Here is a 72089-nt window from a genome sequence, read left to right on the forward strand (position 1 = left end):
GGAGACTGCGGGAGAAAGAGATCGGGGGAATCTTGAGACAGTAGACTCACTACCCTCTGTCTCTTTCTCCTCAGACAGACAGAGAGAACCGTCTGTGCATTGAATAGTGAGAGTCTGTCCTGAGAAAGAGCAAGGAGAGAAGAAGGAACGTCTACACTTGACAGGTTCAGCACACGTCCAGCTGTAAACAAATCTACACAAAAAACATATACAGTGTTGGTCCCATGTTTCATGAGCTGAAATAAAAAAAAATCCAGTCTAAAATGTGCAGTTTTGTCACACAACACAATGCCACAGATGTCTCAGGTTTTGAGGGAGCGTGCAATTGGCATGCTGACTGCAGGAATGTCCAACAGAGCTGTTGCCAAATCATTTTATGTTAATTTATCTTCCAAAAGCAATCTCCAACATTGTTTTAGAGAATTTGGCAATACTTCCAACCGGCCTCACAACCGCAGACCATGTGTAACCACACCAGCCCAGGACCTCCACATCCGGCTTCTTCACCTGCTGGATTGTCTGAGACCAGCCACCCGGACAGCTGATGAAACTGTAGGTTTGCACAACCAAAGAATTTCTGCACAATCTGTCAGAAACTGCCTCAGGAAAGCTCATCTGTGTGCTCGTCGTCCTCACGAAGGTCTTGACCTGACTGCAGTTCGGCATCATAACCGACTTCTGTGGGAAAATGCTCACTTTGATAGCTACTGGCACGCTGGAGAAGTGTGCTCTTCACAGATGAATCCCGGTTTCAACTGTACTGGGCAGATGGCAGACAGCGTATATGGTGTCATGTGGGCGAACGGTTTGCTGATATCAACGTTGTGAACAGAGTGCCCCATGGTGGCGGTGGGGTTATGGTACGGGCAGTCATAAATTACGGACAACGAACACAATTGCATTTTATCAATGGCAATTTGAATGGACCGAGATACTGGGACGAGATCATGAGGCCCATTGTCGTGCCATTCATCCACCGCCTTCACCTCATGTTTCAGCATGATAATGCACGGCCCCGTGTCGCAAGGATCTGTACACAATTCCTGGAAGCTGAAAATGTCCCAGTTCTTCCATGACCTGCATACTCACCAGACATGTCACCCATTGAGAATTGAATGATGGTGTTGGAGTCGTGCCTGGCCATGCAGTCATGAGTGAACAGAGAGTACAGGAGGGGACTGAGCATGCACCCCTGAGGAGCCCCTGTGTTGAGGATCAGCGTGGCAGATATGTTACCTACCCTTATCACCTGGGGGCGGCCTGTCAGGAAGTCCAGGATCCAGTGGCAGAGGGAGGTGTTTAGTCCCAGGGTCCTTAGCTTATTGATGAGCTTTGAGGGCACTATGGTGTTGAACGCTGAGCTGTAGTCAATGAATAGCATTCTCACATATGTGTTTCTCTTGTCCAGGTGGGAAAGGGCAGTGTGGAGTGCAATAGAGATTGCATCATCTGTGGATCTGTTGGGGCGGTATGTCTATTTGGAGTGGGTCTAGGGTTTCTGGGATAATGGTGTTGATGTGAGCCATGACCAGCCTTTCAAAGCACTTCATGGCTACAGACGTGAGTGCTATGGGTCGGTAGTAATTTAGGCAGGTTACCTTAGTGTTCTTGTGCACAGGCACTATGGTGGTCTGCTTAAAACATGTTGGTATTACAGACTCGGACAGGGAGAGGTTGAAAATGTCAGTGAAGACACTTGCCAGTTGGTCAGGGCATGCTCGCAGTACACGTCCTGGTAATCCGTCTGTCCCTGCGGCCTTGTGAATGTTGACCTGTTTAAAGCTCTTGCTCACATCGGCTGCGGAGAGCGTGCTCACACAGTCTTCCGGAACAGCTGGTGCTCTCATGCATGTTTCAGTGTAATTTGCCTCGAAGCGACCAAAAAAGTAGTTTTTCTCATCTGGTAGGCTCGTGTCACTGGGCAGCTCTCGGCTGTGCTTCCCTTTGTAGTCTGTAATGGTTTGCAAGCCATGCCACATCCGACGAGTGTCAAAGCCGGTGTAGTACGATTCGATCTTAGTCCTGTATTGATGCTTTGCCTGGTTCTGTCATGCCCTGATCTGTTTCACCTGTCTTTGTGATTGTCTCCACCCACCTCCAGGTGTCACCAGTTTTCCCCATTAGTCCCCAGTGTATTTATCCCTGTGTTTCCTGTCTGTCTGTGCCAGTTCATCTTGTTTTGCCAAGTCAACCAGCGGTTTTCCTGGCTCCTATTTTTCCAAGTCTCTGTTTTTTCTTAGATCTCCTGGTTTTGACCCTTGCCTGTCCTGACACCATATCCACCTGCCTACCACTCTGCCTGTTCTGACCTTGAGCCTGCCTATCCCCTTGTACTGTTTGGACTCGGACCTAATCACTGAACCCCTGCTTGTCCTGACTTCGAGCCTGCCTATCGCCTGGTACTGTATGGACTCTGACCTGATTTATGAACTCTAGTCTGTCCCCGACCTGCCTTTTGCCTACCCTTTTTGGTAAAATAAATATCCGAGCTCAACCATCTGACTTCTGTGTCTGCATTTCGGCCTTGCCTTGTGCCCTTATAGTATGAACTGGCCATGACAGACCCAGCAGACTTGGACCAGCTCCATGACGCTGTCTCCCTGCATGGTGCCACCATTGGGAGGCATGAGGAGCTACAGCTGGACCTTTTGGAAGGGCTTCGTTCCCTGACGGAACGCCACGACCAAGGGTTCAAGACTATAATGGAGCAAATCAGTGAGTTAGCTCATAGGCAGCCCACCACCTCTGAGACCTCCCAACCTCCCAGTAACCTTTCTACTACTAGTGGATTTGTTCAAACTACCCTGGCTCCTCGAGAACCCCGCTTACCTCCTCCGGAGCGTTATGCAGGCGATCCTGCTACCTGCCGGGCTTTCTTTTCCCAGTGCTCCCTCATTTTCAAACTCCAGCCCTCTTCGTTCCCATCGGACCGATCGAAGATAGCATATTTAATCACGCTAATGTCCAGAAGGGCGCTCTCCTGAGCAACGACTGTGTGGGAGCAGCAATCCGCTGTGTGCCTTAGCCTGGAGGAATTCATGCAGAAGTGAGGAAGGTTTTAGATTCTCCGGTGCCCGGGAGGGATGTGGCTCAAAAACTACTGCAGGTACATCAGAACTCCCGTTGTGTGGCAGACTACGTAGTAGATTTTTGCACATTGGCCGCAGAGTGTTCCTGGAATCCGGAGGCTCTGTTTGACACCTTCCTCCACGGACTGTCTGAGGGGATAAAGGATGAGCTCACAGCTCGGGAAATACCACAGGACCTCGATTTCCTCATCGCCCTGGCGATTAGGATTGATTGGCGCCTAAGAGAGCCCCGGTGTGAGAAGAGGTCGGGTCTCGGGAACACTCGCTCTTCTGCTGATGCTGGCGCCCTTCCAAAGGAATCTGGAAATCCCTGAAGTTTGTATTTCCGAGGAGAGCCGAAAACACTCGAGGTTCCCAGAGAATCATCGGCGACGGGTGAGTTGGATAGTCCTGAGCCCATGCAACTGGGAAGAGCAAGGTTATCAGTTGAGGAACGCTCACGTAGGCTGAATTCTAACTGTTGTCTGTACTGTGGAGGGGCGGGACATTATATAGCCACTTGCCCAGTTAAGAAACCCTTTTCTTTAGTGGGAAAAAGTACTCTGATGAGCCAGACTGGGAGTCCCCTAACTTCCATCACCCGTCCACCTTTTTTTGTGATTCTGCTGTGGGGAGACCAGACTAAGTCTCTCAGGGTGCTCATTGACTCTGGGGCTGATGAAAGTTTTATGGATGCTACTGTAACCGGTGCTGTACTGCACCGCTGTAACTCCGTGTTGTGTGTGTGTGGTTGATTGACACTATAGACGTGGACTTTGGAGATCAGGTAGTTTTAATCAAGCAAAATTCACTCTCTACATCCTGCATCTGCATCCAAAAGAAAATAAAACATTTGTAGAGCACATATGTTCTGCGAATTGTCGCCTCTTTCTACAACAGATGCACAATACAAGGGACTGGGATCATTCGAGGAGCTAGCCATCGTTCACACATACAATAGCCTGCTAATACCTTAGCTAGCTATTAACCACATGTTGAATTCAGAATGTTGACATCATCCTAAAAAGTACAATTACAAGTGCATCTTAACAATACCATCCACTTATGAGTAACCTCTAAATGTACAACATTATTTATGAACAAAACACTGTGTGCATGACTTTGTGCTTAAAAGAATCAAACTTTTCTGAAGACGACAGAAAAAGCGTGCCTACCTCTCATAGTGCATCAAAATGATGTGAGCACGAGCAGGCATGGCAAAACGTAAGTACACACTCCCCTACTCCCAGGATGCAGGCATGCATAATAACAAATCAACATGACATATTAATATATGAACCTGGGGAAATTCACATAGTACTTTAACAACTGTTACACTACCATGGTTTCTGAATTAATTATTCCCACTCAACTTCTCTCTGTCCCCATGGATGCAAGGGCACTGGACGGCTGCTCTATTGGAAAAGTCACACATAGCACAGTGCCCGTTCATATACAGGTATCAGGAAACCACAGTGAGATCATACAGTTCCTCCTCATCGATTCCCCCCATGTCCCTGTGGTTTTGGGATTTTCTTGGCTCCAGAACCACAATCCTGTCATTGACTGGACCACGAGCTCCATCCTGGGTTGGAGCCCGTTTTGTGATTTCATTGCCTAAAAGCGGCACAGCCGTCCTTGAAACGTTCCCCTCAGGACGTAAGCAAAGCCACGGATGTCTCTGCCATCCCCACTGAGTACCATGACCTCCTGGAGGTTTTCAGTAAGGCACGGGCTACTTCTCCTCCCCCACACCGTCCTTATGATTGTGCCATTAATCTCCTCAAAGGCATCACACCACCTCCTGGTCGGCTAGATTCTCTATCCGGCCCGGAGACCAAGGCCATGGAGGAGTACATTGAGGATTCTCTGGCTACTGGAGGCATCCGTCCGTCTGCATCTCCTGCCGGAGCGGGGTTTTTCTTTGTGGAGAAGAAGGACAAGACTCTGTCTCCGTGCATTGACTACCAGGTCTGAATGATATAACGATCAAGAATCGTTACCTCCTACCACTCCTCTCCTCGGCTTTCGACCCTCTCCGGTGGCCACCATTTTTTCCAAACTGGACCTTCGGAATGCCTACCACCTGGTTCAGATATGCAAAGGAGATGGAAGACAGTCTTTAACACAGCCAGTGGACATTATGAGTACCAGGTCATGCCGTTTGGACCTACACCTTTTGTTATATCGGAGCTCAACCATCTGCCTCCTGTGTCTGCATTTGGGTCTAGCCTTGTGCCCTTATAGTTTGAGGGTTCGTCGGAGGGCATAGAGGAATTTCTTATAAGCTTCCGGGTTAGAGTGCTGCTCCTTGAAAGCGGCAGCTCTAGCCTTTAGCTCAGTGCGGATGTTTCCTGTAATCCATGGCTTCTGGTTGGGGTATGTACGTACAGTCACTGTGGGGAAGACGTCATCGTCATATCATATTGATGAAGCCAATGACTAATGTGGTGTACTCCTCAATGCCATCGGAGGAATCCCAGAACATATTTCAGTCTGTGCTAGCAAAACAGTCCTGTAGCTTAGCATCTGCTTCATCTCACCACTTTTTTATTGATCTAGTCACTGGTGCTTCCTGCTTTAATTTTTGCTTGTAACATGCTGACAACATGATGACAAATCTTTGGAGATGTGCTTTACCTTGTTTGGTGTCAATTCAGTAGTGACTCAGTTTTATTAAAATATTTGTTTTAGGGGGAAATTAAAATAATGGTGTTGAGAAGACACTGGAGAAAAACATATTTCAGGCACAGCAATCTTGTTTATTCATATTGGTGTAGTCCTACCCTTTCTGTTTAACAACATCAAGAGTGTGTGAAAGTGGAAAGGGGGCTTAAGTGATAAGCTTCCTCAGATATTCTTGGAAACATAAGAGGGTCAGCAAAGGATGGAAACAGCAAGTGGCCGTTTTGTTGTTAATGAGACTGACTATTATACCACAGGTATAACATTTTCCACCCCATAGCCCAGACCTATATTCTATCTTCCTATAATATTCTAGTCTTATTGATATTTTTTTGAGAGATCTTGAGGGTCATTTGAATATCACAACATAATTAAAGATGCACTCCAGGATCTTAAACACATCAACTTTGTAAGATATAGTATATTACGAATTGGATTTGTAACATATCATACCAATTGCACAGGATCTAACACATATGAAATGGATGACTTAGTACACAATTTGATGACATTGTACACAAAAAAACGGGGATCACTTTTGGATCTTGAGCACCACTTCCGGCTGAAATTATACAAAAGTTAGAGGGTTCAATTTAACATTTTCTAGACATCACTGTACTTGTAGCCTAACACCCCCTCCCACACACCCCCATTTTCTACAGCCTATAATTTTCATGTTTGCGTCTTTCACACGAACCTCGTGCCTTCATTCCTTATTTTCCGTGATGATATCATGACTCGGTAGCCCTACAGCTTTGGTTTTAGAGAGATGGAGCCGTCGAGTTACAGAGCGGGGGAGAAGGCTATCCAGTCTCCCAGCTGCATGCTCTCTAATAACCAAAGCCTAGGAGAAGAGAGGAGAGGGAGAGGGAGGGGGACTCATCCGCGTAACTAGACATTACCAGTTCAGTTCAGTGTTCAGAGCATGCGAGAGCGTAGCTAGACCAACCGCATTCAGTTATAACTACAAAGGAATAGAGAGGGAGAAATTGAAGTGTTCCAGCCTAGGGAGGTGGCGAGGAAAGGAGCAAGACATAGGCTACTGGCGGCTTTCGAGCTTCACGGGCATATACACCCCGTGTCCAGAATTTACGGCGATTCTTGGCATCAGCCTATTGTACAAAATTGCGGATTTATAACTGTGTGAAGTCGGGGATAGTCATCGACAGTCTTATCCTTCACAATGAAGAAAAACAATTCCGCTAAACGGGTAAGATCTGAAACGATGCAAGTGATGATCACTTCAGCTTCAACGTAATAACGGGTTTCTGGTTAACTGCTACTGCAAAGAATGTAACAAAAAGCTACAATGTAACGACTGTTGTATTTAATAAACACGTCAATGCTACTTGATACGTTACTGACTCGGTTACTTTGTAGCCAAGTCTCAGTCCAAACTCCAAAGTGATGCATTTGTTAGACATTCTGCTTTGCTTTATTTATTCATAGTGGGGGACATTCTCCAGTTAGACTATCTTAACTTGATTAACAAAATGATATTCGACTAGAGATCTAGCAGTGTAGAGTTTAAAAGTGTTCTGATGAAATGCTTGTAGTGGATGCTGTGAAAGACAGACGTTTTTAGGGACTGCTCTTTTTGTGTATAACGGAATCAGAGGATTTTAAAACTAGCTTTATTCTTGGAATGCAATTATCTAACGTGGTCGGTGTAGCCTAACTGAGATCATAAGATGGTGACAAAAACACTAGCCCAAGAAAAACGGTGCGCGCAAGGAATGTGACAGCATCTACATGACAAAGGAAATGACAGGGGGCTGAGTCGCCTCACAAAAAGACTCTCCTCTTTTTCTTGTCTGTTCAGTCCCACTTTCGAATCTAAACGAGGTGCTCTGGCAATTTCATGTCTTAACCTCTACTTTGTTGCTTTCGTTGAATATGCAGGGCCCGCAGGACACAAACCAGCACAACACGCAGCCAGACAAAATCGGTTGGATTCGCAAGTTCTGTGGCAAAGGGATATTTAGGGAGATCTGGAAAAATCGTTTTGTAATACTCAAAGGGGACCAACTTTACATCTCAGAGAAAGAGGTAAGTGACGCCTCTTCATTGAACAGCTGATATTTACACACCTTGACATTTTTTGGAGCAATTCTTTTAACTTTTCAAATGCAAACAGAACCAGCACATCTTTTACACTAATTTTGGGGTACATTGTAATAGTCCTTGTTGAGCATCAACACTGTGAAATAGGCTACTTTATGACATCATACCGTGGGTTATAAATGACAGTATTTCCAGTGACAACATACAGTATATGGAGTGTTTAACCATGTGGTCATGTAGCAGTCTCAAGAGAGACTCTAGACATGCTCTCCTCTGTTCTGGATCCACTCAGACTGATGGACCAAATCAGCAGCTCCAAAAGCTTTGTGTGTGTGTGTGTGTGTGTGTGTGTGTGTGTGTGTTCAGGTTCACTTAAGGCTTCACATAAATCTCTGTATCCTCCTGCCAAGCCTCATCTATCATCCCTCTGGGGCTGGTGTGCCAACGAGTTCTGTCTTTTTCTCTCTCATTCTCTCTCCCTCTCCGTCTGTCTGTCTCTCTCCCTCTCCCTCTCCGTCTGTCTGTCTGTCTCCCTCTCCGTCTGTCTGTCTGTCTGTCTCTCCCTCTGTCTGTCTGTCTGTCTGTCTGTCTGTCTGTCTGTCTGTCTGTCTGTCTGTCTGTCTGTCTGTCTGTCTGTCTGTCTGTCTGTCTGTCTGTCTGTCCCTCTCCTTCTCTCTCTTTCTCTCTCTTTCTCTCTCTCTCTCTCTCTCTCTCTCTCTCTGTCTCTCTCTCTGTCTCTCTCTCTCTCTCTCTCTCTCTCTCTCTCTCTCTCTCTCTGTCTCTCTCTCTCTCTCTCTCTCTCTCTCTCTCTCTCTCCCTGTCAGCAACAAACCTGAGCTGCAGCACACCTTCCACCTCACTGGAGATCCAACATTATAGATGAAAAACTCCACTGTATGTCTGCTCTACACTATACTTCAGTCCTTTGACCTACAGTGTCTGTTATCATTGCAGTCAGACGTCAGAGTGCTTTGAATGCCTGAAATCTGATTCATTACTCCTGTTAGTTGTCCACAGCAAAACAGCTTGACAGAAGATTAGAAAGTGTTTATTAATAGAGCTAGGAAGTCTCCAGAGACCTCTAGCACATCAGTCTAACCTTATGACAGAAGGAGTTGTCGGAGAGATAACCCTAGATGGTAATAAGGCACGCAGTAACTGCCGTGGTCAGGCTCACTGAGAACAGAGAGCGTGCTCCAGGCATAGCTATGAGACAGCACAACAGCACCCGCATGGTTGTGGTGTTGCAATATTAAGGCCTTAACGTTGTGGTAACCATAGTGACAGAGCCAGCCTGTGATGTGTCAGGGTGATTGCTCCAGATATTAAACAGAGGCAATAATGAGCCACATAGTCAGTCAATGTGGTGCTTGATACAAGGCAGAGGCAGTTTTAAACCGCTTAGCTGAGAGTTACAGGGAATTTGCTACAAACGCACATGTACGCACGCGCAAACACACACACACACACTGACTGCGATCGGGCACTGACAGTTCTCTTGTTGGGCTTGCTTTAGAGTTGCAGGGTATTAGTATTCTGCCAAGCTCAGCTGAAGCTTACAGGAGGATGTGTTGGCAGCTTCTAAGGGACCACTTTAACACCTTACTCCAATTGTAAACTTAACTCCAGGGATCACAGCGGAATCTGACAGACACTGAAGATTCCAAACTGTGATCTAATCAATCCTAACATATTCACAGCTTTGAGGGAAAGTAGCCTTTGAGAGTTGAATATCAAGGCATATGTGGCAAAGAAATGCCTTCCAGGGTTTTGGTCACTTGAAGAGGTCACCAAGCGTATCAATGTAGTGCCCTTTTCAGTCATTTGTCACAGAATGATAAACAAAACCACCCAGAGCTAAGTACCCCAAAATAACTAACCTTAGGAGACAATGGCAAAGGAAAGCTTCCCTTTGGAAACCCCACCAGATAGAACATTAGCTTTTATCATTGTCAGATAAAATGGGGAATTCATGATCATTTCCCATTGACATTCTGTCATGGGGCATGTTAAGGTGGGTGACGTCAGTGCAGCTCATATATTCACCCACCAAGCCTTCACTTGAGTTGACTGTCATGACTTATTGTCAGCAGTCCTGAGAGAGATTTTTACAATGGAGGGAGCATGAGTCACAGGTCCAGTCTGTAATCAACCTGCTAGCCCCCTTTCCCTACACCTTTCCAAGGGTCTTTATAGACCTGTGAGAATCTGATGGCTGTAAACAATATGGCTGGAACTCTATGCAGCCAACGGGTTGGCCAAATCCTGTTCTTTCAGATCTGTAACTGATGACCCTGCGTAACAAGTAGCTTGGGTCCATATCAAGTGGCTTGCAGGTAGGTCTAAAATCTATGGTCAACAAAGAAAGTGCCTTCCTCGACTTTCCTCAAGTGGCTTTTAGGGCCAAATGTCAACCCAGCATTATTTTTCAAGACAGTGCGGGCATGAGGTCAGGTTTCATGGAGATCTGAGAGGAAAGGCCTCCCCGTAGTTGGGACAGCTGTGAGAAGCGAGCTCTGGCAAGTGGGCGAGCTCCGATTTCACCTCGCTGACCAACCTGTTCCAGCCTGACGTCTGTCTTGTTCTGATTCAGTCTCTGTCCACTTTCACTATGATGTCTGGTGTGTTTCACTCCACTTTTAACATACCTAACCACATTCCTGTTTCCCAGTTCACTATGATGTCTGGTGTGTTTCACTCCACTTTTAACATACCTAACCACATTCCTGTTTCCCAGTTCACTATGATGTCTGGTGTGTTTCACTCCACTTTTAACATACCTAACCACATTCCTGTTTCCCAGTTCACTATGATGTCTGGTGTGTTTCACTCCACTTTTTACATACCTAACCACATTCCTGTTTCCCAGTTCACTATGATGTCTGGTGTGTTTCACTCCACTTTTTACATACCTAACCACATTCCTGTTTCCCAGTTCACTATGATGTCTGGTGTGTTTCACTCCACTTTTTACATACCTAACCACATTCCCGTTTCCCAGTTCACTATGATGTCTGGTGTGTTTCACTCCACTTTTAACATACCTAACCACATTCCTGTTTCCCAGTTCACTATGATGTCTGGTGTGTTTCACTCCACTTTTTACATACCTAACCACATTCCTGTTTCCCAGTTCACTATGATGTCTGGTGTGTTTCACTCCACTTTTTACATACCTAACCACATTCCTGTTTCCCAGTTCACTATGATGTCTGGTGTGTTTCACTCCACTTTTAACATACCTAACCACATTCCTGTTTCCCAGTTCACTATGATGTCTGGTGTGTTTCACTCCACTTTTAACATACCTAACCACATTCCTGTTTCCCAGTTCACTATGATGTCTGGTGTGTTTCACTCCACTTTTTACATACCTAACCACATTCCCGTTTCCCAGTTCACTATGATGTCTGGTGTGTTTCACTCCACTTTTAACATACCTAACCACATTCCCGTTTCCCAGTTCACTATGATGTCTGGTGTGTTTCACTCCACTTTTTACATACCTAACCACATTCCTGTTTCCCAGTTCACTATGATGTCTGGTGTGTTTCACTCCACTTTTTACATACCTAACCACATTCCTGTTTCCCAGTTCACTATGATGTCTGGTGTGTTTCACTCCACTTTTAACATACCTAACCACATTCCTGTTTCGCAGTTCACTATGATGTCTGGTGTGTTTCACTCCACTTTTTACATACCTAACCACATTCCTGTTTCCCAGTTCACTATGATGTCTGGTGTGTTTCACTCCACTTTTTACATACCTAACCACATTCCTGTGTCCCAGTTCACTATGATGTCTGGTGTGTTTCACTCCACTTTTAACATACCTAACCACATTCCTGTTTCCCAGTTCACTATGATGTCTGGTGTGTTTCACTCCACTTTTTACATACCTAACCACATTCCTGTTTCCCAGTTCACTATGATGTCTGGTGTGTTTCACTCCACTTTTTACATACCTAACCACATTCCTGTTTCCCAGTTCACTATGATGTCTGGTGTGTTTCACTCCACTTTTTACATACCTAACCACATTCCTGTTTCCCAGTTCACTATGATGTCTGGTGTGTTTCACTCCACTTTTTACATACCTAACCACATTCCTGTTTCCCAGTTCACTATGATGTCTGGTGTGTTTCACTCCACTTTTACATACCTAACCACATTCCTGTTTCCCAGTTCACTATGATGTCTGGTGTGTTTCACTCCACTTTTAACATACCTAACCACATTCCTGTTTCCCAGTTCACTATGATGTCTGGTGTGTTTCACTCCACTTTTAACATACCTAACCACATTCCTGTTTCCCAGTTCACTATGATGTCTGGTGTGTTTCACTCCACTTTTAACATACCTAACCACATTCCTGTTTCCCAGTTCACTATGATGTCTGGTGTGTTTCACTCCACTTTTTACATACCTAACCACATTCCCGTTTCCCAGCTCACTGTGATGTCTGGTGTGTTTCACTCCACTTTTTACATACCTAACCACATTCCTGTTTCCCAGTTCACTATGATGTCTGGTGTGTTTCACTCCACTTTTTACATACCTAACCACATTCCCGTTTCCCAGTTCACTATGATGTCTGGTGTGTTTCACTCCACTTTTTACATACCTAACCACATTCCCGTTTCCCAGTTCACTATGATGTCTGGTGTGTTTCACTCCACTTTTTACATACCTAACCACATTCCCGTTTCCCAGTTCACTATGATGTCTGGTGTGTTTCACTCCACTTTTTACATACCTAACCACATTCCTGTTTCCCAGTTCACTATGATGTCTGGTGTGTTTCACTCCACTTTTAACATACCTAACCACATTCCTGTTTACCAATTTAATATGATGTCTGGTGTGTTTCACTCCACTTTTTACATACCTAACCACATTCCTGTTTCCCAGTTCACTATGATGTCTGGTGTGTTTCACTCCACTTTTTACATACCTAACCACATTCCCGTTTCCCAGTTCACTATGATGTCTGGTGTGTTTCACTCCACTTTTTACATACCTAACCACATTCCCGTTTCCCAGTTCACTATGATGTCTGGTGTGTTTCACTCCACTTTTTACATACCTAACCACATTCCTGTTTCCCAGTTCACTATGATGTCTGGTGTGTTTCACTCCACTTTTAACATACCTAACCACATTCCTGTTTCCCAGTTCACTATGATGTCTGGTGTGTTTCACTCCACTTTTTACATACCTAACCACATTCCTGTTTCCCAGTTCACTATGATGTCTGGTGTGTTTCACTCCACTTTTTACATACCTAACCACATTCCTGTTTCCCAGTTCACTATGATGTCTGGTGTGTTTCACTCCACTTTTTACATACCTAACCACATTCCTGTTTCCCAGTTCACTATGATGTCTGGTGTGTTTCACTCCACTTTTTACATACCTAACCACATTCCTGTTTCCCAGTTCACTATGATGTCTGGTGTGTTTCACTCCACTTTTAACATACCTAACCACATTCCCGTTTCCCAGTTCACTATGATGTCTGGTGTGTTTCACTCCACTTTTTACATACCTAACCACATTCCCGTTTCCCAGTTCACTATGATGTCTGGTGTGTTTCACTCCACTTTTTACATACCTAACCACATTCCTGTTTCCCAGTTCACTATGATGTCTGGTGTGTTTCACTCCACTTTTAACATACCTAACCACATTCCCGTTTCCCAGTTCACTATGATGTCTGGTGTGTTTCACTCCACTTTTTACATACCTAACCACATTCCTGTTTCCCAGTTCACTATGATGCTTATACTGTCCTTAACCAAAGAGACAACTTAGTTAGACTGGCAGATATGAGCCATGGACATATTGACTGAATTAGTTCCTTCTTCTGAGTGTTTCTGACTGTTGTTCTTTGCCCAAATAAGGAAGATGTTTTTTTCCCTGTGGGGTATTTTGAAACAGTCTTTGTCTCTGTTCTGCTTTGTGTGTTAGAGGGTTATTGGTCAGAGCACCAAACAGTACTTCCTCTCAGAAACTGACCGCATAAACTTCTTCAAATGACTCGTCAAGACTTGGAGGGATTTTAAGAGCACTTGTGCAAAAGACAATACCCTAGGTAACACCAGCACACAACCAGAAACTTTAGTCCATGAAGTTTATCAAATCAAATCAAATGTTATTTGTCACATGCGTCGAATACAACCGTGAAATGCTTACTTACGAGCCCTTAACCAACAATTCAAAGTTTTCAAAAAGTAAGTAAGAAAAATTGGCTAAATAAACTAAATGAAATAGAGTAACACAATAAAATAACAATAAAGTGGCTATATACAGGGGGTACCGGTACCGATTCAATGTGCAGGGGTACGGGTTAGTCAAGGTAATTGAGGTAATATGTTCATGTAGGTAGGAGTAAAGTGACTATGCATATGCATAGGTAATAAACAGAGAGTAACAGCAGTGTATGTGAAGAGTGTGAAGGAATGTGAATGTATGTGTATGTGTGTGGCGTCAATATGCATGTGTGTGTGTGTTTTGTGTATGTGTGTGTGTTGGAGTGTCAGTGTAGTATGTGTGAGTGTGTGGTTAGATTTCAGTGAGTGTACATGGAGCCTGTGCAAAAGAGTTTGCATTACCCTTTTTAGTGCCTTGCGGTCTGATGCAGAGCAGTTGCCATACCAGGCGGCGATGGATGCTCTTGATGGTGCAGCTGTAGAACTTTTTGAGGATCTGAGGTCCCATGCCAAATCTTTTCAACCTCCTGAGACGGAATAGGCGTTGTCGTGTCCTCTTCACGACAGTGTTGGTGTGTTTGGACCATGATAGGTCCTTAGCAATGTTCCCTATAAGCTTCGCTCGGGCAGGCAGCTCCCCTGGGACTGCTGTGTCGAAGAAATATCAGCCTGCACAGAGAAGCATAAAATGTAACTTCACTCAACTTTCTAGAGATAACACTATCAATGTTTCCCTGTACTGTGGGAATTGTGATCGAATCAACGCAATATTAGCCACTTTCAATGCAACATACCGAAACAAAATTAACAATGCAAGACTTAGTATGCAAAACTAACTATGCAAGAGATTTTGTTGTAGGCAGAACGCATCAGAGTATTGCATTGCACTATTGCATTGACAAGTACGACTCAGGCCCATACTCTACACACACCGGTGCCCATAAACCAATCAGAGCTGCAGTAGGCCTATATGCAAATAGATCACTGCCATATAAGGATCTATGCCATTCACATTGAACTGGACTGTTTTTACAGCATGAGCGGTCATCAGTAGATATGCTTGTTTTGAGATCAAAGCGAGAGCTACATCTACCGACGTGTGCACATTTAGTTATTAGTCCAGTTTTAGATCATTTGTAGTCATCAATGGGGGAGTGATTGCTTCCTACAAAAGCACAAAAGGTTTGCATTTTGAAAAGCGAGTCAGGTAAGGAGCTTTTTTTTGTCTTAAAGGGGCAGTGTTGTAGCCATTATTTGTCTGATTCTTCGTAATAATGGTATGTGAATAATGATGCATTTTATTTTGTGAAGTGGTTTCTTGCATCAAACAACACAACAACATTTCCAGTCACCTCCTTTGTCTGGAGGACAAGTGGATAAACAGGTTAATGTCAAGCCCTGCATGTTTTTTTTAAAGTCAAAAGTCATGGAATGTAGGCCTATGTTGAACACCACACATTGGCTGAACGATAGAACAGCTATTTCCATGTTCAAATGTAATGGGATGCATTTTGTCCCTTGTTTCTGATGGTAGGCCACTCTGGTAGGCCTACATTATGATCAAATAGCCACAGTAGACTACTTGGCCACTGTTAAAACTAACTTAAAGCGGGTACAGCCTCAGTGTTTACAGTAAACGTGAACATTGGAACATTGGTCCTTAGTGATGTGGACACCAAGAAGCTCTCGACCGGCTCCACTAGTGCCCTGTCAATGTGAATGGGGGTATGCTCGGCCCTCGTTTTCCTCTTTGTCTTGCTCACGTTGAGGGAGAGGTTTTTGTCCTGGCACCACACTGTCAGGTCTCTGACCTCCCTATAGGCTGTTTCATTGTCGTCGGTGATCAGGCCTACCACTGGTGTGTCAATGGCAAACTTAATGATGGTGTTGGAGTCGTGCGTGGCCACAGTCTTGGGAGGGTCAGAGTGGCGGATGGTGTTGAGGGTCAGCATGGCGGATGTGGTGTTGCCTTCCCTCACCACCTGGGGGCGGCCCATCAGGAAGTCCAGGATCCAGTTGCAGAGGGAGGTGTTCAGTCATTATCATTCCTCTGTTATCTCAATACTGGAATACCCTATAGACATGAATTCACTAGGTCTTAGTTCCTTTGGCTTGATGAGGTCTTAGTCCATTGGGTTGATGAGGTCTTAGTCCATTGGGTTGATGAGGTCTTAGTCCATTGGGTTGATGAGGTCTTATTCTATTGGCTTGATGAGGTCTTATTCTATTGGCTTGATGAGGTCTTAGTCCATTGGGTTGATGAGGTCTTTGTCCATTAGGTTGATGAGGTCTTTGTCCATTAGGTTGATGAGGTCTTTGTCCATTGGGTTGATGAGGTCTTTGTCCATTGGGTTGATGAGGTCTTTGTCCATTGGGTTGATGAGGTCTTTGTCCATTGGGTTGATGAGGTCTTTTTCTATTGGCTTGATGAGGTCTTATTCTATTGGGTTGATGAGGTCTTAAGTCCATTGGGCTGATGAGGTCTTAGTCCATTGGGTTGATGAGGTCTTTGTCCATTGGGTTGATGAGGTCTTATTCTATTGGCTTGATGAGGTCTTATTCTATTGGCTTGATGAGGTCTTATTCTATTGGCTTGATGAGGTCTTATTCTATTGGCTTGATGAGGTCTTAGTCCATTGGGTTGATGAGGTCTTAGTCCATTGGGTTGATGAGGTCTTATTCTATTGGCTTGATGAGGTCTTAGTCTATTGGGCTGATGAGGTCTTAGTCCATTGGGTTGATGAGGTCTTTGTCCATTGGGTTGATGAGGTCTTTGTCCATTGGGTTGATGAGGTCTTATTCTATTGGCTTGATGAGGTCTTATTCTATTGGCTTGATGAGGTCTTATTGTATTGGCTTGATGAGGTCTTAGTCCATTGGGTTGATGAGGTCTTAGTCCATTGGGTTGATGAGGTCTTATTCTATTGGCTTGAGGTCTTAGTCCTTAGTCTTATTCTATTGGGCTGATGAGGTCTTATTCTATTGGGCTGATGAGGTCTTATTCTATTGGGCTGATGAGGTCTTAGTCCATTGGGTTGATGAGGTCTTAGTCCATTGAGTTGCACACAGACCTCTTTTGTTTGATCTGTGAGTTATCAAGTCATGTCTGGCAGTGTGTTTCTGAAACGCTCTGCACATGATTTGCTATCTTGAAGCGCAGCATGTGCTACAGGCTCCGATCCAGTTTGTCTCCTCAACACTGCCAAGCACTAGATCCATTCTGAGACCGTTTTCAGCTCACAGCCCCACACTATACTTTCTGCTTCCTCATTGGTATCATCATACTTCCTAACTAAAGGCTGCAGTGTTTATTTACACTAGTTTCTCTTCCTGGACCTGTTCTTATTGAGTCAGTGAAGGGGATGGTATGAGGGAAAGTAGTGTGAGAAAGATCATCTGTTTGAATTTTAGATGAGCCTGATCAGTCCCAGAGCGGGTGGATTTCTCTTCACAACCACAGCTTTTCTTCAATGAAACCATTCTAGCAACCTGCTCAGTGATTCATTCAGTGTTGAGGCACATAAAGATTTAGCTCCTTACATTTGAATTAAAACATAGGCTTACCCCAAGCAGTCCGTTAGCCTTGGCTTTGTCCTGAAGGGGAGGAGATGTTTTCTGTTTGTCTAAAGGGAATGATGCAATGGAGGAAGGGAGGGAGAGATGAAAGGGGGGAGGGTTGGAAGAGAGAGAAAGGAGGAGAAAGTGGGGAAGAAAGGGAGACAGGATAGAAAAAAGAACAGAGACAGAACAAAGCACACTTCTTTGTGTAATGCTCGCTAGTGTTTGCCAACTGGCTTCTCATGCCAGGCTACAGCACGCTGGGGGTCAGCGCCAGGAAAGTGTGTCATTGGGAGTGGGCATTTTAGTGTTATAGCATAGCAATGACACAAACAACACGCACACAAACACACAACGCAAACCATGCAAGTGTCTTTGTTATGTTAGGGAGTAAAACCTTACAAGTGTCTTTGTTATGTTAGTGAGTAAAACCATGCAAGTGTCTTTGTTATGTTAGTGAGTAAAACCATGCAAGTGTCTTTGTTATGTTAGGGAGTAAAACCATGCAAGTGTCTTTGTCATGTTAGGGAGTAAAACCATGCAAGTGTCTTTGTTATGTTAGTGAGTAAAACCATGCAAGTGTCTTTGTCATGTTAGGGTATAAAACCATGCAAGTGTCTTTGTCATGTTAGGGAGTAAAACCATGCAAGTGTCTTTGTCATGTTAGGGTATAAAACCATGCAAGTGTCTTTGTTATGTTAGGGAGTAAAACCATGCAAGTGTCTTTGTCATGTTAGTGAGTAAAACCATGCAAGTGTCTTTGTTATGTTAGGGAGTAAAACCATGCAAGTGTCTTTGTTATGTTAGGGTGTAAAACCATGCAAGTGTCTTTGTTATGTTAGTGAGTAAAACCATGCAAGTGTCTTTGTTATGTTAGTGAGTAAAACTATGCAAGTGTCTTTGTTATGTTAGTGAGTAAAACCATGCAAGTGTCTTTGTCATGTTAGGGAGTAAAACCATGCAAGTGTCTTTGTTATGTTAGGGAGTAAAACTATGCAAGTGTCTTTGTTATGTTAGTGAGTAAAACCATGCAAGTGTCTTTGTTATGTTAGGGAGTAAAACCATGCAAGTGTCTTTGTTATGTTAGGGTGTAAAACCATGCAAGTGTCTTTGTCATGTTAGGGAGTAAAACCATGCAAGTGTCTTTGTTATGTTAGGGTGTAAAACCATGCAAGTGTCTTTGTCATATTAGTGAGTAAAACCATGCAAGTGTCTTTGTTATGTTAGGGAGTAAAACCATGCAAGTGTCTTTGTCATGTTAGGGTGTAAAACCATGCAAGTGTCTTTGTCATATTAGTGAGTAAAACCATGCAAGTGTCTTTGTTATGTTAGTGAGTAAAACCATGCAAGTGTCTTTGTTATGTTAGGGAGTAAAACCATGCAAGTGTCTTTGTTATGTTAGGGAGTAAAACCTTACAAGTGTCTTTGTTATGTTAGTGAGTAAAACCATGCAAGTGTCTTTGTTATGTTAGGGTGTAAAACCATGCAAGTGTCTTTGTCATATTAGTGAGTAAAACCATGCAAGTGTCTTTGTTATGTTAGGGAGTAAAACCATGCAAGTGTCTTTGTCATGTTAGGGTGTAAAACCATGCAAGTGTCTTTGTCATATTAGTGAGTAAAACCATGCAAGTGTCTTTGTTATGTTAGGGAGTAAAACCTTACAAGTGTCTTTGTTATGTTAGTGAGTAAAACCATGCAAGTGTCTTTGTTATGTTACGGAGTAAAACCATGCAAGTGTCTTTGTTATGTTAGTGAGTAAAACCATGCAAGTGTCTTTGTCATGTTAGGGAGTAAAACCATGCAAGTGTCTTTGTTATGTTAGTGAGTAAAACCATGCAAGTGTCTTTGTCATATTAGGGAGTAAAACCATGCAAGTGTCTTTGTTATGTTAGGGAGTAAAACCATGCAAGTGTCTTTGTTATGTTTGGGAGTAAAACCATGCAAGTGTCTTTGTTATGTTAGGGAGTAAAACCATGCAAGTGTCTTTGTTATGTTAGTGAGTAAAACCATGCAAGTGTCTTTGTTATGTTAGTGAGTAAAACCATGCAAGTGTCTTTGTCATGTTAGGGAGTAAAACCATGCAAGTGTCTTTGTTATGTTAGTGAGTAAAACCATGCAAGTGTCTTTGTTATGTTAGGGAGTAAAACCATGCAAGTGTCTTTGTCATGTTAGGGAGTAAAACCATGCAAGTGTCTTTGTTATGTTAGTGAGTAAAACCATGCAAGTGTCTTTGTTATGTTAGTGAGTAAAACCATGCAAGTGTCTTTGTCATGTTAGGGAGTAAAACCATGCAAGTGTCTTTGTTATGTTAGGGAGTAAAACCATGCAAGTGTCTTTGTTATGTTAGTGAGTAAAACCATGCAAGTGTCTTTGTTATGTTAGTGAGTAAAACCATGCAAGTGTCTTTGTTATGTTAGTGAGTAAAACCATGCAAGTGTCTTTGTTATGTTAGTGAGTAAAACCATGCAAGTGTCTTTGTTATGTTAGGGAGTAAAACCATGCAAGTGTCTTTGTCATGTTAGGGAGTAAAACCATGCAAGTGTCTTTGTCATATTAGGGAGTAAAACCATGCAAGTGTCTTTGTTATGTTAGGGTGTAAAACCATGCAAGTGTCTTTGTCATATTAGGGAGTAAAACCATGCAAGTGTCTTTGTCATGTTAGTGAGTAAAACCATGCAAGTGTCTTTGTTATGTTAGGGAGTAAAACCATGCAAGTGTCTTTGTTATGTTAGGGAGTAAAACCATGCAAGTGTCTTTGTTATGTTAGGGTGTAAAACCATGCAAGTGTCTTTGTTATGTTAGGGTGTAAAACCATGCAAGTGTCTTTGTCATGTTAGGGAGTAAAACCATGCAAGTGTCTTTGTTATGTTAGGGTGTAAAACCATGCAAGTGTCTTTGTCATATTAGGGAGTAAAACCATGCAAGTGTCTTTGTTATGTTAGTGAGTAAAACCATGCAAGTGTCTTTGTCATGTTAGGGAGTAAAACCATGCAAGTGTCTTTGTTATGTTAGGGAGTAAAACCATGCAAGTGTCTTTGTTATGTTAGGGAGTAAAACCATGCAAGTGTCTTTGTCATGTTAGGGTATAAAACCATGCAAGTGTCTTTGTCATGTTAGGTAGTAAAACCATGCAAGTGTCTTTGTCATGTTAGGGAGTAAAACCATGCAAGTGTCTTTGTTATGTTAGGGAGTAAAACCATGCAAGTGTCTTTGTTATGTTAGGGAGTAAAACCATGCAAGTGTCTTTGTCATGTTAGGGAGTAAAACCATGCAAGTGTCTTTGTTATGTTTGGGTGTAAAGCCAACACTGTCTATTGACGTCTTTTCTCTCTCTTTCTCTTTCTCTCTGCTTTCTCTCTCTCTCTCTGCTCTCTCTATCTCTGCTCTCTCTCTCTCTGCTCTCTCTCTGCTCTCTCTCTATCTCTGCTCTCTCTCACTATCTCTGCTCACTCTCTGCTCACTCTCTGCTCACTCTCTGCTCTCTCTCTGCTCTCTCTCTCTCTATCTCTGCTCTCTCTCTGCTCTCTCTCTGCTCTCTCTCTGCTCTCTCTCTCACTATCTCTGCTCTCTCTCTGCTCTCTCTCTGCTCTCTCTCTGCTCTCTCTCTCTCTGCTCTTTCTGCACTCTCGCTACCTCTATCTCTACCTCCCTTCCTTCTCTGTCTACCTCTACCTCCCGTCTCTCTCCCTCTGTGTTCTGAATGGGAGTGGTGGGTCTGTGCTAGTGAGCCTCCAGCTGCCCATCAGGAGGGTGAGGGGAGTAGTGGGTTAGATGAGGATGGGCTGATAGTTTCCATGCCAACCTATAGAAAGTCTCCAAAGCCTGGCACGGGGCAGACCATAAGTCCACATGCTCCCTCCGGAAAGATGCCATGCTGAATGTAATCATGGGCTGGACTCAAGGTGTGAATGAGATGAACAGAATCCACTCTGTGTCTGGTAATAATAATAGTTTGGTGGGTGCTTGTATGTGTCCTATTTCACACATGTACAAGTGGGTATTATATACCTGTGGGAATTGGAAGTGTATTCTTTGCATATCCCACCTCCCCTGAGACACCCTCGGAGAGTGGGGTCACGGCCAGGGTCAGCCATTATCAACGGTGACCGTCGGAGCAATTAGGGTTAAGTGCCTTGCTTAAGGGAACATCAACCGATTTTTCACCTCGTCGGCTCAGGGATTCAAACCCAGGACTTTTCTTACTGCCCAAACGCTCTAATCGTTAGGCTGCCTGCCACCCAGATGCATATGTTATGGTTGTGCTGCTTGTGCATTTTGGACTCACCCCTTGTTGCAAAGATGCAGGGTTGTTGAATCCAGCAGACGGTTTAGGGGACTGGTATTGAGTCAAGGATGAACACAAATGAGGAGCCTTCCATTTGAAAAGTGGATCGCAAAGGCTAGTTTATAGTGACACCTCAATGTCTAGGTGTTCTGCATGTTCTAGAAGACAGGGTGGAGGGGGGCATGACTCATTAATGCAGTGGTCCAAACTGCCTGATTCCAGTGCTGCTGTACTTTTAACATTTGCATCAGGGCCATTAAACTCTGGCAAATTCTTATTTACAATGATAGCCTAGGAACAGTGGGTTAACTGCCTTGTTCAGGGGCAGAACGACAGATTTTTACCATGTCAGCTCTGGGATCTGATCTTGCAACCTTTCAGTTACTAGGTTACTAGTCCAACACTCTAACCACTAGGCTACCTGCTGGTTACTAGTCCAACACTCTAACCACTAGGCTACCTTCTGGTTACTGGTCCAACACTCTAACCACTAGGCTACCTGCTGGTTACTGGTCCAACACTCTAACCACTAGGCTACCTGCTGGTTACTGGTCCAACACTCTAACCACTAGGCTACCTGCTGGTTACTGGTCCAACACTCTAACCACTAGGCTACCTGCTGGTTACTGGTCCAACACTCTAACCACTAGGCTACCTGCTGGTTACTGGTCCAACACTCTAACCACTAGGCTACCTGCTGGTTACTGGTCCAACACTCTAACCACTAGGCTACCTGCTGGTTACTAGTCCAACACTCTAACCACTAGGCTACCTGCTGGTTACTGGTCCAAACCACTAGGCTACCTGCTGGTTACTGGTCCAACACTCTAACCACTAGGCTACCTGCTGGTTACTGGTCCAACACTCTAACCAATAGGCTACCTGCTGGTTACTAGTCCAACACTCTAACCACTAGGCTACCTGCTGGTTACTGGTCCAACACTCTAACCACTAGGCTACCTGCTGGTTACTGGTCCAACACTCTAACCACTAGGCTACCTGCTGGTTACTGGTCCAACACTCTAACCAATAGGCTACCTGCTGGTTACTAGTCCAACACTCTAACCACTAGGCTACCTGCTGGTTACTGGTCCAACACTCTAACCACTAGGCTACCTGCTGCCCCAGGATGATGATGGAGTCAAAAGGCTGTAAACGCTCAGCACTCTTTTTCTCATTTGAATGTATTTAGATCAATCTCCAGCCTTGCCAGAAATGATATGTTAACTCAAATATGATGATTTGTTAACTCTGACTGGGGGAGTTGTGGTAAAAGCAATGTAACAAGACAAAATGATCTTTAAATGAAAAAGGGGTTTTGGGGGGTTGGAATATGGAGAAGAGTTTGAAGGCTCCTGCCTAGATGTGACACACCTCACCGATACACTCAGAATGTTGTTGTCAAGATCAGAACAAGGTTGGATGGGAGATCAATAGTTGTAGCTCAGAATGTTTTGCTGCAGAAACGGTAATGAGAGCCACCATCTGCTTGAATAAAGTAGGCCAGAGTAAGAGCAGTGTTTCCCACACCATTACTGAGGAGGGCCTCCGTTGGTTCCAACACAACAGGCTGGTGCAGTAGGTCATGGATAAGCATGGCCAGAGTAAGAGCAGTGTTTCCCACACCATTACTGAGGAGGGTCTCCGTTGGTTCCAACACAACAGGCTGGTGCAGTAGGTCATGGATAAGCATGGCCAGAGTAAGAGCAGTGTTTCCCACACCATTACTGAGGAGGGCCTCCGTTGGTTCCAACACAACAGGCTGGTGCAGTAGGTCATGGATAAGCATGGCCAGAGTAAGAGCAGTGTTTCCCACACCATTACTGAGGAGGGCCTCCGTTGGTTCCAACACAACAGGCTGGTGCAGTAGGTCATGGATAAGCATGGCCAGAGTAAGAGCAGTGTTTCCCACACCATTACTGAGGAGGGCCTCCGTTGGTTCCAACACAACAGGCTGGTGCAGTAGGTCATGGATAAGCATGGCCAGAGTAAGAGCAGTGTTTCCCACACCATTACTGAGGAGGGTCTCTGTTGGTTCCAACACAACAGGCTGGTGCAGTAGGTCATGGATAAGCATGGCCAGAGTAAGAGCAGTGTTTCCCACACCATTACTGAGGAGGGTCTCCGTTGGTTCCAACACAACAGGCTGGTGCAGTAGGTCATGGATAAGCATGGCCAGAGTAAGAGCAGTGTTTCCCACACCATTACTGAGGCGGGTCTCCGTTGGTTCCAACACAACAGGCTGGTGCAGTAGGTCATGGATAAGCATGGCCAGAGTAAGAGCAGTGTTTCCCACACCATTACTGAGGAGGGCCTCCGTTGGTTCCAACACAACAGGCTGGTGCAGTAGGTCATGGATAAGCATGGCCAGAGTAAGAGCAGTGTTTCCCACACCATTACTGAGGAGGGCCTCCGTTGGTTCCAACACAACAGGCTGGTGCAGTAGGTCATGGATAAGCATGGCCAGAGTAAGAGCAGTGTTTCCCACACCATTACTGAGGAGGGCCTCCGTTGGTTCCAACACAACAGGCTGGTGCAGTAGGTCATGGATAAGCATGGCCAGAGTAAGAGCAGTGTTTCCCACACCATTACTGAGGCGGGTCTCCGTTGGTTCCAACACAACAGGCTGGTGCAGTAGGTCATGGATAAGCATGGCCAGAGTAAGAGCAGTGTTTCCCACACCATTACTGAGGCGGGTCTCCGTTGGTTCCAACACAACAGGCTGGTGCAGTAGGTCATGGATAAGCATGGCCAGAGTAAGCAGTGTATCCCACACCATTATTGAGGAGGGTCTCCGTTGGTTCCAACACAACAGGCTGGTGCACTAGGTCATGGATAAGCATGGCCAGAGTAAGCAGTGTATCCCACACCATTACTGAGGAGGGTCTCCGTTGGTTCCAACACAACAGGCTGGTGCAGTAGGTCATGGATAAGCATGGCCAGAGTAAGAGCAGTGTTTCCCACACCATTACTGAGACGGGTCTCCGTTGGTTCCAACACAACAGGCTGGTGCAGTAGGTCATGGATAAGCATGGCCAGAGTAAGAGCAGTGTTTCCCACACCATTACCGAGGCGGGTCTCCGTTGGTTCCAACACAACAGGCTGGTGCAGTAGGTCATTGATAAGCATGGCCAGAGTAAGAGCAGTGTTTCCCACACCATTACTGAGGCGGGCCTCTGTTGGTTCCAACACAACAGGCTGGTGCAGTAGGTCATGGATAAGCATGGCCAGAGTAAGAGCAGTGTTTCCCACACCATTACTGAGGAGGGCCTCCGTTGGTTCCAACACAACAGGCTGGTGCAGTAGGTCATGGATAAGCATGGCCAGAGTAAGAGCAGTGTTTCCCACACCATTACTGAGGCGGGTCTCCTTTGGTTCCAACACAACAGGCTGGTGCAGTAGGTCATGGATAAGCATGGCCAGAGTAAGAGCAGTGTTTCCCACACCATTACTGAGGAGGGTCTCCGTTGGTTCCAACACAACAGGCTGGTGCAGTAGGTCATGGATAAGCATGGCCAGAGTAAGAGCAGTGTTTCCCACACCATTACTGAGGAGGGTCTCCGTTGGTTCCAACACAACAGGCTGGTGCAGTAGGTCATGGATAAGCATGGCCAGAGTAAGAGCAGTGTATCCCACACCATTACTGAGGAGGGTCTCCATTGGTTCCAACACAACAGGCTGGTGCAGTAGGTCATGGATAAGCATGGCCAGAGTAAGAGCAGTGTTTCCCACACCATTACTGAGGCGGGTCTCCGTTGGTTCCAACACAACAGGCTGGTGCAGTAGGTCATGGATAAGCATGGCCAGAGTAAGAGCAGTGTTTCCCACACCATTACTGAGGCGGGCCTCCGTTGGTTCCAACACAACAGGCTGGTGCAGTAGGTCATGGATAAGCATGGCCAGAGTAAGAGCAGGGTTTCCCACACCATTACTGAGGAGGGTCTCCGTTGGTTCCAACACAACAGGCTGGTGCAGTAGGTCATGGATAAGCATGGCCAGAGTAAGAGCAGTGTTTCCCACACCATTACTGAGGAGGGTCTCCGTTGGTTCCAACACAACAGGCTGGTGCAGTAGGTCATGGATAAGCATGGCCAGAGTAAGAGCAGTGTTTCCCACACCATTACTGAGGAGGGTCTCCGTTGGTTCCAACACAACAGGCTGGTGCAGTAGGTCATGGATAAGCATGGCCAGAGTAAGAGCAGTGTTTCCCACACCATTACTGAGGAGGGTCTCTGTTGGTTCCAACACAACAGGCTGGTGCAGTAGTTCATGGATAAGCATGGCCAGAGTAAGAGTAGTGTTTCCCACACCATTACTGAGGCGGGTCTCCGTTGGTTCCAACACAATAGGCTGGTGCAGTAGGTCATGGATAAGCATGGCCAGAGTAAGAGCAGTGTTTCCCACACCATTACTGAGGAGGGCCTCCGTTGGTTCCAACACAACAGGCTGGTGCAGTAGGTTATTTTTTGCCATCATTGTAACCCTGCCACACACACACTATACAATACATTTATTAAACAAAGAATGAGTGTGAGTTTTTGTCACAACCCGGCTCATGGGAAGTGACAAAGACCTCTTATAGGACCAGGGCACAAATAATAATAATCGATCATTTTGCTCTTTATTTAACCATCTTACATATTAAACCTTATTTGTTCATCGAAAATTGTGAATAACTCACCACAGGCTAATGAGAAGGGTGCGCTTGAAAGGATGCACATAACTCTGCAATGTTGTGTTGTAATGTTGGGTTGTATTGGAGAGAGTCTCAGTCTTAAATCATTTTCCACACAAGGTCTGTGCCTGTATTTAGTTTTCATGCTAGTGAGGGCCAAGAATCCACTCTCACATAGGTACGTGGTTGCAAAGGGCATCAGTGTCTTAACAGCATGAATTGCCAAGGCAGGATACTCTGAGTGCAGCCCAATCCAGAAATCTGGCAGTGGCTTCTGATTAAATTCAATTTTCGCAGAACCGCTTGTTGCAATTTCGATGAGGCTCTCTTGTTCAGATATCAGTAAGGGAACTGGAGGCAGGGCATGAAAGGGATAATGAATCCAGTTGTTTGTGTCATTCGTTTCGGGAAAGTACCTGCTTAATTGCGTACCAGGTGCTTCGCTATATCACATTTGACATTGTCCGTAAGCTTGAGTTCATTTGCACAAAAAAAATCACACAATGATGGAAATACCTGTGTGTTGTCCTCATTAGAACAGACAGAGAAGAGCACCAACTTCTTAATCATAGCCTCAATTTTGTCCCGCACATTGAATATAGTTGCGGAGAGTCCCTGTAATCCTAGATTCAGATCATTCAGGCGAGAAAAAACATCACCCAGATAGGCCAGTCGTGTGAGAAACTCGTCATCATGCAAGTGGTCACACAAGTGAAAATTATAGTCAGTAAAGAAAACTTTAAGCTCGTCTCTCAATTCCAAAAAAGTTATCAATACTTTGCCCCTTGATAACCAGCGCACTTCTGTATGTTGTAAAAACGTTACATGGTCGCTGTGCATATCATTGCATAGTGCATAAAATACACGAGAGTTCAAGGGCCTTGCTTTAACAAAGTTAACCATTTTCACTGTAGTGTCCAAAATGTCTTTCAAGCTGTCGGGCATTCCTTGGAAGCAAGAGCCTCTCGGTGGATGCTGCAGTGTAACCAAGTGGCGTCGGAGCAACTACTTGCACGCGTGTTATCACTCCACTATGTCTCCCTGTCATGGCTTTTGCACCATCAGTACAGATACCAACACATCTTGACCACCAAAGTCCATTTGATGTCACGAAGCTGTCCTGTACTTTGAAAATATCTTCTCCTGTTGTCCTGGTTTCCAGTGGTTTGCAGAAGAGGATGTCTTCCTTGACCCCCATAAACGTAACGGACATATACCAGGAGCTGTGCCAGGCCCAGCCACGTCTGTTGACTCATCCAGCTGTAACGCATAGAAATCCCTGGCTTGTATGCGAAGCAGTAATTTTTGTCAAATCATCTCTTGCAATGTCAATGATGCGTTGTGAAACAGTGTTGTTTGATGGAGGCATTGTCTGTATAGTTTTTTGACCTTTTCCCCCAGCATTGTCCAAGCCATATCCGCGGCAGAAGCAAGAATTAAGTCCTCCACAATAGTATGGGGCTTGTCTGTCCTAGCCACTCGGTAGCTCACCATATAAGACTCTTCTAGCCCCTTCTTATTAATGGTATCTGTTGCTTTTATACATGTCTTACTACTCAAAAGTAGTCTTTATTCTCGCTCAAAAAACTCCTGTGGCTTATTTTTCAAATTGCCATGTTTTGTTTCTAAATGTCTGCGCAAGAGTGAAGATTTCATTGACTTGTGAGATAGTACTTTTGCACATATAACACACTGTGGCTGTGGAAAGGCACTACTCCCAATATAAGTGAACCCCAAATCAATGTAGTTCTCATCATATTTGTGCCTCTTCGATGGTCCAACGTCCCTGTCCCTAGAATTACTGATGCTGGCATTGGATGTGCTCATGGAAGCAGAACAACTTGTGTCATCGACAGGTGCAGGTGTAGTACTGCTGGTAGTAGCAGTACTACCAGTAGAGCTGGTATGTGTCTCTATGGGCCTTACTTTTTTAACCATTTATCAATTTTCGAGCAAACGGAATGAGCAGCAGCTACGTTTGACTACATACGGACCATTAGTGGAATTCCCGCGAGAGAGTAACGGTTAATGTGATTGGATGTTAATTATTTGACTAGACTACCTGTATTAGACATTGTGTTGTTATTTCGCTGAACACTAGATGGTTTAATTATATTTTTGGCAGTGAAACGAGGCTACTCAGGGGAGGAAAAAACCTCACCCAAATGTATAGCCCCGTTGGAAAATATAAATGGTCTGTTTGAAAATGTGAATCACATAAATATACTTTTTAAAATGTGAATCACAGTTTTAGTTGGCGTACCCCCGATGGCATTGCGTACCCCAGTTTGGGAATACCTGTTCTAGAGAATCTCCCCTGGAGGCAGCTGGTGTGAAACAGAGTCCATGCATGTGTCCCCATAAACCATAATTTACATAGACACTGGGGCCAGTGAGCTTAAAGGGTCCCTACTTTTTAGAGGCGATTATACCATGAATGCACATCGTCACTGTCATCATCCTCAATTGATCACCCTCTCAGTCAAGATTAGTCTTGCATCAGGTGTTGGTTGAAGTCAGGATACTCCTGGGATTAGAATATAAAAAATACAATAACACCTATACAGGGGACTATAATGTTCCCCTGGGGAGATGAATGCACCAATTACAGGGCTAGCCTCATAGGCTCCACCTCCACCCAGTACCATGCGGTGATCCTCTGTAACTCTATCAGTAGCTTGTAACACCAGGCGACTGGGTTCCTTTCTTGGGACCATCTGTAAATCACTCTGGATTAAAGCGTCTGCTAAGTGGCATATATTGTTATATATTATGTGGAATAATGCTTGTAAATACACAGAGGGAAAATGCATGGTTCCATCATGTACAGTCAAGATGCAGGGAATTCAGTTTTTTCAACCCAAGCACTGGCCCTTTAACCTGAAGGGACTCACCCTATGAGGGATTATAGGGTATTGGCTGCACTTTGGTGAAACTGGGGATGGTGATTAGTGGTTACATGACACATAATCTGATGTGTTTCAGGCCTGCTTGTGACCTCACAGATATACTTTATACCACTGTAAAACATGTATGGTATATGATCATGAGTGGTAGGAGAGAGATCCACAATATGCTGTTTTTATTCATCAGTATCATTGGGGGATATTTTGGAGGGGCCTCATCCTTTTGGAAAGTGTTACCTTGAAAAGGGATGTCCCTACTTTAATCTCAATGCAATACATAAGAGCTGTTAATTATTCCCCCCCCCCAATCTGCAACGGAAAAAGTCCCCCGTAGTTTTGTCGGCACAGCACGTCCTCAGCCAAAATTAGCACCGGCATCTTTTGTGTGGCGAGCACTTGGGTTTCTCCTTCTCGTTGAGGGTCTATGTATAGCCAGGGCCAAGCCTTGGAATAGCTGAATGCTACAAAGAGCCTCCAACAAAGCCAGACAAGATGGCGTTTTGAGATCCGTTTCTTCCTAGGCAGGTATCAAGGCCACCGAACACAGTGCTTTGTTGTTTTTCCACCTCTGGAGTTTAATGGCTGGTCTTGAAATAGGGCCTCCTTCACAAAAGAGTCCAAACCAAGCTTGACGAGGGGACTATGTGTTCTCCATGTTCCTTGACAAACAGATATGGGCTCCAAGCTTAACAAACACACTGTCTGGTTAACGCCTACTTCTGACACGTCACGTGAGCAGAGTCCGGCTCAGGTTCTGGCTCTGGCTACATCAGATAGGCTTCTCCTCAGATACCCTGGTCTGTCTTGACGCTAGCAGAGGTCACCTAGCCTCAACGAGTCTCCTCCTGCCCTGACCCCTAAACCCAACTGAAACAGTATTAATATATCTCCTGCCCTGACCCCTAAACTCATCTGAAACAGTATTAATATATCTCCTGTCCTGTCCTGACCCCTAAACCCAACTGAAACAGTATTAATATATCTCCTGTCCTGACCACTAAACCCAACTGAAACAGTATTAATAGATCTCCTGTCCTGACCCCTAAACCCAACTGAAACAGTATTAATAGATCTCCTGTCCTGACCACTAAACCCATCTGAAACAGTATTAATATATCTCCTGTCCTGACCACTAAACTCATCTGAAACAGTATTAATATATCTCCTGTCCTGTCCTGACCCCTAAACCCAACTGAAACAGTATTAATATATCTCCTGTCCTGACCACTAAGCCCATCTGAAACAGTATTAATATATCTCCTGTCCTGACCCCTAAACTCATCTGAAACAGTATTAATATATCTCCTGTCCTGACCACTAAGCCCATCTGAAACAGTATTAATATATCTCCTGCCCTGACCCCTAAACTCATCTGAAACAGTATTAATATATCTCCTGTCCTGACCCCTAAACCCAACTGAAACAGTATTAATATATCTCCTGTCCTGACCACTAAACCCATCTGAAACAGTATTAATATATCTCCTGCCCTGACCCCTAAACTCATCTGAAACAGTATTAATATATCTCCTGTCCTGACCACTAAACCCATCTGAAACAGTATTAATATATCTCCTGTCCTGACCCCTAAACTCATCTGAAACAGTATTAATATATCTCCTGTCCTGACCACTAAACCCATCTGAAACAGTATTAATATATCTCCTGTCCTGACCCCTAAACCCATCTGAAACAGTATTAATATATCTCCTGTCCTGACCCCTAAACCAATCTGAAACAGTATTAATATATCTCCTGTCCTGACCACTAAACCCATCTGAAACAGTATCAATATATATCCTGTCCTGACCACTAAACCCATCTGAAACAGTATTAATATATCTCCTGTCCTGACCACTAAACCCATCTGAAACAGTATTAATATATCTCCTGTCCTGACCCCTAAACTCATCTGAAACAGTATTAATATATCTCCTGTCCTGACCACTAAACCCAACTGAAACAGTATTAATATAGCTCCTGTCCTGACCACTAAACCCATCTGAAACAGTATTAATATATTTCCTGTCCTGACCACTAAACCAATCTGAAACAGTATTAATATATCTCCTGTTCTGACCCCTAAACCCATCTGAAACAGTATTAATATACAGGTTTCCCCTGCCCTGATCACTAAACCCATCTGAAACAGTATTAATATATCTCCTGTCCTGACCACTAAGCCCATCTGAACCAGTATTAATATATCTCCTGTCCTGACCCCTAAACCCATCTGAAACATTATTAATATATCTCCTGTCCTGACCACTAAACCCATCTGAAACAGTATTAATATATCTCCTGTCCTGACCAGTAAACCCATCTGAAACAGTATTAATATATGTCCTGTCCTGACTACTAAACCCATCTGAAACAGTATTAATGTATCTCCTGTCCTGACCCCTAAACCCATCTGAACCAGTATTAATATATCTCCTGTCCTGACCCCTAAACCCATCTGAACCAGTATTAATATATCTCCTGTCCTGACCCCTAAACCCATCTGAAACAGTATTAATATATCTCCTGTCCTGACCCCTAAACCAATCTGAAACAGTATTAATGTATCTCCTGTCCTGACCACTAAACCCATCTGAAACAGTATTAATATATCTCCTGTCCTGACCCCTAAACCCATCTGAAACAGTATTAATATATCTCCTGTCCTGACCACTAAACCCATCTGAACCAGGGACACTCCCTCCTCTCTCCCATTCTATCCAGTAGGTTCAGACATTGCTGACTTGCAATATGCTGCCTTTGAGTTCTAAGAAGAGTGATGATGTTGGCCTGACCACTGCATTCTGGAGGCACCTCTGAGAGGGAAGAAGAGTGTAGAGTCAAAGTTGACTGGACTAGCGTTGGCATTGCCCTGCTACCTATCCTGTCCTGCTGTCTCCCAGGTCCAGCCATGTGTCCAGCCATGTGTGTGTCCTACAGCTTCTGCCCAGTTTGATCAGTCTCTGTCCTGCTCCACTAATGGAAATTGATTGCCATTTAGCAAGGGCCTAGTTGTGCTGAGGGGTCAAGTGACGTCAGCGCAGGTCCTGCTGTGTGCTGGGAACCAGTTAAGAGAGAGGCTTTCTGACAGTAAACCAACCAGGGTGATGTTTGAGGCATAGCATGGTCACACCATGTCTGGTCTTCTCCCTCCTGAAATCATACAGTGGACAGTACTGGGTGTCTCTCCACTCAACCACAGGAAGTCATAGAAGACGACAAGGTAACATGGTCATCATCATAGCTTGATGTAAGACTTCCCCAGAGTCAGAATGAATGTGACAAGATTTGCTTTTTCATCAGAAGAAGAAGAGAGAGGAAAGAACTGGTGTCTGTGGATAGACAGTATGGTGGATAGACAGTGTGGTGGATAGACAGTATGGTGGATAGACAGTGAGGTGAATAGACAGTGTGGTGGATAGACAGTGTGGTGGATAGACAGTATGGTGGATAGACAGTGAGGTGAATAGACAGTGTGGTGGATAGACAGTGTGGTGGATAGACAGTATGGTGGATAGACAGTGAGGTGAATAGACAGTGTGGTGGATAGACAGTGAGGTGAATAGAGAGTATGGTGGATAGACAGTGAGGTGAATAGACAGTGTGGTGGATAGACAGTGTGGTGGATAGACAGTGAGGTGAATATACAGTGAGATGAATAGACAGTGTGGTGGATTGACAATGTGGTGGATAGACAGTGTGGTGAATAGACAGTGAGGTGAATAGACAGTGTGGTGGATAGACAGTAAGGTGAATAGACAGTGAGGTGAATAGACAGTGAGGTGGATAGACAGTGTGGTGGATAGACAGTGTGGTGAATAGACAGTGAGGTGAATAGACAGTGTGGTGGATAGACAGTGTGGTGGATAGACAGTGTGGTGGATAGACAGTGTGGTGGATAGACAGTGTGGTGGATAGACAGTGTGGTGAATAGACAGTGTGGTGAATAGACAGTGTGGTGGATAGACAGTGTGGTGAATTGACAGTGTGGTGGATAGACAGTGAGGTGAATAGACAGTGAGGTGAATAGACAGTGAGGTGGATAGACAGTGTGGTGGATAGACAGTGTGGTGAATAGACAGTGAGGTGAATAGACAGTGTGGTGGATAGACAGTGTGGTGGATAGACATTATGGTGGATAGACAGTGTGGTGGATAGACAGTGTGGTGGATAGACAGTGTGGTGGATTGACATTATGGTGGATAGACAGTGTGGTGAATAGACAGTGTGGTGAATTGACAGTGTGGTGGATAGACAGTGTGGTGAATAGACAGTGTGGCTTTGTGGCTCTGAGCCCCCCCCCCCCCCGATGAGGAGTGACAGAGTGTGTGTGGAGGGGGGGATTAAAACCAAAGTGAGTGTCAGCGCTGAGGGGGACATGTGTTGGGAGGGAGGGGGGTGGCCGTGGGTTATGATATCTCCCAAAACCTTCTGTCCAGTGCCATCTACTCCTTCAATCCTAAACCCACAGCCCAACTCACCCACCCAGGGCCACAACACATCTCCCAACAGCGGTGCCGTATAGCTGAAATCGAATCCTTTGTAATGCAGTAAACACTTTAAATCACCCAAATTTATCATGTTTATGCAATGACCATTTCTGTTATTGAATTGTTATTCCTGTCTGAAAGCACAAATAAGTATTCTTATAAACCCATTTTCTAAATACATGTATTAATCATTTTCCTGACTGGCTGTCTGGCCATCAGCTTACCAGCTAGATAACTAACAGATATCTGCCTTGTCTCAATGCAAACAGGCCTTTTGATTGTTCTACGGCAGCGTTTCCCAAACTTGGTCCTCGGGACCCCCAGGGGAGCACGTTTTGGTTTTTGCCCTAAAACTACACATCTGATTCAAATGATCAAAGCTTGATGATTAGTTGATTATTTGATCATCAATCAGCTGTGTAGTGCTCGGGCAAAAACCAAAACGTGCTCCCCTGGGGGTCCCGAGGACCGAGTTTGGGAAACCCTGTTCTAAGGAGTGTGTATGACTCCACCAAGGTTCAGAAAACTAAAATCACGAGAGGCAGCGAGCTGTATGTGGACTCACTGAGGCACATTTATGTACAAAAGTTTAACATTATTTTAATGTATCTTTTGTACGCCCAATAAAACATTTAACTTTATGGGGTGGATGGCTGTCATGTCGTCACACTGTCCCATGATAGACAGTCCCGTGGGGGTTGTGTCATAGGCCCACAGCCCCATGTGGCAACTGGCTGCCCCGGACCTGAACTCACAGTGCCACCCTGCCACCTGGGGAGGGTTAAGATGGTGACACTTTACTGGTAACCTCTTCCAAACCTAGAGCCATATAAATCTGTGATGCAGAGAATGTGGACGGAATCACGGAATCTAAATTTAAACATAATTCAATGATGTTCAAACATTTATTGAACTTAGTAGGAAATCAATTACATTTGCCCAAGTTTATCATAAGAAATGAACAGACTGCATCAGTGATTCGTCTTTCCTGTAACTTCCTGAATAGGCAACGAGAATTCCCCCTGTCTGTGTATGTGAGGTGAGCACATCTACCTCTTTGTGTAGCGGTTAGCGATGATGCTAATGAAAACAGTCTTATGGTAGATGGAAAGGCTTTCCCAAAAAACTTCTCAATGAAATGTTAACTACAAAGTAGCCTATGCTGACCTGGCACGATGATATCAGGATTATTTTCATGAATCCAGTGGGTATTTGTTTAGCAAACTCTACCATCATATGTGTGCTACAAAAACACGCTAAACAACAGCCTCTTGCTAGGTGCACACTTGAAATAAAGGGTAACTATATCCAAAAATCTAATCTTCTCAAATTTTTCCCAGACCTCAGAAGTGGTTTCCTGATGTGGTTTAAGCATTGTTGTGGACAGACACAAAGCCGTGTCTGACCTTAATCCAATTAGCTGTTGTGTTGTCACTGGGTGCTGCCTGTTCAGTCTATTGCCTTTGTCCTGGGATGTGTTTGGTGGGGGGGGGGGGGGGGGGGGCGTCAGATTAATAACACAAGTTATTAACAACCCGGAACAGGAGGGAGTTTGTGTCTAGGAAGGGTTGGGGGTTGGGGCTTATTGTGCACGTTGTGATTAGTCCAGCATGTTCCGGACCGGTTGTGTCCTTCAAGAATTGATGGCCTCCTGCCCTATCTGCACCCTGCAGCGTTATTGGATGACTGCCTTTGTTTCTATTTGAGTGACTTCGTGCCTGCTAGCCCCGCCTTTACACCATACAGCCTCACACATCACATGGGAGACATCCTTTGTATCTCTCACAGTTTTCAGGGACACAGAATACACTATTACAGTTCACACAGTTCATTCTGTTGAAGTTGACGTCTGTATTGGAGTCTTAGCATTCTGTTCAACATCTCCATCTGTCTATTGTGTCTATCTGAAACATCTGTCTATTGTGTCTATCTGAAACATCTGTCCATTGTGTCTATTTGAAACATCTGTCCATTGTGTCTATCTGAAACATCTGTCTATTGTGTCTATCTGAAACATCGCCATATGTTCATTGTGTCTATCTGAAACATCGCCATCTGTCCATTGTGTCTATCTGAAACATCGCCATCTGTCCATTGTGTCTATCTGAAACATCGCCATATGTTCATTGTGTCTATCTGAAACATTGCTATCTGTCCATTGTGTCTATCTGAAACATTGCTATCTGTCCATCTTGTCTATCTGAAACATTGCTATCTGTCCATTGTGTCTATCTGAAACATCTGACACATCTGTCCATTGTGTCTATCTGAAACATCTGACACATCTGTCCATTGTGTCTATCTGAAACATCTGACACATCTGTCCATTGTGTCTATCTGAAACATCTGACACATCTGTCCATTGTGTCTATCTGAAACATCTGACACATCTGTCCATTGTGTCTATCTGAAACATCTGACACATCTGTCCATTGTGTCTATCTGAAACATCTGACACATCTGTCCATTGTGTCTATCTGAAACATCTGACACATCTGTCCATTGTGTCTATCTGAAACATCTGACACATCTGTCCATTGTGTCTATCTGAAACATCTGACACATCTGTCCATTGTGTCTATCTGAAACATCTGACACATCTGTCCATTGTGTCTATCTGAAACATCTGACACATCTGTCCATTGTGTCTATCTGCAGGTGAAGGATGAGAAGAAGATCCAGGAGGTGGTTGACCTGACGGATTACGAGCGTTCTGAGGAGCTCCGCAAGGCCAAGAGCCGCAGCAAGAAGAACCACAGCAAGTTCACCCTGCTGCGCTCCAGAACCCCAGGCAACACGGTGAGTCCACAGGAAGTGTCCACAAGAACCCAGATCTAGAACCTTGGAAAGAGCAAACCTGTACCTCAAAGTACTGTACCACAATAGCAACACAATCAATACTTACATCTTAAACACAGTGTTGAGATGAGTTTCACGGTACTGTAGCCGGACATTAACATAGTCAGATCAGTTACAGCAGCCAGATTGATTGACAGGCTGATTGACACTCACCTGACCCCGCTCGCCAGACCGGGCCACCACCCTGTACACCCTGTCCTTAGTCATTAGCCATGATCCCCTTTGACTCTACTTAGCTCCTCCCACCTCTGTCTCTGCCCAGAGAAACCGTCCTCCCTCTCTCTGTTCCCTCCCTCCTGTTCCCTCCCTTTCACAGGGACATAGTGTTCCAGACTCTCCACACCTCCAACTCCTACACCCAGTATATGATCACCAACGCTGATGGACAGACTAACTTGAGAAACAGAGTGAAAGTGTCAAATTCCCAATACTTGTAGACCATTTGAAATCTGACAGTTTACCAGTCCAGTTCACCTTTGAAACATAGAAAGGCTCTTCTGGTGAGGCAGTGATTCCAGTATGACCCCTACACACACTAGGGATGGGCATTTGACGTTTTTTTTATGTTCGAGGACTCGCATATATTTTTTGGGAGTACTCAAATCCTTTTTTTTAATAACATGTAGAACACTGCTGGGACAAAAGATGTGTCCATTTATCTATAGACATAACCTGTATGATCCTTGGCTTGGTTTCTTTTCTGTTGTGCCCTGCAAATGCACATATACAAATGGAACACTAACATGGTCTCCAAGTCATGTTCAGGCAGCCACAAAGCACAATCCACCAAATAGTTTTACAGTAATTGACACAAATGTGATCTCTGGTTAAAGGTCAAGGGCTGACTTCCTTTCCAGTACTCCATTACTCATACCCATCCCTAACACACACATGCACTCACAAAGCTGCACACACACACGCACACATACACACACATACACCATCTGCAGGCTCTCCCAGAACCCCCAGAGCAGCAGGAGGATAGGGTATCATGTTGGGTTGTCAGGCCAGGAAGCTTGTGTTTCAGCACACAGACAGACACAGACTGAGAGATTCTCAGAGTCTCCACACAGCTGCAGTTTCCTGTAGCCTCAGTGGGAGAAAGAGCACCATATGGTCATATCTGTGTGTGAATGTGTGCGTGAGTGATCTGGGTTTCTGGAATGGTACCTATATGAAAGGTATCCCTTACAGATGGTTGACTGAGTACTATGCATGTTAGGATTTTCATCACTCCCCTCATGCTCAGTAACACAATATTGTGCAAGGCCCTGGCTTCTTACATTCCCAGTCTCTCTCCCCTTTGTGTCTGTCAGGTCCCTAACCTGGTGTTCCTGGCTGTTAGTCCAGAGGAGAAGGAGTCCTGGATAAACGCTTTAAATGGAGCAATCACCAGATCCAAGAACAGCATCCTGGATGAGGTGAGACACACCCCTCGATGCACCTCCACTCTCCTTCTCCTCTTCCTCTCTCTCTCTTATAAACAACACTTCATCTGGCACATGGCCAATTGCAAGAGGATATCTTACTGAATGCACTTTTGAGGAACGGAATCCATTGACCTGCCCCTCATTCACACACACCCTCATGACCCGACACTAAACTCCACAGCATGTTGACGTGTAAAAAGTGCTTCAGAAATAAAAGGAACTGTTATAGTATCTTACATTCTATCTTAAACTGGTTTCCTGATGAGGGCATTTTCTGGGTTTCAGTCGAGTGTAGTGTAGATGTAATGACCTCTATAAAGAAGAGAGACAGGTGGTGACTGATGGGACAGTCTTCTAGCTGAGGCTGCTGATCAAAGGATTCCCTCTCTGTTAGGGGATTATGGGATGGATCCTTCATCCCTCCTTCTCACTTGCAGGTCAAACGCCCTGATGACATCAATAGACAGACGGTAGGGGAGCAGCTTGATGTGAAATAACATGTACACACACTAAAACACACATATACATACACACACACTTCTGAGCTTTTATGCACTTAACGCATCGCGTCAACACCACCCTTATATAAGGCCACAACACACACATTTGACATAATCCCCAACACACACACACGGATGGACACATGCACACACACACTGACGCACGAAAGCACATGCATGCACACACACACACGCACCCTATCACACAGCTATAGATGGCCCAAAATGAACAGGTCCCTATCACACAGCTATAGATGGCCCAAACTGTACAGGTCCCTATCACACAGCTATAGATGGCCCAAACTGTACAGGTCCCTATCACACAGCTATAGATGACCCAAACTGTACAGGTCCCTATCACACAGCTATAGATGGCCCAAACTGTACAGGTCCCTATCACACAGCTATAGATGGCCCAAAATGTACAGGTCCCTATCACACAGCTATAGATGGCCCAAAATGTACAGGTCCCTATCACACAGCTATAGATGGCCCAAACTGTACAGGTCCCTATCACACAGCTATAGATGGCCCAAAATGTACCGGTCCCTATCACACAGCTATAGATGGCCCAAACTGTACAGGTCCCTATCACACAGCTATAGATGACCCAAACTGTACAGGTCCCTATCACACAGCTATAGATGGCCAAAAATGTACAGGTCCCTATCACACAGCCATAGATGGCCCAAAATGTACAGGTCCCTATCACACAGCTATAGATGGCCCAAACTGTACAGGCCACTATCACACAGCTATAGATGACCCAAAATGTACAGGTCCCTATCACACAGCTATAGATGACCCAAACTGTACAGGTCCCTATCACACAGCTATAGATGGCCCAAAATGTACAGGTCACTATCACACAGCTATAGATGGCCCAAACTGTACAGGTCCCTATCACACAGCTATAGATGGCCCAAACTGTACAGGTCCCTATCACACAGCTATAGATGGCCCAAACTGTACAGGTCCCTATCACACAGCTATAGATGGCCCAAAATGTACAGGTCCCTATCACACAGTTATAGATGGCCCAAACTGTACAGGTCACTATCACACAGCTATAGATGGCCCAAAATGTACAGGTCCCTATCACACAGCTATAGATGGCCCAAACTGTACAGGTCCCTATCACACAGCTATAGATGGCCCAAAATGTACAGGTCCCTATCACACAGCTATAGATGGCCCAAACTGTACAGGTCCCTATCACACAGCTATAGATGGCCCAAAATGTACAGGTCCCTATCACACAGCTAAAGATGGCCCAAACTGTACAGGTCCCTATCACACAGCTATAGATGGCCCAAAATGTACAGGTCCCTATAACACAGCTATAGATGGCCCAAACTGTACAGGTCCCTATCACACAGCTATAGATGGCCCAAACTGTACAGGTCCCTATCACACAGCTATAGATGGCCCAAACTGTACAGGTCACTATCACACAGCTATAGATGGCCCAAACTGTACAGGTCCCTATCACACAGCTATAGATGACCCAAACTGTACAGGTCCCTATAACACAGCTATAGATGGCCCAAAATGTACAGGTCCCTATCACACAGCTATAGATGGCCCAAACTGTACAGGTCACTATCACACAGCTATAGATGGCCCAAAATGTACAGGTCCCTATCACACAGCTATAGATGGCCCAAACTGTACAGGTCCCTATCACACAGCTATAGATGGCCCAAAATGTACAGGTCCCTATCACACAGCTATAGATGGCCCAAACTGTACAGGTCCCTATCACACAGCTATAGATGGCCCAAAATGTACAGGTCCCTATCACACAGCTATAGATGGCCCAAACTGTACAGGTCCCTATCACACAGCTATAGATGGCCCAAACTGTACAGGTCCCTATCACACAGCTATAGATGGCCCAAAATGTACAGGTCCCTATCACACAGCTATAGATGGCCCAAACTGTACAGGTCCCTATCACACAGCTATAGATGGCCCAAAATGTACAGGTCCCTATCACACAGCTATAGATGGCCCAAACTGTACAGGTCCCTATCACACAGCTATAGATGGCCCAAAATGTACAGGTCCCTATCACACAGCTATAGATGGCCCAAACTGTACAGGTCCCTATCACACAGCTATAGATGGCCCAAACTGTACAGGTCCCTATCACACAGCTATAGATGGCCCAAAATGTACAGGTCACTATCACACAGCTATAGATGGCCCAAAATGTACAGGTCCCTATCACACAGCTATAGATGGCCCAAAATGTACAGGTCCCTATCACACAGCTATAGATGGCCCAAACTGTACAGGTCCCTATCACACAGCTATAGATGGCTCAAACTGTACAGGTCCCTATCACACAGCTATACATGGCTCAAACTGTACAGGTCCCTATCACACAGCTATAGATGGCCCAAAATGTACAGGTCACTATCACACAGCTATAGATGGCTCAAACTGTACAGGTCACTATCACACAGCTATAGATGGCCCAAAATGTACAGGTCCCTATCACACAGCTATAGATGGCCCAAAATGTACAGGTCCCTATCACACAGCTATAGATGGCCCAAAATGTACAGGTCCCTATCACACAGCTATAGATGGCCCAAACTGTACAGGTCCCTATCACACAGCTATAGATGGCTCAAACTGTACAGGTCCCTATCACACAGCTATAGATGGCTCAAACTGTACAGGTCCCTATCACACAGCTATAGATGGCCCAAAATGTACAGGTCCCTATCACACAGCTATAGATGGCTCAAAATGTACAGGTCACTATCACACAGCTATAGATGGCCCAAAATGTACAGGTCCCTATCACACAGCTATAGATGGCCCAAAATGTACAGGTCCCTATCACACAGCTATAGATGGCCCAAAATGTACAGGTCCCTATCACACAGCTATAGATGGCCCAAACTGTACAGGTCCCTATCACACAGCTATAGATGGCCCAAAATGTACAGGTCCCTATCACACAGCTATAGATGGCCCAAAATGTACAGGTCCCTATCACACAGCTATAGATGGCTCAAACTGTACAGGTCCCTATCACACAGCTATAGATGGCTCAAACTGTACAGGTCCCTATCACACAGCTATAGATGGCTCAAACTGTACAGGTCCCTATCACACAGCTATAGATGGCCCAAAATGTACAGGTCCCTATCACACAGCTATAGATGGCTCAAACTGTACAGGTCCCTATCACACAGCTATAGATGGCCCAAACTGTACAGGTCCCTATCACACAGCTATAGATGGCCCAAACTGTACAGGTCCCTATCACACAGCTATAGATGGCCCAAACTGTACAGGTCCCTATCACACAGCTATAGATGGCCCAAACTGTACAGGTCCCTATCACACAGCTATAGATGGCCCAAACTGTACAGGTCCCTATCACACAGCTATAGATGGCCCAAACTGTACAGGTCCCTATCACACAGCTATAGATGGCCCAAACTGTACAGGTCCCTATCACACAGCTATAGATGGCCCAAACTGTACAGGTCCCTATCACACAGCTATAGATGGGAGAAGCAGAAGCACTCTCACAATGACTATCCAAATCCATGACATCACTGTTAAAGAAACAGAACGAATACAACATTGAGCTACTTTCACATAAAATAAAATACATTTAGAGGACAAATGGTCAGGCGAGTGGATGGACTCGGGAACAACAGCACCAGCACTGTGAGAGATATCAATTACCTCCAGGGCTCCAGTGTCTCTGCTGCTCAATAGCCTGATGACATCAGAGCCGGGATTCACTCTTCCACCAGGATGGGGTTTCATTGCTCTCAACTGTAGGGTTATCGCAGGTGGAGTCCTACATGATGGTACACACATACTGTAGATCTATGTTGATAAACCTGCATTGAATTGCAATGCAACATTGGTTGAAAGTGTTGTATACACATAATGTATGTGTATAATAGCGAACCTTGCGCCCTTAAATACACCCTTATTTAAATGTTTATTTAACCTTTATTTAACTAGGCAAGTCAGTTAAGAACAAATTCTTAACTGTAGAGATACTGGGGTGCAAAGGAGCAAAAAAAAAATATATATATTTATTTTATTTATTTCACCTTTATTTAACCAGGTAGGCTAGTTGAGAACAAGTTCTCATTTACAATTGCGACCTGGCCAAGATAAAGCAAAGCAGTTCGACACATACAACAACACAGAGTTACACATGGACTAAAAAAAACATACAGTCAATAATACAGTAGAAAAATAAGTCTATATACAATGTGAGCAAATGAGGTGAGGTAAGGGAGGTAAAAGGCAAAAAAGGCCATGGTGGCAAAGTAAATACAATATAGCAAGTAAAACACTGGAATGGTAGATTTGTAGTGGAAGAAAGTGCAAAGTAGAAATAGAAATAATGGGGTGCAAAGGAGCAAAATAAATAAATAAATACAGTAGGGGAAGAGGTAGTTGTTTGGGCTAAATTATAGATGGGCTATGTACAGGTGCAGTGATCTGTGAGCTGCTCTGACAGTTGGTGCTTAAAGCTAGTGAGGGAGATAAGTGTTTCCAGTTTCAGAGATTTTTGTAGTTCGTTCCAGTCATTGGCAGCAGAGAACTGGAAGGAGAGACGGCCAAAGGAGGAATTGGCTTTGGGGGTGACCAGAGAGATATACCTGCTGGAGCGCGTGCTACAGGTGGGTGCTGCTATGGTGACCAGTGAGCGGAGATAAGGGGGGACTTTACCAAGCAGGGTCTTGTAGATGACCTGGAGCCAGTGGGTTTGGCGACGAGTATGAAGCGAGGGCCAGCCAACGAGAGCGTACAGGTCGCAGTGGTGGGTAGTATATGGGGCTTTGGTGACAAAACGGATGGCACTGTGATAGACTGCATCCAGTTTATTGAGTAGGGTGTTGGAGGCTATTTTATAAATGACATCGCCGAAGTCGAGGATCGGTAGGATGGTCAGTTTTACGAGGGTATGTTTGGCAGCATGAGTGAAGGATGCTTTGTTGCGAAATAGGAAGCCAATTCTAGATTTAACTTTGGATTGGAGATGTTTGATGTGAGTCTGGAAGGAGAGTTTACAGTCTAACTAGACACCTAGGTATTTGTAGTTGTCCACATATTCTAAGTCAGAATCGTCCAGAGTAGTGATGCTGGATGGGCGGGCAGGTGCAGGCAGCGATCGGTTGAAGAGCATGCATTTAGTTTTACTTGTATTTAAGAGCAGTTGGAAACCACGGAAGGAGAGTTGTATGGCATTGAAGCTCGTCTGGAGGGTTGTTAACTCAGTGTCTAAAGAAGGGTCAGAAGTATACAGAATGGTGTCGTCTGCGTAGAGATGGATCAGAGACTCACCAGCAGCAAGAGCGACATCATTGATGTATACAGAGAAAAGAGTGGGCCCAAGAATTGAACCCTGTGGCACCTCTATAGAGACTACCAGAGGCCCGGACAACAGGCCCTCCGATTTGACACATTGAACTCTATCAGAGAAGTAGTTGGTGAACCAGGCGAGGCAATCATTTGAGAAACCAAGGCTATTGAGTCTGCCGATGAGGATGTGGTGATTGACAGAGTCGAAAGCCTTGGCCAGGTCAATGAATACTGCAGCACAGTATTGTTTGGGGATGAGGTAGTTGGATGGGCTATTTACAGATGGGCTATGTACAGGTGCAATGATCTGTGAGCTGCTCTGACAGCTGATGCTTAAAGTTAGTGAGGGAGATATGAGTCTCCAGCTTCAGTGATTTTTGCAATTCGTTCCAGTTATTGGCAGCAGAGAACTGGGAGTTTATTTACAATGACGGCCTACACCGGCCAAACCCGGACGACGCTGGGCCAATTGTGCGCCGCCCTATGGGACTCTCAATCACAGCTGGTTGTGATGCAGCCTGGATAGCTAACCTAGTGCTCTTAACTACACACATATGCTGGTCATCTCCATCTTTTCTCGTTCCACCTGATAATGTAATGGTTAGAAGCGTTCAGATCCAATTGACAATTATGATGTAGATATTAGACATAAAATCCCAGCGGATAAAATATGATATATTGCTTAGTCCCACTAGCCAGTGAATAAACTACACTCCAGCTGAACTCACTTCATCAGTGGAGACTGTGTTATCACTAGATGACAGTGCAGACGTGTTGGTCTTCAGTGTAGCTATAGGTTAGCTATAGGTTAGCTATAGGTTAGCTATAGGTTAGCTATAGGGCTGAACTCACTTCATCAGTGGAGACTGTGTTATCACTAGATGACAGTGCAGACATGTTGGTCATCAGTGTAGCTATAGGTTAGCTATTGGTTAGCTATAGGTTAGCTATAGGTTAGCTATAGGTTAGCTATAGGTTAGCTATAGGGCTGAACTCACTTCATCAGTGGAGACTGTGTTATCACTAGATGACAGTGCAGACGTGTTGGTCATCAGTGTAGCTATAGGTTAGCTATTGGTTAGCTATAGGTTAGCTATAGGTTAGCTATAGGTCAGCTATTGGTTAGCTATTGGTTAGCTATAGGTTAGCTATAGGTTAGCTATAGGTTAGCTATAGGTTAGCTATAGGGCTGAACTCACTTCATCAGTGGAGACTGTGTTATCACTAGATGACAGTGCAGACGTGTTGGTCATCAGTGTAGCTATAGGTTAGCTATAGGTTAGCTATAGGTTAGCTATAGGTTATCTATAGGTTAGCGGCCTGTTTCCCAAGGCCTTATGCAAATTGTTGTGGCCCATTTGGCCCAGTGCATCACATGCCTGTAGATAATCAATCAATGATTAGGTCCATAATATTGATCAATAAACTACCCAACCCACTCTGACACAAACACAGTCCTCAGGCTAATGTGAAAGCATGTCAATCCCCTCACTCCACATGTGACTGTTCCATTATCTATTTCTCTCTCTCTCTCTCTCTCTCTCTCTCTCTCTCTCTCTCTCTCTCTCTCTCTCTCTCTCATCTTTCTTTATCTATTTCTTTTTTTCTTGCTTTCTTTCAGGTGATGGTTGAGGATGAAAACCTTCTGTCCCATCTCACACGGGACAGGGCTAAGATCCCTCACACACGGCGCCTGCCTACACGAGGACACATCATGGCTGTGGTAGGTATCCTGCTTCCCCTGGCCTGTCTTGTCTTAGCCCTCCTTATTACCACAACGGCTGGTTGGAGACAATTCCAACTCGGTCAATTGAGCTTTAATTCAATGAGTCAGTTGGACATGGTAATGATCAAACTACTTTCAACTGGAATTTTTCATTAGTTTAATCCAATTCATTTCCTAACTTAACTAAATCACACTGGGCCTTACCCTGATCTCAGTGTTTCTCACTGTGTCTAATATCACTAACAGACTGTTTCTCCTTGTTCCGTATCCAGGCCTCCACTTCTACCTCTGACGGCATGTTGACCCTTGACCTGATCCAGGAGGAGGACAGCCCCAGCACAGACGGCCAGGACACCTGTGACAAGAGCTTCCGGGCCAACCTGGACAAATCCACTCAGCTCGACTGCCTCAGGTCCAAAACAGAGGGTGCCATCAGTAGCATCTGTCTAGCGACTCCCGCAGAGGTCACTGGGAAGTCCCAGAGCCTGCCGCGCGATACCGGGGTCACCTGGGACGACAAACAGCAACTTCAGAGCCCGATGGGGAAGTCCTGCACTCCTCAGCCGGGCAAGAGGCTCACACCAGCCGAGAAAAGCCGCTGCGCCTCCATGGACGAGATCCTCTCACACTCCGGGACGCAGGCCACCAAACCCAGGACATCCATCCCCCGCTCTGCCACCTCCGCCCCCCCGGGCAACCTGCCGCCCATCAGCCAGCTGCAGGACCTAATCGCTCAGAAGCTGGAGAGAACTCAGGAGCTGCTGATGCAGGTGCAGGGGACGAAGGGGGAGGAGGTGGAGCGGGGGAAGGGGAAAGGGAAGTACTCGCCAGGTTCCAAGGGCTCCAGGGGTTCCTCGGACGGGGCCCGGGCGGAGGCAGAGAGGCTGCTGAAGGAGGCAGCGTCCACATGGGGTCAGGCCAAGGATGTTCTAGAGGAGGTGAAGGAGCTGAGGGCTCTCTACCGTCAGCTGGACTCCCCACCCATCACCCCTGCCTCCCTCTCACCCCTCACACCCTCCAACAGCGGCAAGCAGACTGACTACAGGAAGAGCATGATGTGACTGTCAGAGAACTCAACACAGACTGGACTATGAATCCCTAAGCAAAAAAAACCATCTCAACATGCAAAGCCACAATATTGTTAAATATGTCTGTTTCTCTCCTTCTGTGTCCTTTCACTTTATTGATGCTGTGACAAAGTGAGGACATTCAGTTGCCCAACGACGTCCCCTGTGCTTGACCACTGTGCCCTTACATGTCTGCTTGATGAAGGGTGTGGGGGGCAAAGGGAAGGGGCCAATCTAGGGTCTGAGGTACATGTTGGCCAGGGAGTCCAGTAGAGATCCTGTCTCTCTGTACTGACCGGCTGCTGAAAGACCTTGTGATACTGCAGTGTCGGGTTTTACTCACAATCTCAATGTTTTCCTCTGCGTTGGTTGTCAAACAGGGGATGTTGCAAGGTTTGGGTGGGGAATCAGAAGGGCTCTGCTCTCCAGGGATAGACACACAGTGGTTGAGGATAACTCAGATTACAGGAAGGGAAACATGGCGTCCAGACCAGCCCGCATGTTGGGAATGGGAATGTTTTCCTTTTTCTGTTACACAACACACTGGAAGGTTGGTCTGAGCCAGATTCCCAACGACCACCACTCTAAAAGCAACAGCAGCCCACCCACCGTACATCATACAGTACAGCATTCTCCCTCCCTCCCGCTGCTGCTCTGGGAATGGAGCTCAGTGGACTCCTCATCTCTGCTGGTCCATTATGATTCACAGGGGCAAGGGGAACCAGTTCACATAGTCAGAACACACTGGCGTTCCATAGGGTGTTTCTGTCTGTTCCATGAGCCATATGATACAGTCAAAATGGAGGACGTCTGTCTGGGTTGTGTTGTTACTAGATGGTACATACTAGGACAGGGCTGTTCCTTTCCTGTAGGCCTACAGCCAGTTGTCTTCAGCCAGTTGCCACTGCAGCCATTGATTCTCATGCTACTGTAGAGCCATGGAGCCGGGATGGCGTCTGTGTGTGTCTGGTGTGAGTGGTGATTCTCATGCTACTGTAGAGCCATGGAGCCGGGATGGCGTCTGTGTGTGTCTGGTGTGAGTGGTGATTCTCATGTTACTGTAGAGCCATGGAACCGGGATGGCGTCTGTGTGTGTCTGGTGTGAGTGGTGATTCTCATGCTACTGTAGAGCCATGGAGCCGGGATGGCGTCTGTGTGTGTCTGGTGTGAGTGGTGATTCTCATGCTACTGTAGAGCCATGGAGCCGGGATGGCGTCTGTGTGTGTCTGGTGTGAGTGGTGATTCTCATGCTACTGTAGAGCCATGGAACCGGGATGGCGTCTGTGTGTGTCTGGTATGAGTGGTGATTCTCATGCTACTGTAGAGCCATGGACCCGGGATGGCGTCTGTGTGTGTCTGGTGTGAGTGGTGATTCTCATGCTACTGTAGAGCCATGGAGCCGGGATGGCGTCTGTGTGTGTCTGGTGTGAGTGGTGATTCTCATGCTACTGTAGAGCCATGGAGCCGGGATGGCGTCTGTGTGTGTCTGGTGTGAGTGGTGATTCTCATGTTACTGTAGAGCCATGGAACCGGGATGGCGTCTGTGTGTGTCTGGTGTGAGTGGTGATTCTCATGCTACTGTAGAGCCATGGAGCCGGGATGGCGTCTGTGTGTGTCTGGTGTGAGTGGTGATTCTCATGCTACTGTAGAGCCATGGAGCCGGGATGGCGTCTGTGTGTGTCTGGTGTGAGTGGTGATTCTCATGCTACTGTAGAGCCATGGAACCGGGATGGCGTCTGTGTGTGTCTGGTATGAGTGGTGATTCTCATGCTACTGTAGAGCCATGGACCCGGGATGGCGTCTGTGTGTGTCTGGTGTGAGTGGTGATTCTCATGCTACTGTAGAGCCATGGAGTCGGGATGGCGTCTGTGTGTGTCTGGTGTGAGTGGTGATTCTCATGCTACTGTAGAGCCATGGAGCCGGGATGGCGTCTGTGTGTGTCTGGTGTGAGTGGTGATTCTCATGTTACTGTAGAGCCATGGAACCGGGATGGCGTCTGTGTGTGTCTGGTGTGAGTGGTGATTCTCATGCTACTGTAGAGCCATGGAGCCGGGATGGCGTCTGTGTGTGTCTGGTATGAGTGGTGATTCTCATGCTACTGTAGAGCCATGGAGCCGGGATGGCGTCTGTGTGTGTCTGGTATGAGTGGTGATTCTCATGCTACTGTAGAGCCATGGAGCCGGGATGGCGTCTGTGTGTGTCTGGTATGAGTGGTGATTCTCATGCTACTGTAGAGCCATGGAGCCGGGATGGCGTCTGTGTGTGTCTGGTGTGAGTGGTGATTCTCATGCTACTGTAGAGCCATGGAGCCGGGATGGCGTCTGTGTGTGTCTGGTGTGAGTGGTGAATATCATGCTACTGTAGAGCCATGGAGCCGGGATGGCGTCTGTGTGTGTCTGGTATGAGTGGTGATTCTCATGCTACTGTAGAGCCATGGAGCCGGGATGGCGTCTGTGTGTGTCTGGTATGAGTGGTGAATATCATGCTACTGTAGAGCCATGGAGCCGGGATGGCGTCTGTGTGTGTCTGGTATGAGTGGTGATTCTCATGCTACTGTAGAGCCATGGAGCCAGGATGGCGTCTGTGTGTGTCTGGTGTGAGTGGTGAATATCATGCTACTGTAGAGCCATGGAGCCGGGATGGCGTCTGTGTGTGTCTGGTGTGAGTGGGAGGCATGACATAGAGGTCAGATGCAGTACTGAGGAGAGGAACCACTTGTAAGTGATTTGCTAAAATCGTAATAATAACAGAATTGCACTATGAAGGAAGGCTGTAAAACAAGAGGATGAAACTGGTGGTTGGAAACTGGAGAGAACAGATGTGTCTAATATGGCTTTTCATTCTGTTCTACATATTTGTTACGACAATCTAGTGTTTCTAGAAACATACAGGCTGCATAGTTCCAACGCCTTGATACCTAAGACAGTCGCTCGGCTCGCTACTGTTTGAAAATCTGAGCTTCTCAAAGATACAATACTGTTGATGAACGCATCCCTCCGGCTAGCTAACAGTGATGCTAATGCTTGACCTCTGACCTCCCTGTCCTACTTAAAGTCTTATTGGGTTTATGGCAGAGAAGAGAGCTATGCAACATAGCACAAACACACACAACCACAATGAGAGAGCGAGAGAGAGAGAGAGAGAGAGAGAGAGAGAGAGAGAGAGAGAGAGAGAGAGAGAGAGAGAGAGAGAGAGAGAAGCGGCCAATGGACTGCGTCGCCTGATCAAAACATTCAGTGCGCCTCTCCAGAGCACCCCGCCTTGTTTTATAGTCAGTAGCTACGTATGTTATGTGTTTGCACAGTGCTGTGGAAATGGTTCGCTCTGGACTGTCAGACAGACAAAAAAAACAGTGTTATGATTATGTTGTTATCATTGTTTATATTTTTTATTTGTTTAAAATGCTTTTGTAAGATGATTTAAGGCACTCTTTAGAGAAGAAAATGGCCGGGGCATTCTAGAACGTTCACACTCTTAAAATGCTCAACTGGAAACTCTGCATATTGTAGTGTTACTCTGTTTGTTCAACCAACAACCACAACCCAATAACAGAAGTCAAAAATCATTAACGTTGAAGTTGGATATGGACATGAAAGAGGGTGAAGTGAGAAAGATATGTTAGAAAGAAGACAACAGGAAACATTTAACGGAGTAGGCCATAAACAATATTTTTACTAGTATGTCTATTATTGTTGTTGTTATTTAGTTTTATCTGGGAGGAAGTACTATCTTGTGTGAGGCTGAACACGAAACCTAACGTTTGTGCAATCCTGAAAAGATTGATATGACCGCCGATGCACTGTACATACTCAGAGCAGTTTGAATCATCTCAAAGGATGTTGCTGTATTTTCTTATTGCGTTGCGTTATGATGGAGACGGAAGTGGCTTTGCTTTGCACTGAAGTTCCTCACTTCTGGACTGTCAAAGTACTTGAGACATAACCACTTGTGCAATTATAACAATCAGCCTAATTCAGACAACCAGTGTTCTACATTGAATGTTTGCTTTTTTAAGTCAAAACCTAGCCGAGAATTGTAATAAAATGATTTTTGTATGTCCAATCAGAAGAATACCCTACTGGAATACAGGGCTGGTTTTCATAGGAAATGCTGAGGTAGGAAGTGATTGATCCAAGCATTGTTTTTATGGCAGCAATAATACCATCTTCAAGCTATGCCAAAGATAATATGACTGTACAAGGAAATAAAACTATTCCCATTGAAATACTTTGATAATGTAAATAAGGATGTTTCATACTTTCTAGTTGACAATGTAAACGTCAGCCTACTTGTTCTGACAACCATACCACATGTTGTGTCACACCAACTCCAACCTTAATAATCCATCAAACACCAAGTCAACTTAACCTCTTCTACAGCTGGCAATGCATTCTGGGATATAATAATATAATATATGCCATTTGGCAGACACTTTTATCGAAAGCGATTTACAGTCATGCATGCATCCATTTTAGGTATAGTGGCCCCTGGAATAAAACCCTCAGGTATGGCAGTACAAGCGCCATGCTCTACCACCTGAGCCATACAGGACCAGGATACAGGACCAGGATACAGGATCTGTGGCCACAAGCTGTGAAATCCAACCAATATTGGCCACACATGGCCACACACAAACGCATAACATTCAATCATGACTGTTTTCTTATTTCTGTAAGGTGAAATGTCTTCCTTCTTTTTATGTATGACATGTTGTCATATTTTCAGTTTCCTTTCCAATTTTGTTCACCAAATGTGGGTCTGGCACCAAAACAGTAGCTACCGCAGCCTTAAATACCAAGAGGAATATAGGAAAGTTACTCAGCAACTTCAATGATTGTCCCCCAGCTATTTACAAAATCCTAATTCTTGTGCATTATGGGTGAGATGAAGATTGTAGCATAGGAATACAATAGCAGAGTACGAGCTAGGTGGATTACTAGATGGGAATGAAGGAGGTGTTGTTCAGACTCAGAGGTTTAAATCCTGCTCCCTCAGGGTTCCATTTTAATAAATTGTGCTAAACAAAAGAAATGGAGGATTTACTTTCTCTTCATTTTTGACCAAATCTGTTCAAGAGCATTTGAAACTACACCCACACTCTCTCTGCCAGTCTGTAGAAACTGTATGTACATACACACATACACACACACACACACACACACACACACACACACACACACACACACACACACACACACACACACACACACACACACACACACACACACACACAGGAATGATTCCATGCATGTGTGCACCTCACACCATGTGGCAGGAGCTGCCTGCTAGTCCAACACAGACAGACAGAGAGCTGGGCCTCCGGCATGACGGACTGTGTGTCATCATCCTCCTGTGTTGTCACTGCCAAAGACAGTACAGAGATGGTGGCACCTCCTTAAAACTGGGTGAGATGTGGCACCGATGTTCACAGCCCCATCGAGGCAGGAAGGAGAACAAATACTGACACTGATTTTCAATGAGACACAAAAATACACCACAGAAATGAAGAAGCCAGAACACAGCTGAGAGAAGTCTACTGTGTGAATAGAATACATCCAATACATCCTCTGCCCAATGCACACTTAAATATGCATGCATATTACCCTGTCTTTCTCTCGCTCTGACTCTCTCTCTTTCTGTCGTTTGTTCTCTCTCTGTCTCTCGTTCTCTCGCTCTCTCTCTGTCTCTCTTTCTCGGCCTGTGGAGATCCTGACACTCCATAGGGCAGAATCCCCTCCCAGAGGGCAGCAGGCCCCTGTGGCCTCCATGCTCATTAAACACATGAGAGAGGTCCCTCTGCCTCCTCAAATTAGGACTGACGCTGCTCTGCTCGGTGACTAACTACAGTCACACTCCAGATGTCAACACTTCATCCAACAGCACAGCAGACAGGAAGAAGCTTGCTGTCACCACGAGTCTAATGGGTGTATATGATTTTATGAGCGACACTCCACGTTGACTTACACATTGAGGAAGAAAAGCATCTCATGGTCACCTCAAGCATCCTTGAGGTATTTGTTTAGCACACGTGTTACCATCATTGTAGGCCGTCATTGTAAATAAGAATTTGTTCTTAACTGACTTGGCTAGTTAAATAAAGGTTCAGTTAAAAAATATATATATATATTGAAAGAATATATATAAACTCAGCAAAAAAGAAACGTCCTCTCACTGTCAACTGTGTTAATTTTCAGCAAACTTAACATGTGTAAATATTTGTATGAACATAACAAGATTCAAAAACTGAGACATAAACTGAACAAGTTCCACAGACATGTGACTAACAGAAATGGAATAATGTGTCCATGAACAAAGGGGGGTCAAAAAGTAACAGTCAGTATCTGGTGTGGCCACCAGCTGCATTAAGTACTGCAGTGCATCTCCTCCTCATGGGCTGCACCAGATTTGCTAGTTCTTGCTGTGAGATGTTACCCCACTCTTCCACCAAGGCACCTGCAAGTTCCTGGACATTTCTGGGGGGAATGGCCCTAGCCCTCACACTCCGATCCAACACGTCCCAGACGTGCTCAATGGGATTGAGATCCGGGCTCTTTGCTGGCCATGGCAGAACACTGACATTCCTGTCTTGCAGGAAATCACACACAGAACGAGCAGTATGGCTGGTGGCATTGTAATGCTGGAGGGTCATGTTAGGATGAAGGGTACCACATGAGGGAGGAGGATGTCTTCCCTGTAACGCACAGCATTGAGATTGCCTGCAATGACAACAAGCTCAGTCCGATGAAGATTGCCTGCAATGACAACAAGCTCAGTCCGATGATGCTGTGACACACCGCCACAGACCATAACGGACCCTCCACCTCCAAATCGATCCCGCTCCAGAGTACAGGCCTCGGTGTAACGCTCATTCCTTTGATGATAAACGCGAATCCGACCATCACCCCTGGTGAGACAAAACCGCGACTCGTCAGTGAAGAGCACTTTTTGCCAGTCCTGTCTGGTCCAGCGAAGGTGGGTTTGTACCCATAGGCGACATTGTTGCCAGTGATGTCTGGTGAGGACCTGCCTTACAACAGGCCTACAAGCCCTCAGTCCAGCCTCCCTCAGCCTATTGCGGACAGTCTGAACACTGATGGAGGGATTGTGCGTTTCTGGTGTAACTCGGGGCAGTTGTTGTTGCCATCCTGTACCTGTCCCGCAGGTGTGATGTTCGGAAATACAGATCCTGTGCAGGTGTTGTTACGCATAGTCTGCCACTGCGAGGATGATCAGCTGTCCGTCCTGTATCCCTGTAGTGCTGTCTTAGGCGTCTCACAGTATGGACATTGCAATTTATTGCCTTGGCCACATCTGCAGTCCTCATGCCTCCTTGCAGCATGCCTAAGGCACGTTCATGCAGATGAGCAGGGACCCTGGGCATCTTTCTTTTGGTGTTTTTCAGAGTCAGTAGAAAGGCCTCTTTAGTGTCCTAAGTTTTCATAGCTGTGACCTTAATTGCCTACCGTCTCTAAGCTGTTAGTGTATGTTCATTAATTGTTTATGGTTCATTGAACAAGCATGGGAAACAGGGTTTAAACACTTTACAATGAAGATCTGTGAAGTTATTTGGATTTTTACAAATTATCTTTGAAAGACAGGGTCCTGAAAAAGGGAAGTTTCTTTTTTTGCTGAGTTTACAGTACCTAACTAGAGTCATGGGTAGACGTAACATAGTAAAGGTAAATCTGTCTCCCTCCATTAAGTATGATATGTTACATTTCGTATGGTATGTATTAATTTGTGGATGTCAATAATACATTTTGTATGATATGTTACAAATTCCAATTTATTGTGGCTAACCTAGGTTGCTGACGTTAGCTAGTCTAGCGGTTACGGTTAAAGGGTAGGTAGCATAAACATAACCACATGTAACATGTGGATTTGCATTAGTATACACATCAAAAGTTCCAATGCCAAGTTACGGCTCACTGTAAAAAAACAAAACAGTTATTACATAAAACCGATCAGAATTCAGAAAAATGCTGTAGTTGTCACGGTTGTCGTAAGGAGGGGACCAAGGCGCAGTGTGTGTAGAGTTCCACATCTTTATTCCTAAGTGAAATTTATCAAAACAAAATATATCAATAACCGAACAACGAAACGTGACTACGTGGTGCACATGCACAAACACAAAACAATATCCCACAAACACAGGTGGGAAAAATAGCTACTTAAATATGATCCCCAATTAGAGGCAACGATTACCAGCTGCCTCTAATTGGGAACCATACCAAAACACCAACATAGAAATTTTAAACTAGAACACCCCCTAGTCACGCCCTTACCTACTACACCATAGAGAAACAAGGGCTCTCTATGGTCAGGGCGTGACAGTACCCCCCCAAAGGTGCTGACTCCGGCCGCAAAACCTGAAACCAAATGGGGGGGGGGGGGGGGTTGGGGGGGTGACTAGTGTCGGTGGCGGCTCCGGTGCGGGTCGTAGCCCCCCCCAGACCCCAGATCCGACCATGGCGCCGGGCTGAACGCCGTGCCTGGACTGGGCACCGGCGCAGAGGAGGGCTCCGGCCCTCGAGCTGGGTTGGACGCCGTGCCTGGACTGGGCATTGGCGCAGAAGAAGGCTTCGGCCATGGAGCTGGGCTGGCCGTCGTGCCTGGACTGGGCACCGGCGCAAAGGAGGGCTCCGGCCCTGGAGCTGGGCTGGACGCCGTGCCTGGACTGGGCACCGGCGCAGAGGAAGGCTCCTGCCCTGGAGCGGGACTGGACCCCGTTCCTGGACTGGGCACCGGCACAGAGGAAGGCTCCGGCCTTGGAGCGGGATTGGACGCCGTGTCTGGACTGGGCATCGGCACAGAGGAAGGCTCCGGCCATGGAGCTGGACTGGATGCCGTGACTGGACTGGCCACCGGCGCAGAGGAAGGCTCCTGCCCTGGAGCAGGACTGGACGCCTTGCCTGGAAGCTCCGGACCGTTGACCGTTGCTGGAGGTTGACCGTCGCTGGAGGTTCCGGACCGTTGACCGTCGCGGGGAATTCCGGACTGTGAACCGTCGTTGGAGGTTCTGGACTGGGAACCGTCGCCGGAAGCTCTGGACTGTGAATTCGCACTGGAGGCCTAGTGCGTGGAGCCTGTACAGGTGGCACCGGACTGGTGACACGCACTTCAGGGAGAGTGCGGGGAGGAGGCACATGACGTACCGGACTGGGGAGACGCATTGGAGTCCTGATGCGTGGAGCCGGCACAGGTGGCACCGGACTGTTGACACACTTCAGGGCTAGTGCGTGGAGCTGGCACAGGACGTACCGGACTGGGGAGGCGCACTGGAGGTCAGATGCATGAAACCGGTGCAGATGGCACCGGACTGGTGTCATGCTCTTCAGCACGCCTGTGCTGCAGCATTCTCATCGCTACCACCTCTCTCCGGAATCTTTCATCAAATTCCTCCTCCGACTCCCAAACAGGCTCTGGCACTCTCTGCTGCTCGACCGCCAGCTCCATGTGCCCCCCCCTCCCCAAAAAAATCTTGGGGTTTCTGTGGCCGTGGTCCCCGGCGTCATCGCTGTCCTTCCATGCTCCTTGGTGACTCCCGCTAAGGAAGGGTCTCATGTCCTCCCATGATTTCCTCCCATGTCCAAAACACCTTCTCCTCCACGGCACGCTGCTTGGTCCTTGCGTGATGGGATATTCTGTCACGCTTGTCGTAAGAACGGGACCAAGGCGCAGCGTGTGTAGAGTTCCACATCTTTATTCCAAAGTGAAACTTAGCAAAACTAAATATATCAATAAACGAACAACGAAACGTGACTACGTGGTGCACATGCACAAACACAAAACAATATCCCACAAACACAGGTGGGAAAAATAGCTACTTAAATATGATCCCCAATTAGAGGCAACGATTACCAGCTACCTCTAATTGGGAACCATACCAAAACACCAACATAGAAATTTTAAACTAGAACACCCCCTAGTCACGTCCTGACCTACTACACCATAGAGAAACAAGGGCTCTCTATGGTCAGGGCGTGACAGTAGTCATGTTGGAAAATGTTTTTCTGGGGTGTGATGTAATATGGAGGCCTTTTCCCTATAATGTAAACAGAAATAACTTCAAATATATAACTTAAAATTAAACCAAATAGTTTGCACTCAATAAAATCTTCAGCCAATTTACAAGCAAATAGTTTTTTTATTTATTTTGACAAATCAACTTGCAAGGTTACAAGTCAACTAGCCTGCTAACGTTAGACCTACCAGCGTGCTAATGTTACGTTTACACTGAATCAACTTGCAAGGTTACTAGCCAACTAGCCTGCTAACGTTAGCCCTACTAACCTGCTAACATTAGCCCTACCAGCCTGCAAATGTTACATTAGCATTGAATGAGTCACCCAGTTGCTTTCAACACCTAGCTTGCAGCTACATTAAAGTAAACCAACGTTTTGGAAATATATAATGGTATCTAACTGTCACGCCCTGATCTGTTTCATCTGTCCTTGTGCTTGTCTCCACCCCCTTCCACATGTCGCCCATCTTCCCAATTATCCCCCTTGTATTTATACCTGTGTTCTCTGTCTGTTTGTTGCCAGTTCGTCTTGTTGGTCAAGCTTATCAGCGTTTTTCCTGTCAACTCCTGTTTTTCCCAGTCTCTCTTTTTCTCGTCCTCCTGGTTTTTCACCGTTGTCTGTCCTGACCCTGTACCCGCCCGCCTAACCACTCTGCCTGTCCCTGACCCTGAGCCTACCTGCCGTCCTGTATCTTTGCTCCACCTTTGGATTACCGACCTCTGCCTGACCTGACCCTGAGCCTGCCTGTCATCCTGTACCTTGGCCTCTACTCTGGATTATCGACCCCTGCCTGCCTTGACCTGTCGTTTGCCTGCCCCTGTGGTTACAATTAACATTGTTACTTCACAAAGTCTGCACTTGGGTCTTATCTTGATACCTGATACTAACCAGTTATCAAAGAATATTAGCTACATGCACTTATCTTAGCCAGAAAGCTAGCCAGTCAGCTAATGTTAGCTATTTAGCCAACTTGCTATTAGCCTAGCCAGCCTAGCCAACCACCACGGTTATGGTCGGCAAGCTAGAGCCCAACTACAGTAGACCAGCTTGAACAAAACTAACACAACACAACTAAAACATAGTCGCAGATTAAAAGCGAAGAGAGAGCAGAGATTTACAGATTGATGGCTCGGGCCCATTCGATGGTAAAACTTTTAAAAGAGTGCAGGCTGAGTTAGCTACCAAAGCGAGGGGGAGGTTGGCGCTTCACCAGGCCGAGGGAGAGTCAGGGACATCCAATAGCTATATCAAGAGAAAAATCTAAAGCAGATAGATTCTGCTAAGTTGGAAAAAGTTACAAAACTCCCGTAGCCTACTTCGCAGAGAACATGCCGAAAAGTTAACAAAACAAAAAGGAGAACAGACAAGGTACTACACAATTAGAGCCAGCATGTAGGATTTTCTCTTTCATTTTGAGCCCATGGCAAGATGACACCAGAGCCTGCCGTGCTAACGGGTTCCCACTAGATAAAACAGCCACAAAGTCTGTGAACAGCATGAGATGTGGGTAACGTTAGTGAGCTTGAGCTAGCTACCGCGCTAGCATACAAACTCGGTAGCACTGAGTAGATCCTCCATATGACGTTGAGAAATAGTTAATTGTGGGTAGTTAAGAAGATATCCAGAAACAAGTTAATAAATATGTAATAACCCCAAAACATAACTATGTTTGTATAGGTAACCAGATCATGGCTACAACTAATTTACTAAGTCTTTGACCACACTGTGTTGTTACATTGATGTCATTCATACTACCCTTTAAGGTTAGAATTAAGATTAGGGTAGGAGTTACGTTAAAGGGTTAAGGTTATCATTAGGGGAAGGGTTAGCTAAGTAGTTGCAAAGTAGCTAAAAATGAGTAAGTAGTTGCAAAGTTGTTAACTAGCTAAAGTTGTCTGTGATGAGATTCGAATATGCAACCTTCGGGTTGCTAGATATTTACGTTATACACCCAACCATCCACCATGACCAACCAATCTCCTTTTGTTTTTGCCTTAAGTAACTTGCTGTCTTATGTTACGATACCAAACATAACACATCATACTAATTTAAGTAACCCAAATGTACATTTACTATTTTATGTCTAGTCTATGAGACCAGGCTGGTGTTACCCTCAAATAACATTAGGGTTCAGTGAATATAAACTATGAGCAAGAAAAAGGAAGATGAAGAATGTCTACAACACAAGTGCCTCTTCCTGATTCCACTCGGCTGTGTGCGGTTAGTCACAGATTGTGTCTAGAAATAACAGGCAGAGCCGATCACGCTCTTCTCAGCAACACACACACGGTCTGGTCTGTCTGTCTCAGACGGTGTCATGGCTCTGTTCAGAGCAGCCTACGTACTTAAATTGAGCGCTCTTGGCTCAGTTCCATCATTTCCACTCAAACATTACATTTTCTTGGGGTGAAAAAAAATCTGAAAAACTTGGAGGTTTATCCAACTGGCCTGTGATCTCATTGTGACTGATGTTCCAAGAACTCTGTCTTTCATGTGTTTTCTCAAACATGAATAGTCAGAATTGTCAAAACATTTAAGCAATCCATGCTATATAATGTAATAAAGTATTACATAGCAACAAATCTTTATCTGGTGCTAACATCGTGTGTCCAAACCCAATATACGACTCCATCTATGTTCTGCCAGAGAGACCTCTCCTTGCCATGTAGCCATATTGACTTAAACCACCTCAAAGAATACTGCAGCATATGTTGCACATTTCTCCTTTTAAATTCTACTCTAATGCTGTTTCCACATTGGTGTTCCAGTCCAACTCAAGCTGTTTCATTTTACCACACTGCATGATGGGAGTGAGACAGATGTCCTGCCAACAGGCATTCTGGGTACAGAGCTCATATTTTGGAAACCATGCAAAGCTGCTGCTCTCTGGGTCTGCCTTTGATTTGCATATATTTGCCTTCCAGAATTGGAAGGACCACAACAAGGTGTTCTGCCTTATGGGTGAAGAGATGCTTCATGGGAGAGCCTACATGTCACGGATCCCTCGGGAACTTTCATTGCGCACACCTTGCCCCTATTCCCACTGATTGTATTTGTAAACTCAGCAACAACAACAAAAACATACCTTTTTCAGGATCTTGTTTTCCAAATAAATCCAAATAACTTCACAGATCTTCTTTGTAAAGGGTTTAAACACTGTTTCCCATGCTTGTTCAATGAATCATAAACAATTAATGAACATGCACCTGTGGAACGGTCGTTAAGACACTAACAGCTTAGAGACGGTAGACAATTAAGGTCACAGTTATGAAAACTTAGGACACTAAAGAGGCCTTTCTACTGACTCTGAAAAACACCAAAAGAAAGATGCCCAGGGTCCCTGCTCATCTGCATGAACGTGCCTTAGGCATGCTGCAAGGAGGCATGACACCTGCGGGATGGCAACAAGAACTGCCCGAGTTACACCAAGATGGCACAATCCCTCCATCAGTGCTCAGACTGTCCGCAATAGTTGAGAGAGGATGGACTGAGGGCTTGTAGGCCTGTTGTAAGGCAGGTCCTAACCAGACATCACCGGCAACAACGTCGCCTATGGGCACAAACCCACCGTCACTGGACCAGACAGGACTGGCAAAAAAGTCTCTTCACTGACAAGTCGCGGTTTTGTCTCACCAGGGGCGAAGGTCGGATTCTGGTTTTATCGTCGAAGGAATGAGCGTTACACCGAGGCCTGTACTCTGGAGCGAGATCGATTTGGAGGTGGAGGGTCCATTATGGTCTGTGGCGGTGTGTCACAGCATCATCGGACTGAGCTTGCTGTCATTGCAGGCAATCGCAATGCTGTGCATTACAGGGAAGACATCCTCCTCCCTCAGGCGGTACCCTTCCTGCAGGCTCATCCTGACATGACCCTCCAGCATGACAATGCCACCAGCCATACTGCTCGTTCTGTGTGTGATTTCCTGCAAGACAGGAATATCAGTGTTCTGCCATGGCCAGCGAAGAGTCCGGATCCCAATCCCATTGAGCACGTCTGGGACCTGTTAGATCGGAGGGTGAGGGCTAGGGCCATTCCCCCCAGAAATGTCCGGGAACTTGCAGGAGCCTTGGTGGAAGAGTGGGGTAACATCTCACAGCAAGAACTGGTAAATCTGGTGCAGTCCATGAGGAGATGCACTGCAGTACTTAATGCAGCTGGTGGCCACACCAGATACCGACTGTAAATTTTGATTTTGACCCCCCTTTGTTCAGGGACACATTATTCCATTTCTGTTAGTCACATGTCTGTGGAACTTGTTCAGTTTATGTCTCAGTTGTTGAATCTTGTTATGTTCATACAAATATTTACACATGTTAAGTTTGCTGAAAATAAACGCAGTTGACAATGAGAGGACGCTTCTTTTTTTGCTGAGTTTATATGTGTCTTTTGTTTACCTTGGTGCTGTCAATTATTGTTACAATGTCCGTTGGTGCGTGTGAGTACCTGTGCTGTGTGTTTGGGCTTTCTGTGCCATTGTGGATTGAGCAGGTGACTACGGGTCTGATAATCATTGTGCGCTAGTGTTATCTATTCAAGGTACTCCTCGCTCTTTTGTTTGGGTTTCAACCCTGTGCTTTTGTTACTTGTTTGTTTGGTCTCCGTCCCGTGCCTTTACACGGCACGCCGTAATTTGGTGCCTAATAAAAACAACTATTACGCATTCCTGCGCCTGTCTCCCCAATCATTTATATCAGCGTGACACTATATCTCTGGAATACTACAACTGACAAAGTTTGTGAGGGTTCAAATGCCATGACACCTGCAAAGAATGTTGTGCTCTAACCTTATTGCAGGACAATATGCTACTGGCCAATATTCCTGAGCTTGTCATTCATACAAGTCTGCATCATGTAAAGAGACCAGGGGCTCTATTCAATCTGCATTGCGGAATTTCTGCTTTACACCGTGATTCAAATTTAAAGGCAATGTTCTCGCTTTAGTGGAGACCGCATTCACGGTAAAAGTTGCATATGTTGGCTCAATCTGAAACAACCTTTACATTTCTATTGAGGAATCTGCAACGCTTCAGGCATACAGACTGAATAGAGCCCCAAGTCATGAGATCATTGGGTGCTAAAGTAGGCTATCATTTATTTTTTACATTCACTTTCCATTTTGTTTTGCCTAGCTATATCCAAGCTCATTTGATTTGACTTTGCTTACATCTGATTTTGCCTTTAACTATTTGCAACTTCCCTCACCCCATCAGAAGATCATGTATTTTGTGAATGTGCTCTGTTGTGTTCAGTGGGGATTTATTTTAGCTTTGATCACCATGGAGATTTGGGTGTGATGGGGTGAGATTGTGTTCAGGGGTCCAGGGGGAGAAGAGAGGAGAGAAGAGGGAAGGAGAGGAAGGGAGAGGACATGAGAGGAGGAGGAGAAAGGAGGAGAGGAGGAGAAATGGGTGAGGAGAGGAAGGGAGAGGAGTAGAGGGGAAAGGAGGGGAGAGGAGACACCCTCCAGCTGCTTGGCCTTTGTACCCGTCTGACTCTGCTCCTCTCTGGGGATGGGACACAGTCTCTGAGCTCTCTAGGGGATTCAGGATGGTAGGAGCAGTGGGCTGTGAGGAATAGAGCGGGAGAACACAGGCAGTGTGTGTGTGTGTGTGTGTGTGTGTGTGTGTGTGTGTGTGTGTGTGTGTGTTTGAATGTGTGTGTGTGTGTGTGTGTGTGTGTGTGTGTGTGTGTGTGTGTGTGTGTGTGTGTGTGTGTGTGTGTGTGTGTGTGTGTGTGTGTGTGTGTGTGTGTGTGTGTGTGTGTGTGTGTGTAATTCCAGGGATGCGTTCTGCTGATACACTCCTTTTGGGAGATTCCCTTCTTTGCTGTGTCAGCAGACTGTCAGAGTCTTCAAAGACAGCCGAAGCTCCAGTGAGGCCTCCTGTACGTGTACACTGGCTTGCTTCTGTGTGTGGAAACGAAGAACGATTTGTTAAGAAAATAAATCACAATTCCCCCATTGACAACCATACATAATTGATGCATAAGTTAACCATGCTTAGCCATGTGTGCATATGGAAGGTAGGCAGGCAGACAAAAAGCCCAGTGTAACTGCAGCGGCTCAGGGAAACCCTTCCCCCTAGAAGCTGATTGTCCATATAAGGCAAGGAGCAGCCCGAGCACTGTGATTTGCTGGCTTACAGACACAGTGAGGAAGGAGGGGAAGGTTAATGCGCAGGGTGTGTGTGTGTGTGTGTGTGTGTGTGTGTGTGTGTGTGTGTGTGTGTGTGTGTGTGTGTGTGTGTGTGTGTGTGTGTGTGTGTGTGTGTGTGTGTGTGTGTGTGTGTGTGTGTGTGTGTGTGTGTGTGCATAAATGCGTGTTTGTACTTGTGTTGCAATGAGGGAAGTAGCTGAGGACCAAAAAACAAACATCAATAATAAATTGATGATCAATATAACAGTGTGTACGTATAGTGATAGCAGAAGTTATGTGAAATCAACTCCACCATGTACAGCAGCATGTGGATTTATGGGAATGTGTGTTGACATGCAGTTGTATATATGCGTATGGTATGGCCTAAGTGTATATGGTATGTGTCTGTGTGTGATTCCAGGCCAGAGGGGATTTATGGGGCCTGGGATAGCTATAGAATGCATGATGACAGAGTTATGTAACTGCAGTGGACAATACCTCCATATGATCAGAGATGCTGACTGATGAAAGAGTCCATCAGCCACCTGACAGGGCCATGCTCTATACAATCTCTCTCTCTCTCTCCTTATCTATCTCTTTCTCTCTCTGTCTCTCTCTCACTCTCTCTGTTTCTTTCTCTTTCTCTCTCCTCTCTCCCTCTGTTTCTCACTCTGTCTATCTCTTTCTCTCTCCTTCCTCCCTCCCTCTCTCTCTCTCTCTGTCTCTCGCTCTGTTTCTCTCTCTCAATTTCTCTTTCTCTGTTTCTCTCTCTGTCTCTCTTCTCTCTCTCTCACTCTCCCCCCCTCTCTCTCTCTCTCTCTGTCTCTCGCTCTGTTTCTCTCTCTCAATTTCTCTTTCTCTGTTTCTCTCTCTGTCTCTCTTCTCTCTCTCTCACTCTCCCCCCCTCTCTCTCTCTCTGTTTCTGTCTCTCTTTCTGTCTCTCTCTCTCTCTCTGTTTCTGTTTCTGTGTCTCTCTCTCTCTTTCTCTCTCTCTCTCTCTCTGTTTCTGTTTCTGTCTCTCTCTCTCTCTCTGTTTATGTTTCTGTGTCTCTCTCTCTCTCTCCCTCTCTGTTTATGTTTCTGTGTCTCTCTCTCTCTCTCTCTCTCCCTCTCTGTTTCTGTCTCTCTCTCTCTCTCCCTCTCTTGCCAGACAATGTTAAGTGGTGCTTCCTCCCAAACTGGACAGCAATGACAGATCTAATGTCTGTGCTATTGTGTGTGGCTGTGAATTATTCAACAGCAGACAGGCAGCCCTAACCCTCATCAGCTTTCAAACAGTAGTATCGCAGTGTGGTAATGTTGTTGTCAGTAAGCATTTCTCAAAGACACAATCCACCTTCCGGAGACACCTGAAACCCCACCTCTTTAAGGAATACCTGGGATAGGATAAAGTAATCCTTCTACCCCCCCCCCCCCCCCCCGAAAGATTTAGATGCACTATTGTAAAGTGGTTGTTCCACTGGATATCTTAAGGTGAATGCACCAATTTGTAAGTATGACTTAAATGTAAATGTAAATGTAATTGTCTTTCTGCTAGTGTAATGTGTTGTGTTTTATGGATTATTCTTCTGTGAAACCAATTTCCTCTTGTTTTTAACTATACTACTATAAACTCCCCTTTCATACGGTGTTGGGGTGACATATTCTGATATATTCTGATATATAAAATCTATCAATTGTTGTGTATTGTGATAACATTCTGATTGAGTGTGATCATCACACAGTATCAACTTCAAACAGCTCTCTCAAACAGTCCACAGAGCATCATTCATCATATCACTGAGTAATGTTCCCCCTGGATGCCTCCACTGAATGAAGTGGCCTCTATTGCCCTTGGAAGTGCCCCAGTGGAGCCCTAAATGGGGGCACTTGTGCCCTGGTGATCTGCCCTCCCCTGCATGGCCCCAGGCAGGGAACATGGAGGCTCAGGGACAGGGGTGGTGAGGGGTACTGACTGACCCTGACATTGGCCATGCCATGGGGGGAGTCATCCTGGAGGTCACCCTGGGTCACCTTGTGGAGTCTGCTTCTCTCTGCTGTTACAATGCCTTCCTCTGTCCAGTCCACTGATGATGCAGTGTATCTGACGGCTAGGGAGACAGAGGGTAGGGAGGTGGTGGTGATGGAGGAGGGAGGGAGGGAGGGGGGGAGGGAGGGATAGCCTAGCAGATGTTACACGCAGACTTGACAGCCGCTTTTGTGACTCTGGAATGCGTTCAAAAGCGCGATGAGTTATGATCCCCGGCAGGATTGGGCGCTGGGCCGGCTGAATCCCTCCGATGAGCAGGGAGAGGAAGAGACGGATGGTATGTGATTTGGCGCAGGGCAGGCAGAGGTGGCTGGTGAGTGTGGAGGCGGTGGCTGGTTGGTGAGGAGGGAGGGGATGAGAGGGGGAAATCTCTCTTCTTGCTGATGAGCGGTGCTTCCCGGGGTGAGCCAGCCGTGGTGGGACATGCCACCTTTTAGTGTGGTGCCCTACTCAGATCGCTAAGCTACTCTGTCTGTCACTGCCAGCCACAGTTCACCTCAATACACTGGGCTTTGATCCCTCTGGCCTGGGTATTAGGCCCCATGACCTAGCTTTTGTTGTACTGGGGTGGATGTACAGTATTAACAGATGTTGAGACGGATCACAGAACACCACTATTATCAGACTATGGAGGGGCCAGGGATGATGATAGCAGATAGCTACACAGCATTACACAAACAGGGCTAAACAGTCATATGCTTTTAACTAACGAAATCCTGTTGATTTAGTATTTAGAGGCAGTGGGTACTCTTCCTGGTGTCCAAACAGGAAACAACACAACAAATAAAATACATAGTTTAAAGTTTTCAACTATACTACTATAAACTCCGCTTTCAAAAAGTGTTGGGGTGACATATTCTGATATACACTGAGCGTACAAAAGATAAAGAACACCTTCCTGATATTGAGTTGCACCCCTCCCCCTTTTGCCCTCAGAACAGCCTCAATTCTTTGGGGCATGGACTCTACAAGGTCTCAAAAAGCGTTCCACAAGGATGCTGGCCTATGTTGACTCCAATGCTTCCCACAGTTGTGTAAAGTTGGCTGTTAGTCCTTTGGGTGGTGGTTCATTCTAAGTACACACGGGAAACTGTTGAGCGTGAAAAACCCAGCAGCGTTGCAGTTCTTCACACAAACCGGTGCGCCTGACACCTACTACCATACCCGGTTCAAAGGCACTTCAATCTTTCGTCTTGCCCCTTCATCCTCTGAATGGCACACATATACAATCCATGTCTCAATTGTCTCAAGAATTAAAAATGATTCTTAACCTGTCTCATCCCCTTCATCTACACTGAATTGGATGTAACAAGTTGCATCAATAAGAGATAAAAGCTTTCACCTGGATTCACCTGGTCAGTCTATTTTCTGGAAGAGCAGGTGTTCGTAATGTTTTGTATACTCAGTGTATATAATATTATTATATTTTATATAGTACCAGTCAAAAGATTGGACACACCTACTCATTCAAGAGTTTTTCTTAATTTTTACTATTTTCTACATTGTAGAATAATAGTGAAGACATCAAAACTATGAAATAACACATATGGAATCATGTAGTAAGCAAAAAAGTATTTTAGATTCTTCAAAGTAGCATTTTCCAACAGTCTCGAAGGAGTTCCCACATATGCTGAGCACTTGTTGGCTGCTTTTCCTTCACTCTGCAGTCCAACTCATCTCAAACCGTCTCAATTGGGTTGAGGTCGGGTGATTGTGGAGGCCAGGTCATCTGATGCAGCACTCCATCACTCTCCATATTGGTCAAATAGCCCTTACACAGCCTTGAGGTGTGTTGGGTCATTGTCCTGTTGAAAAACAAATGATAGTCCCACTAACTGCAAACCAGAAGGGATGGCGTATCGCTGAAGAATGCTGTAGTAGCCATGCTGGTTAAGTGTGCCTTGAACTCTAAATATAAATAAATCACAGACAGTGTCACCAGCAAAGCACCCCCACACCACGACACCTCCTCCTCCATGATTCACGGTGGGCACCCCACATGCGGAGATCATCCATTCACCTACTCTTCGTCTCACAAAGACATGGCGGTTGGAACCAAAAATCTCAAATTTAGACTCATCGGACCAAAGGACAGATTTCCACCGGTCTGAATTCTTTGCAGCAATTCAACCATGAAGGCCTGATTCACGCAGTCTCCTCTGAACAGTTGATGTTGAGATGTGCCTGTTACTTGAACTCCATGAATCATTTATTTGGGCTGCAATTTCTGAGGTTGGTAACTCTAATGAACTTATACTTTGCATCAGCGGTAACTTTGAGGTACAGGTGAACCTGTAGCCATATTACTTCAACAGCATTTGACATGAGATCCTCTCTAGGCTTTATAGGAATATGACTCTGAATATCAATAGCAATACCCCTCTTGACGTTCCTGTCTCTTCTGTAGATGTTATAGCCATATATTGCTACCACTGTATCACCAAAGGAATTATCTAAGTGAGTTTCAGATATAGCCAGCATATGAATGCTTTCTGTTGTTAGCAAGTTGATTTCATTAACCTTGTTTCTTAGGATACATACACTGCTCAAAAAAATAAAGGGAACACTTAAACAACACAATGTAACTCCAAGTCAATCACACTTCTGTGAAATCAAACTGTCCACTTAGGAATCAACACTGATTGACAATACATTTCACATGCTGTTGTGCAAATGGAATAGAAAATAGGTGGAAATTATAGGCAATTAGCAAGACACCCCCAATAAAGGAGTGGATCTGCAGGTGGTGACCACAGACCACTTCTCAGTTCCTATGCTTCCTGGCTGATGTTTTGGTCACTTTTGAATGCTGGCGGTGCTTTCACTCTAGTGGTAGCATGAGACGGAGTCTACAACCCACACAAGTGGCTCAGGTAGTGCAGCTCATCCAGGATGGCACATCAATGCGAGCTGTGGCAAGAAGGTTTGCTGTGTCTGTCAGCGTAGTGTCCAGAGCATGGAGGCGCTACCAGGAGACAGGCCAGTACATCAGGAGATGTGGAGGCCGTAGGAGGGCAACAACCCAGCAGCAGGACCGCTACCTCCCCCTTTGTGCAAGGAGGAGCAGGAGGAGCACTGCCAGAGCCCTGCAAAATGACCTCCAGCAGGCCACAAATGTGCATGTGTCTGCTCAAACGGTCAGAAACAGACTCCATGAGGGTGGTATGAGGGCCCGACGTCCACAGGTGGGGGTTGTGCTTACAGCCCAACACCGTGCAGGACGTTTGGCATTTGCCAGAGAACACCAAGATTGGCAAATTCGCCACTGGCGCCCTGTGCTCTTCACAGTTGAAAGCAGGTTCACACTGAGCACATGTGACAGACGTGACAGAGTCTGGAGACGCCGTGGAGAACGTTCTGCTGCCTGCAACATCCTCCAGCATGACCGGTTTGGCGGTGGGTCAGTCATGGTGTGGGGTGGCATTTCTTTGGGGGGCCGCACAGCCCTCCATGTGCTCGCCAGAGGTAGCCTGACTGCCATTAGGTACCGAGATGAGATCCTCAGACCCCTTGTGAGACCATATGCTGGTGCGGTTGGCCCTGGGTTCCTCCTAATGCAAGACAATGCTAGACCTCATGTGGCTGGAGTGTGTCAGCAGTTCCTGCAAGAGGAAGGCATTGATGCTATGGACTGGCCCGCCTGTTCCCCAGACCTGAATCCAATTGAGCACATCTGGGACATCATGTCTCGCTCCATCCACCAACGCCACGTTGCACCACAGACTGTCCAGGAGTTGGCGGATGCTTTAGTCCAGGTCTGGAAGGAGATCCCTCAGGAGACCATCCGCCACCTCATCAGGAGCATGCCCAGGCATTGTAGGGAGGTCATACAGGCACGTGGAGGTCACACACACTACTGAGCCTCATTTTGACTTGTTTTAAGGACATTACATCAAAGTTGGATCAGCCTGTAGTGTGGTTTTCCACTTTAATTTTGATTGTGGCTCCAAATCCAGACCTCCATGGGTTGATAAATTGGATTTCCATTGATTATTTTTGTGTGATTTTGTTGTCAGCACATTCAACTATGTAAAGAAAAAAGTATTTAATAAGATTATTTCATTCATTCAGATCTAGGATGTGTTATTTTAGTGTTCCCTTTATTTTTTGGAGCAGTGTATGTTAATGTGGGCCATTTTTTTTAGCTTTTCTGGGAATCTTGATTGTTTGTATTGCTTTACTGGGATTCTTATCAGAGGAAGACATGACAGCGATATTTATATTAGAACTGATAGGGTTCACTGTTTAGTGGGATTCTTGCTATGGCAAAACATCTCAGTGCTAACAGTATAACTCACAGGCACATGATTACTGCTGACAATAGCTGTCGGATTGACAGAAGCATTTAGAGTAACATAAATTTGGTTACTTACATTGTGACTGCCAACACCCCTGGGAAAATGTACATTTGCAGCAGCACTACAACTCAGCAACACAATAGTAGCTTGGGTCCCTGATAAGTCATTGTCTCAACGCGGCTTTGAAATGCGAGGAAAGGGCCCAGGCACCAAGATGACTTGGATGGGCTCTATCATTCCTGTAGAGCACCTTGTTTCCAAAAGTTGTCTATAAAAGTTATGCCAACAAAGCTTTTATACTGTAATGCCAGTAGCCTGCTGAATCTTTTGCTACCGCAGCCCAGCGATGGCACTGGGCCTGAAAAAATCACCTGCTTTTTGAAGTCTTTCAGAGTTGAAATGAGTTCTTTAAAATCCAGTTTAGGCAGTTCCGAGCTAGCCCTCCTAATGTCGTTTGACCCCCCCATATGATTGTCTAAAACACAAAATCTGATTTTATCAAAACAAACACGTCTGTGCTGTGCAACATGAAAACAATTGAACAATCTTCCAGTATTTTGGAATGTACTTTTTTTTACAGCTCTAATTACGTTGGTAACCAGTTTATAATAGCAATAAGGCACCTCCACATTGCGTCACGCATAAGGACAGCCCTTAGTGGTATATTGGCCATAAACCATAACTCTGGCCTTATTGCTTAAATATAACTTGACTGATGAGCTTAGTTCAACTGTTGTACCCCATCAGAACCCAAAATAGCTTGTTTTACAATGTTGATTAACAAACTATATAGCCTCAAAACACAGCTAAAACTCTCATTTAGATATTATGGATGATCCTTAGCTTTGTATGAATTTGAGTGGTGACATTTCTCCAGCCCCATCCCTCAGCTTTTGACCAAAACAAGGGGAGTGCATTGTTAGCTTCAAATGCCAATTGCCGCTTGAAATCTAAAACTTAATTCAACAAAAAAAGACCTGATTAAAATTACAGCTAGCTACGTTGTTAAGTATTTGGGGCTTTTAGGTTTCATTCAGCACCCAAATCCAATGCAGAACATAATGAAGTGTCAGAGCTGAATGTTGCCAGGATTGAGGTTTCTGGGCTTTCAAAGTTAAAATACGGGCTATAGCACCACCACCTGGTTCATGTCTTCAACTGGCCTCTCTTCAGAGTTCAGACCTACTGATGGGTTACACATCCATTAGATATCAGAATAAAACTGACCTGTGACCAGAAACAGTGTTATTCATCTGGAGGGTCAAAGTTAGTACTATGCCCATTAAATAACTTGATTGAAAAAAGTTATAACAAGAATTAACAGAATTTATTTAAAAACACTTCAGAAGATTAATTAACATAAATTCCAAAACATGACTTTCAACAGCTGAGGCAAAAAAGACAAAAAAATAACAATGTTGAGCGTCGGGGTCTGAAGCTTTACATCCTGACACGTGCTTTGTGTTTATTAAAAATAAAGGACAGAGATATTGCATGTTTACAAAAAAAGAAAAGCAAATACTACACAGAAAAGATAAAAGGTCTATTTACATAGTCATACAAGTTTAAAATTCTTGCACAGTAAAACCCTAAAACTCCAAACAGAAACAAAAAGGAGGCATAAAAGTTTGTTTTTTTTCTCCATTGGGATATGACAGAAGTCCAGGGTACCAAGTTGGATTCAGGACAGATGAGACCATTAACTGTGTACCTGTTTATCACCAGGTCCTTCTCAGAGATTGGGTCCACCTGAGCTTTAGAATGCCACTAAACTGGTCCAGAATTAACTCAGTGTAGCCTGAACACGAATTAGCTCTTTAAAAACACACCTCTAGGGCTTCCTTGATGACGATCAGAGCTATAGTAAGAGACCTGAAAACTACATTACCCAGAGACCTGAAAACTACATCGCCCAGAGTCATCTGCAGCCCTAGCACAATACATTAAAAAAAGAAAACTTACAAGTCGGCTGTTTGATTGTGGAATTAAAAGTGAATTGATGACACTGCGACCGGACAAACTTTAAAGGTATCAAATCCCAGGGCCTAAACAAAGTACTTAGGAAACAGTCAGCAACCCCTACAATACAGCGCAGGTAGGGTACATATAGTGTAGGTGAACAGATAGGAGGGGCTAACGACTCGCTAAGGTTCCTTTCTGCCCGGGTCACTGTTAAACATTGCTCGTTGGCCACGTGTCTACATATAAACCAGTGGAGGCTGGTGGGAGTAGCTACAGGAGGATTGTAATGGCTGGAATGGAACCGAGTCAAACGTGTGGTTTCCATATGTTTGATGTGGTTGATACCCGAGTGGCACAGCAGTCTAAGGCACTGCATCTCAGTGCTAGAGGCATAACTACAGACCCTGGTTCAATTCCAGGCTGTATCACAACCGGCTATGATTGGGAGTCCCATAGGGTGGCGCACAATTGGCCCAGCGTTGTCCGGGTTAGGGTTTGGCCGTCATTGTAAATAAGAATTTGTTCTTAACCGACTTGCCTAGTTAAATAAATGTTGAATAAAAAAATATATATACACCGTTCCATTGATTCCAGTCTAGCCATAACAATGAGCCTGTCCTCCTATAGCTCCTCCCATATAAACCTTACTATGAGCCAACCAGACAGAACATGGAGCTTTTCGCTTGACAACTAAAGTCTTGGGAGAACATGGCATAGGAGACAATCACAACCAGATGGAGTTGAAATGGGCCACTACAA

General features: G+C 45.3%; 1 protein-coding gene and 2 long non-coding RNA genes across 3 annotated transcripts; all 3 read left to right on the plus strand.

Annotated features, from left to right (window-relative positions):
- The first annotated feature begins 6460 nt into the window (after positions 1-6460).
- LOC115184929 (pleckstrin homology domain-containing family O member 1-like) lies at positions 6461-51914 on the plus strand. Its single transcript, XM_029745509.1, has 6 exons — positions 6461-6963; positions 7656-7802; positions 36605-36745; positions 38122-38226; positions 45712-45813; positions 46089-51914. Exons 1-6 carry the CDS (start codon positions 6937-6939, stop codon positions 46875-46877), a joined length of 1311 nt encoding a protein of 436 aa, XP_029601369.1. The 5' UTR covers positions 6461-6936; the 3' UTR covers positions 46878-51914.
- Positions 38239-39762, plus strand: LOC115184938 (uncharacterized). The gene is made up of 2 exons (XR_003874694.1): positions 38239-38968; positions 39437-39762. It is a non-coding gene; the product is annotated as an uncharacterized LOC115184938 (long non-coding RNA).
- On the plus strand, positions 39894-42802 carry LOC115184943 (uncharacterized). Its single transcript, XR_003874697.1, has 2 exons — positions 39894-40333; positions 42245-42802. It is a non-coding gene; the product is annotated as an uncharacterized LOC115184943 (long non-coding RNA).
- Positions 51915-72089: the final 20175 nt, after the last annotated feature.

This window comes from Salmo trutta, chromosome 3 (genome assembly GCF_901001165.1).
Source record: "Salmo trutta chromosome 3, fSalTru1.1, whole genome shotgun sequence".
In the NCBI taxonomy this organism is placed as follows: domain Eukaryota; kingdom Metazoa; phylum Chordata; class Actinopteri; order Salmoniformes; family Salmonidae; genus Salmo; species Salmo trutta.

Bases quoted from the DNA above. Each gene is read 5' to 3' on its own strand.
- LOC115184929 (XM_029745509.1), top strand. From the start codon at position 6,937: ATGAAGAAAAACAATTCCGCTAAACGG. The intron at 7,803-36,604 runs GTAAGTGACGCC...GTCTATCTGCAG, and splicing joins TTTACATCTCAGAGAAAGAG to GTGAAGGATGAGAAGAAGAT. The intron at 38,227-45,711 runs GTGAGACACACC...GCTTTCTTTCAG, and splicing joins AGAACAGCATCCTGGATGAG to GTGATGGTTGAGGATGAAAA.